At 35.6% G+C, this 72089-nt stretch overlaps 2 protein-coding genes and 1 long non-coding RNA gene across 3 annotated transcripts; 1 reads left to right on the forward strand and 2 right to left on the reverse strand.

Moving 5' to 3' along the window:
• Nucleotides 1-21615: 21615 nt before the first annotated feature.
• Nucleotides 21616-22501, reverse strand: LOC141633271 (uncharacterized). The gene is made up of 2 exons (XR_012538065.1): nucleotides 22116-22501; nucleotides 21616-21878 (listed from the first exon to the last, which is right to left on the reverse strand). It is a non-coding gene; the product is annotated as an uncharacterized LOC141633271 (long non-coding RNA).
• Nucleotides 22502-33886: 11385 nt separating this feature from the next.
• Nucleotides 33887-34357, reverse strand: LOC141630384 (uncharacterized). Its single transcript, XM_074443215.1, has one exon. It carries the CDS (start codon nucleotides 34355-34357, stop codon nucleotides 33887-33889), a length of 471 nt encoding a protein of 156 aa, XP_074299316.1.
• Nucleotides 34358-57342: 22985 nt separating this feature from the next.
• On the forward strand, nucleotides 57343-59877 carry LOC141630385 (uncharacterized). Its single transcript, XM_074443216.1, has one exon. The coding sequence runs from the start codon at nucleotides 57343-57345 to the stop codon at nucleotides 59875-59877; it is 2535 nt and encodes an 844-aa protein (XP_074299317.1).
• The last annotated feature ends 12212 nt before the right edge of the window (nucleotides 59878-72089 follow it).

The raw sequence follows: 72089 nt of genomic DNA on the forward strand, positions 1-72089 counted from the left end.
CTGACAGCATTTAGAAATGAATTTTTATAACCCTGTTGGTTTCGTTTTCTGAAGTCTATTATAAAATAAAAGTTGTAGCTAAGACTACTGAAAACCAAAAAAATTGGCCTTGCATCATTTCTATTTTTCTGTATTTAATTATGAATTTTATAGTACTGATGTCCTGTTTTTAAAATCTGATTTTAAGAGTTTGTCTCGTTAAGGCCCAATAATATATATCTTACTAAAGTACATTAAATCTTTGGCTTATTCTAAGCTTTAGTACAGTAACGTTAGTAATTCGTAACCTTGAATTTATTTTATACTTTTGAAAATAAAGTCTAAGCTTCTTGTTTTGAAGAAATAAAAGTGTAGTTCACTTACGAGCCTTTGAAATAATAACTTTGAATAGTATACTATTTTGGGAATAATTTTTAAGTTTGGAATAATTAATGTAAGGGCAAAGAATAATGAACTAAGGAATACAGGTTCTTATACAGTTATATGATTGGGTATCCTGCGGGCGATACAGATTGTCGTAGAGTCATGTACATGTACTTAGACTAAGACTTCGCACTGCTTGGTAAGACATGTCCTATTATAACTTGTTGTCTAGTGAGTGGACTTGGAGTTGGTCACCTTTGCGTGACACTGAGTTCCCGAAACTAGTGTAAGATGCTGCGGTATCAAGGAGTATAGCTAAAATGAAAATCTAGCCCGAACTGTATTATTTCCATTCTGTCATTTGAGGAATTTTGCTTTTAAGCATTCAGCACGTTTATTCTAAGCGTGATATTGGTAACTTATTTTTGTTACATATGTTTTGATATTTCAATCTATTTTTGATATATTATTGCTGTTGTAACATTAATATCATGTGATATGGCTGGGAGAACGTCGAGTTACTCCCCACTGATTGTGGCTGTTATGTTTATAACATGACAGGTGTTAACTTTGCTGGGGATTTCTATGTGAGCTAGCGAGTAGTTTGAAGATCCTACTCTGTTTTTCTACTTTCCTTTATGGTTTTAGTTTGAACACTTTTGAGGAATTTTTATTTTCGCCCTTTTTACAAAAGTGACAATTGTTTAGACTTGGCCATTTGAATTTTATCTCTGCGAATTTTACACATTCTCAATTTATAACAGTTAGAACTTTTATCTTTGTGTATTTTATCCCATTCGACAGTGTTTCCGCCACTGTTTTGCACTAGATTTTGTAGGGGATTACAAAGTAAACATGGCTAGAAAAAACATCATAAATAAATTAATTTGATATGAGAAAGTTCGGGAAATTAAATCATGAAATATCTCATATTTAGGTTATTGCTTTAAAAAAATAAGTTTATGCAAATTTGACCACAATTTCATTTATCTTAAATTTTCTTAAGTATTTGGTAGATAAATAATGTATCAATATAAGAGTAGCATGTGAGAATAAGCTACCTGTTTTTTTTTTTTTTATGATATTAAATATGGCGTACTTTTTAGGTCTTTTTATGTCATTTTCCCAAAAAAATAACTACCTTTCTGTTAGTTTGTCAAACAGTTTTTATTTAATCAATTAACTTATTAGCTCCTAATTATAAGCAGGCAGTACATGAAATATTTTAGTAGATGAAATTGTGAACGGATTTTTATTTATGTGAAGTTGTCGAATAGTCTAGGTTAAAATAGTATTCGGCCTATAATATAATAGAGTATTCAATAGTTTTATCACTTATTTGCTACATAATGAAGAGTCTCTCTCTCTCTCTCTCTCTCTCTCTCTCTCTCTATATATATATATATATATATATATATATATATATATATATAGGCAAGATCCGTTGAGTTTGTCACTTTTCGTGAGTTACCCCCGCATATATATACAATTGACCTAACAAAACCAATTGATAAAAAAAAATCAGCGATAAAAAAAACAACACATCTCTCTCTCTGTCTTTCTCCCCTCCTCTCTCTCTCTACTTTCTCATCAAATACCAGCTACTCTGTTACGATGAAAAATCGCACAAAAAATCGTCAAAGTTGATCAAAAATTTCATCGATTCTTCACATTTTTTTTTTGCAAATCCTCAAATTGACACAAAATTCATTCACTATTTCGATTAATTCAATTGAAAGTATCAATTTTTTCTTAAATTAATACTCAAATTTCCAAAAACCCTAACTGTTGAAATCACAATGAAGTTATGAATATTTCTTATTTAATACTCGAATTACTGGAGTATTTGAATCAAATAACGAATTCTAATATGATTTATGTGTGTTTTTTGTAATCAAAACGAAGGTATGAATATCATTTATGATTTCATAGCTAATAATCGTATAACTTAATTGATTTACGTAGCTATTGCAATAAAATAACTGTGTTCTGATTCTACTTCGTTAGTATGCTTGTTTATTATACCGTTGACATTTGATTGCTGATTTATTATCATAATCCTGAAAAATTGTTTGTAATCTAGATTAGCACACCAACTGTTTGTTCAAATGTCTAGATGAATTTCGAAACTCAGTTATTGTAATGAAGAAACGTGGTTATTTAATGGTTATTCAAATTCAGAAAGTCAGTTATTGTAATATAGAAACTCGGTTATTGTAATGTACAAACTCAATTATTGTAATGTAAAAACTCTGATATTTGTAATTATTGTAATTTAGAAACTAAGATATTATGTACTATAGAAATCTGGTATTTGTAGTTATTTTAATGTAGAAACTCGATTATTGTAATGAATAAATTGTGTTATTATAAAACTCAAAAATATTCAAATTTCTTGTTCACTCGCTAGTTGTTTAAAGTCATTTATAGTTATTTTATAATCCAGTAGTTGTAATATATTTACCGAGTTATTCTATATGATGTTCTTACAAAATGCAGTTGTTGTAACATTACATCTCGATTATTGTATTACTTTAATGCAATTATTGTATTATTAAAACACAGTTATTGTATCTTCGAGTTACTTCTTGGATGTATATAATATTCAATGAAATAATTCATTATTTTTGGTGATTTACAGGTTGAATCAAGGTGAACACGGACAGTTGACGTTCAGTGGAATAATTAATGTATATACTTGGTCATTTAATAGTTAACTCAATTGTTTATTGAGAACAATGTTCTCTGATATTCACAGTTATTCCAATGTAGAAACTCAGTTATTGTAATGTAGAAACTCAGTTATTGTAATGTAAAACACTGGTATTTTTAGTTATTGTAATGTAAAAACTCAGATATTGTAATGAGTAACTCATGTTATTGTATGGAGATGAAACTTAGATATAGTCAACTTTCTATCGATTGTTTATTTTCATCTTGTTTAATTGAATAAGTTGCCATTTCATTATAACAACGTTAAAAAAAACGACTTGCTTTCATTATATAACTATTTTGTCTCCATCACATTACACATAAGCATCTCGAACAAACTATGCATCTTCATCATCACATCTAAGCATCTCAAATAATACATCGTGTTATTGTATTGAGATTAAACTCAATTATATTGAAATTTCTATCTTGTGATATAAAACTCTGGTATTTGCAGCTATTGTATGTAGAAACTCAGTTATTATAATGAGTAAATCGTGTTATTATATAGAGATGAAGCTCACTAAAATAAATAAAAACAAAAAAGGGCGTAAGTTGAAAATAACTATGCAACTAAAATACAATAACTACCTATGAGTATCGAGATAACCATATAAACACTATAAAATAACTGGAAAGATTAGAGAAATAAAAGCATAGTTTGTATATTAGAATAACCTTACGCAAAATGAAATACAATAATCCAACTAATACATTGAAATAACTGAACTAACACAGTACAATAACTGGATATCTTAAAGAAAAGTAAAAAAAAAAAAGTGTCTCTGATCTTCTTCTAATTTTAAGGTGTCCTCTTCAGCAGCTACGCATACCGAATTAGATTCTAACTGTAATACTACGGATTTTCTTTGGTGACTACTCGACCGAGTAGAGCCTACTCGGCCGAGTAGTGCTGTTGTCGTGGGTTGTTTTGGTTCTGGCGAGGAATACTCAGCCGAGTATAGTGAATACTCGACCGAGTAGAGGATACTCGGCCGAGTATATCTTTACTCGACCGAGTATCCGGTCTGGAGAGTGTTATTTTGACGGTTTGATTAGGGAGTGTTTATGATTGTTTTTATATCCCGCGTCAGTTTCTAAACATCATTTCAAACTTCATCATTTCTACGTTAACCCTAATCTCTCCCTAATCACTTCCTAATCATTCCATTGCGTTGTTGTGTGTGTAATCTTCGGAGTTCTTGCGTATAATTCCTCATTCTACTGTTGGTAAGTTCTATTTCTATGTTATTCGTATTCGTTGGGGTTACTGTGTACATTTACGGAATTGGGAATATGGGGGTTGTGCAATGTGTAATTGTGTTATGTGATTATTTTATAGGAGAAGACTTCGTAGAGGAGCCTTTCTGATTGTTCGAGTTCATTCTACTGTTGATTGCTAAGGTAGGGTTTCCCTACTCAGTTTACTGTTCATTGTTAAGACATGTTTGTTGTGTGACTATTGTTATCTGTTGATCATCGGAGTATGGAGATTATTGTGACAATGTTGGTGTGAGGGTGTTGTGACGGCTGTGATGTCGTGTGATTGTGATTGTGGTGGAGTCACTTGCGGGAGTGGCTTCACACCCTAGTTCGCCCTCCGTGGAACCCGCCACGGGAGGGGATGTGCACATTAAGGGACAGGGATTGTTTGTCGCTCGTTGAGGAGCTGGACAAGGTGGGATCGGCTGCGGTCACCCACTAGCGGCAAGGATTACCTATTGCGATGGGTAATCTGGCAGGGCTACACACTTCGGTGTGTAGTCCGTTACAGTGTGAGAACGAAAGATTGGGATTGGGCGATGATCAGTTGATTACTTCGTTTGTTTGTCTGATATTGATTGAGTAATACTGACCCCGTTGTTGTTTGTGGAATCTGCGGTGATCCATTCGGGGATGGTGAGCAGGCTTGATGTATTGCTAGTGATGAGCTTGGGGACAGTCATGGGAGTATTGTCATCACTAGTTATAGTATCACCGTCTGAGTCTTAGTTGATTTCTTTTATTGTTAGACATTGAAGTTTTATTTAGTTGAATCAAGTTTTGGATTTGGTTGATGTAAACTTTATACTTTACAGTACTTTAATAAATGTGCTCAGTTCAGACGCTTTTGATATGTACTAACCTCGGGCAACCGAGATGGTAACACACTTTCATGGTAGGGTGGTCCTGGTAAGGCACCTTGGTATGAGGGGGTGTTACAAAGTGGTATCAGAGCCGAAGATTCCGGCACCTAAACAAATTAATTTAATGAACTTAGGGAGTCGAGGGGAGTTGTTTGGAGCTACCACAAAGACTCGGGAGACGTACCGGAGTCGCAAATTGGCCCTCATTAACTCGAGCCGGTAACATGGGGGAAGTGTGATGAGAGTTGGGTTTTGTATGTACATGTATGTGAAGATGCATGTTGGTAATAGTTGATAGTTGAAAGGGTGTGTGTTGAAATTTGTAAGTGCGGTGATTGGAGAAATGGTGTAGGTGACGGGTTTGTGAATGTTTGTTATGTTGGATTTAGAATATGCATGAATTGTATGTTGGTATGATTATAACGTGGCATTTAAGTTCTTGATGTTATGTGTTTGCTGCGGGAATAGTGAGCATGATAGAGAACTTTATACTGTATACCCGTCTATAGTGTTACTCGGCCGAGCGGGTAGTACTCTCCGAGTGGGGAGCACTCGGCCGAGTAACCAAGCACTCGACCGAGTGTTGTTTGGCAGTGAGTAGCAGTGGCTACTGTATATGATAACTCGACCGAGTAAGTACGTATACTCGACCGAGTAGTGACTACTCGGCCGAGTGTTGTTTTACTCGACCGAGTGTTGTTTCTGAGTTTTTGACGTTTGCTTCTGGAGTCGAATACTCGACCGAGTATCTAGGATACTCGACCGAGTAGTCTTTACTCGACCGAGTATGGTTGTATACTCGGCCGAGTGTTCCTTTGGCAAAAGATTGTTATGTTTTGAGCCGTAGGCTTTTGTGCTTACGTTTCCTTATTTCTTGTCAGCTCAAAATGCCGCCCAAAAGAACTCCCGCGCAGATCCAAGCTTCAGAGATGACTCTTGATGAGGTTGCTCGCATGATTGAGCAACAAGAGGCTCTCCTTGAAGCTCTAAAAAATGTGGTAAAGGGGAATGAGAAGTCGATGGATGCTACTCAGCTCAGCATCATCATTGCTCGCTTCAACCCTCCCACATATGACGGGGTAGGTGAACCAAAGCTACTCGAGAAGTGGCACCGTGAGATCGAAGCTCTCATGGAAATGGTTAAGTGCCCCGAAGACATGATCGTCGAGCAGGTAGTGTACTACCTAAGAGGTGAAGCTGCAGTTTGGTGGCAAAACGTCAAGGAAGATGCTAGAGCTTTTTACCAGGCTGAAGGAGCTATTCCTTGGTCTGGGTTGAAGAGTGCTATGAGGGAGCAGTTTATACCGGAGCATATCCGACACAAGATGAGATCCGACTTTGATTCCTTTACCATGACTGAGGAGATGACAGTCACGGACTACTATCATCGGTTCCTGGAGCTATCTCATTACGTTGAGGACATGCAGCTAGGACAGAGAGGTTTGGCTCTCCGTTTTGAGAAGGGTTTACCTGCTAAGATCGTGAGTCGTATGCCAGCCGGGGTTGCTACTGACCTCAAGGAAGGGTATCTGAGAGCGGGTCAAGCTGAGAGAATGGTAGATCTCTTAAGAGAGATCGATGAGAGGACTGCTGCGGAAAAGAGGAAGGCTGACAGTGGAAGCAACAGTCAGTCGGCCAACAAGAAAGGGAACTTCAACCATGCCAAGGCTTTTTCTGGTGGAGCTGGTTTCTCGGGAGGATCTCGTGGCTGGGGAAAGAATGGAGGTCAGAGTGTGAGTGACAACTCCAACCTTACATGCTTCAACTGTGGTGGGATAGGCCACAAAAGACGGGAATACACGAGCTACAAGCCCGGCACTTGTTCAGGAGCTCGGCCAGGGAACTTTTCTCAGGGGCCAACTCAGATTTTTGCTAGTAACCGACCGGGAGGTTCATGGGGCAACAGAGGTGGACAAGGCAACCGGGCGGTTACAACCGCGGTGGTAGTGGATCATATCAGCGCCAGAACAACAGCACCACCCAGGATTCGGCAGCCAAGCCAAGTACCTCTAATGCTTCAGTTCAGGGTGGAGGACAGAAAAACAGTGGGAAGTTTTTCATGATGGACAAGCAGGAAGCACAGGATGATGCTCATGTAGTAACCGGTACCTTTCTTGTTCATAACGTACCGTCCTTTGTTTTGTTTGATTCGGGGGCTACACACTCTTTTGTGTCTAAGAGTCATGTTGTGTCTATGGGTTTGGGAAAGTTTGAGGTTGTTAAAGATGACGTGTTCATACCTTCGGGAGAGTCTGTGTCATGTCTCAAGTTGTAAAAGGGAGTATCTATGGTAGTTGGAGGGGTAGATTTACCAGTAGACCTGTTAGAGTTTCCTATGGATGGGTTCGAGGTGATTGTCGGGATGGATTGGCTGGGTAAGTATGATGCCAGGATAGATTGTCGGCAAAAGAGAGTGTCCTTAAAGGGTCCCAAGGGTGTTAGGGTGTCCATAGAGGGTTTGTGGTAAAGCCTAAGTGTAGGTTCATAGCTGTGATGACTTTAAAATCATGTTTGAGGAAGAAGTGTCCCTTGATTCTCTGTCATGTGAGAGACCACCGAGTAGAGCCGCCGACAGCTTCTGAGATATATGTGGTGCGAGAGTTCGAAGACGTTTTTCCTGAGGAGATACCGAGTTTGCCTCCCAATAGGGATGTTGATTTCAGCGTGGAGATTAAACCAGGAACAGGTCCTATATCTAAAGCACCTTACCGTATGGCACCTAAAGAGTTGGCAGAGTTGAAAAAGCAGATACATGAGTTGCTAGGCAAGGGTTATATCAGGCCTAGTGTGTCACCGTGGGGAGCCCCAGTTCTTTTTGTAAAGAAGAAAGATGGGAGTATGAGACTGTGCATTGATTACAGAGAGCTCAATCGTGTCACAGTGAAGAACAAGTATCCGTTGCCTCTGATTGATGACCTGTTTGATCAGCTAAGTGGAGCAGGTGTGTTTTCCAAGATTTATTTGAGGTCAGGATATCACCAGTTGAGGATAGCAGATCAGGATATTCCTAAGACAGTGTTCCGATTTCGATATGGTCATTACGAGTACGTGGTGATGCCTTTTGGGTTGACCAATGCACCAGCAGCTTTTATGTATTTAATTAATCAGATCTTTACACCGTTCTTGGATAGGTTTGTGGTTGTTTTCATCGACGATATCTTAGTCTATTCTAAGACTAAGGAAGAGCATGAGGAGCACTTGAGGATAGTCTTGCAGACTTTGAGAGAGAATCAACTATATGCCAAGCTATCTAACTGCGAGTTCTGATTAGAGGAGGTGGCTTTTCTAGGCCATGTGATTGAGGCCGTAAACAAGTGGGAATCGCCGAAGAACATTGCTGAGATTCGGAGTTTCTTAGGCCTTGCTGGCTACTACAGGAGATTCGTGAAAGATTTCTCTACCATAGCGTGGCCTATGACATCTTTGATGAGGAAGGAAGTCAGATTTGATTGGGATGACATCTTTGATGAGTAATACTGACCCCGTTGTTGTTTGTGGAATCTGCGGTGATCCATTCGGGGATGGTGAGCAGGCTTGACAGGTATTGCTAGTGATGAGCTTGGGGACAGTCATGGGAGTATTGTCATCACCAGTCATAGTATCACCGTCTGAGTCTTAGTTGATTTCTTTTATTGTTAGACATTGGAGTTGTATTTAGTTGAATCAGTTTTTGGATTTGGTTGATGTAAACTTTATACTTTACAGTACTTTAATAAATGTGCTCAGTTCAGACGCTTTTGATATGTACTAACCTCGGGAAACCGAGATGGTAACACACTTTCATGGTAGGGTGGTCCTGGTAAGGCACCTTGGTATGAGGGGGTGTTACACTATCTTCCCTCAAGATCCCGATCATAATGCTCTTCGTCAAGAGCATCTTTTGCATAATGCTTGTTATATCAATCAAGGGTCATATCTCTTTGCACGGGCTAAAGTCAGGAATTCATCAGCGTCTTGTTACTATTCCATTACCTGTTCTTTATGGGCTTCAAATGAAGAAGAAGATCCTTATATTGGTCTTAATTTTGCTTTGTCTCATAACCACAAATCTCAGTTTTAAATGCTTAGAATGACGAAAATTGGCATTTGACGCTCTGAGAACAATGAAGTTCGTCATAATACCAACCATCTCAAGCCATATAGAGATCATGTCCAATTTTTTCTTTATCATCGACGGAAAGATCTTCCCCTCATATGTGAGCATGTGATACATGGTAAAAAAATCCCGATTCATTATCGTTCATCTGCTTTGTTTTTCATTCAAAATTAACATCAACAATTTTGAATGTAAAAACGACAATCCCTTCTATTGCTATTGTCCTTGTTTCCAAAAAGTCACATAAGCAATCAACCTACCACATGCACAAACAATAACTCGGTTAAATTAGCACTAAAGAGGACATAACAGATTATATCCCAAGATAACGACCACGAAGTGACTATAAAATACAATAACTGAGTTTCAATAATAGAATAATTCGGTTAAAGTAATACAATAACTGTTATTAAACAGATTATAAACTAACACAACAAAACAAGCAGTACAAGATAAAATAACTGAGTTTGAATAATACAATGACTCGATTAAAGTAATACAATAATCGAGATGTAATGCAACATTAAAAATCCCTATATTACAATAACATCATCAATATATTACAATAACGAATAATTTTAACAAACAGATTATCTTCATTGCAACAAAAGCACAATTAAATCACCAGAAACCAGAGAGAACAACATCAAAATTCAAAATCAGGTACAAAAACGCAAAATACAATTACGAAACCCTAGAATTATGCGAAAACAATAGAAAATGTAATTTAAAAACAAAAACACGTCAAATTGAACTACATAATGAAAACGATTGAATAATTTGAAGAATAGACGCACAAAAGACTAGAAATTCAAGCAAAGAAAAATAAAAATGAAGTTCAAAAATAAAAATAAAAAATAGTATAATAAGAGGAAACGATTACCTGATTGCAAAAACTGAAGATAAAGACGAAGTATATCTACTGAGCGCGAAGAACAAGCACGAAATCGCTCTGAAAACGGAGAGAAATTGAAGATGAAGAGCATGAAATAATTGAAATTGATTATCTGACGGAGGTTTTTTTGTTCTGGCTTTTTAGAGGGAGAAGCACGAGAGAGAGAGAGAGAGAGAGAGAGAGAGAGAGAGAGAGAGAGAGAGAGAGAGAGAGAGAGAGAGAGAGAGAGATTTTTCTAATAATGAGGGAGATTTAGAGAAAAGTGGGTTTTTATAGCTTGAGTAAGTTTTAATCTCAGCCATTCATCTTAGATTAGATAAATGGTCAAGATTTAAAGGGGTAACTCACCAAACATGACCGGACTCATAAGATTCCTCTAAATATGGACCATTGATCTAATATAAGATGAATGTCTGAGATTAAATCTTACTCAAGCTATAAAAACTCACTTTTCTCTCAATCTCCCTCATTATTAGAAAAATTACTCTCTCTCTCCTCCTTCTCCCTCTAAAAGCCCAGAACAAAAAAACCTGCGATAATGAATTTCAATTGTTTCGTAACCTTCATCTTCAATTTCTCTCCGTTTTCGGAGCAATTTCGTGCTTGTTCTTCGCGCTCAGTAGATCTACTTCGTCTTTATCTTCAGTTTTTGTAATCAGGTAATCATTTCCTCTTATTATACTAATTTTTGTTTATTTTTGAACTTCAATTTATTTTTCTTTGCTTGAATTTCTAGTCTTTTGTGTGTCTATTCTTCAATTTTTTCAGTCGTTTTCATTATGTAGTTCAATTTGCCGTGTTTTTGTTGTTAAATTACATTTTCTATTGTTTTCGCATAATTCTAGGGTTTCGTAACTGTGTTTTGCGTTTTTGTACCTGATTTTGAATTTTGATGTTTTTTTTATGGTTTTTGGTGATCTCCTTGTGCTTTTGTTCCAATGAAGATAATGAGTTGTTGTTGTTGTTGCATTACATCTCGATTATTGTATTACTTTAATCGAGTTATTGTATTATTCAAACTCAGTTATTTTATCTAGTACTTCTTGTGTTGTTGTGTTTGTGTATAATCTATTTAATAACAGTTATTGTATTACTTTAACCGAATTATTCTATTATTGAAACTCAGTTATTGTATTTTATAGTTACTTCTTGTTCGTTGTCTTGGGATATAATCTGTTATGTCCTCTTTCAGTGCTAATTTCTGTTGGGAAATGTGTCCTCAACAATAGTGCGATCACATGATTTAAATATCATTATTAAATCTCATATTGAAGAATACAATTGGGAGGTAATTTTGTTACTGTCAACTGGTCAACATATATCGGTAATGATTGGCTGACTAGAGTTTGACATTACTGTCGTGTGACGGTGGTGATCAGTTGACCCCCTAGGTCATACCTAAAGGGCAATACACTTAATTGATTATTTAATTAATCGTATAACGTTACGAGTTGATTAAATTACTTGAAAATTGACGGACGATTTTGGAAGTAAAATTTACGTATCATATTGAAATATGATTAAATGAGATACGGTCTGAGTAATCGAATTGTTTCATTACTCGGATGAAATTATTGTTTAAGGAAACAATCGGAATTGAATGAATTTTTGTAAATGCGATTTATAAATTGGTAAAAATATTTCGGCACAAGTAATTATGAAATTACTAAATCGATTTTTGTATGTGACGTATTTTTATTAATACGTTGATTTTTAATATGTTAAAAATACATTACAAATTATGTTACATGTTACATGTTACATATTGAGAAATTGACAAAAATAATATGGACACCATATTATGATATGTACCGAAATTATGGGGTATTAGATTAACATTGTGTTGATTAATTTATTAAGTAAACATAATGATTATCTACTAGTCTAGCCATGCAAGCCTATGAACATTGTTAAGAGCAACAACTTCATGCATTGGCTCACCCCAAAAGCCCCCCTACCACCCGGTTTTTGAGAAGAGGAAACCATGATGGTTTTCTCATATTTTTACCTAATAATATACAAAATGTTTTGTATAATATTCATTCACTTGTTCATCCAAAATTTAGAGTTTTAGAGAGACAAAAATCCTCTCTTCTTCTTCCTCCCATAAAACCGAAAATATTAAGAGTACATAATATTTTTGGGTCTATTTTCTACTAAGATTAATATTATACTAGTACTTATAATATTAATTAGATTAAGTGTTAAGCCTTGGGTATAAAGCTTGGGGAGAGATCTTATATTTAGATCTTGTTCATCCATAAGGGAAAGCTCAAGATCAAAAGAGAAAGGTGATCTCTTTTGTGCCCTTAAATCCGAAATCAACAATGTAAGGATATGATTTCTCTTCTTTTATATTATTGTTTGCATGCATAAAATCCGTTTTAATTTTATGACAAATTATTTTAGACATATAAGAGTATGTTAATATGTATATGAATCTACATTTCCTTCAATTGGTATCAGAGCCAGGTTGTTTGCATGCAAATTGGTTAAAAGTTTTTCCGAGTTATATGAATAACAAATAAAACTTGTAAAATTTGTGTTATTATGATATATCACGAAATTATTACATGCATGTTAATATTTCTGGTCCTAAAATGTTTTAGGATATTTTGGTTATTTTTTCGGATTTTTATTGTTCATATTTTACAATAATGGCATTTAAATGTGATTTTATGAGTAAAAATGTCATTTTTGGTCGAAAATTAGCTATACTTCGAATTTTAAGTTGATTTTTGGATATGTTGTCACATATATTATTTTGAGATATCCTGTAAATTTTCATAATTTTTGGACTTGTTATGCTCGAAAAATGAATTTCTCATTATTAAATTCGGATTTAAGTGAAAAATAGGTTAATATGAGTTAAATTTCGAATCTGGTCATAGAAAATTAATATGTTGTCACATGCAATTTTACAAGATGTGTGTAAAATAATTGGCTATAAAGAAGTCTTTTTGCATGATTTATGAATTTTTGAAGAAAAATGGCATAAATAGTGACATTATTAGTGAAAATTAATAAAAACATAATCTATGACTTAAGAAAAACGTCTAATGTTGCATTTTATTATATTTTTCAGATCTAAAATTGAAAAGTTAATGAAAATAATTTTTCCATGTTTTTATGATTATTTTATTAAAATCGATAAACCGCAACATTGTTTTTCCGGAAAATTTTCGAAATTTTTAACCTAAGATTTTGAACATTATGAGTGTCATGGAATTTTTTCCAGAATGTTCATGAATTTAAATTTTGAATTTTGAATTTATTTGAAATTTTTGGATTTATTTGAAGTCTAATAGCTTATTTTTGTAATTTTTGGTCCATTAATGAACAATTTTGTAAATAAAAGTTAATTATGGTCAAATTATTAGTGAAGACTATATTTTGAGTCCTAAGAGGTTAGGGTAATTAACTTATGCATAAATATGAGTTTATGTATTTTTGTGATTATAAAATGTTGAAATCACGCAAATCCGTAAAAACCGAGTAATATACGATATTGGCTAATTAAAGGCGATTTAGCATAAAATTGAGCATGTTCTTACATATTATAATGCTGCATTTTCTTTATGATTGTCATAATTTCAATTTATGTAATTTTGAATTATGTAATTTTACTTAGTATGGCCTTAGATTTTAATTGGTATTTCCGAAATGTATGGGAATATCGATTCGGTTGTAATTTTTATTGTGATCTCGTATCACCGTTTTGTAATTTAATAGATTTATTTTATTTTAGTTACAAATTTATAATAGGAAATTATGTAATTTATTATGTAATTTTATTCATTCCGGAGTTCCAAAAGACGGATTTCTTCAAGAATGGCGATACATAAAGACGGTGTTACCTCGAGATGCGTGCCACAACCGAAGTTCAAGGGACCAATGGAGTTGGTTTCCGAATATGTAATAGTTAAATAGTTTTCTATTTTAGGAAGGCCATACTAGGATTTATTTATCTTTATGCTTGCATTTTATTTTATGTCACATGCATCGCTAAATCGCCATAACTAAACATGCATCCTTTTTATCGAGTTTATCGACTGTGTCAAATATAATTATCGTAGTTCACCGCTTTAGTTCACTTAAAACGTGATAGATAATAATTTGACATGACCTCTCGCTAAAACAATCAATTGAGACATAGCCTTACCAAATAGTAGAAACCATGAAAACCTATTTCGCGAGGGAGTGCACTCGGCCACACCGGGTTACAAACCTTGTTACGTAGAGGAAGTGGGTGATAAATGTTTATCCACCGAATTCATGTTAATGAGGGGTATTTCGGCACACCGTGCCCTAAATTGATATGGGTTTGGATTATGGACACATTTATTCGAAATTTGGGTTGTACTCAACGAAAGTATTCACGACGATTTCCGGATGTGTTTCGGGCTAGAGATGAATATTAATGTAAACATCATCGACCAAGAATTCTAAAAGTAGAATCGATTAAAAAGTTAATCCACCGAGTTATGTTACTAAAGGGTAATTCGGCACACCGTGCCCTAAGTTAATATGAATTTAGGTCTTGGAATCATTTATTATAGTTGGGTAGAGGTCACTATATAAATGTTCATATCTTGTTTATTTGCAAGTATGATTTAAAAAGACAAATGTTAATATTTCCTTTCCTCCATATTTGTAGTTTTTACAATGAATCCAACAAATGCTACCGCACCAATAACTATTGAGTCATATCACCATGTTCTTGACGACGTATGCTCCAACAATAATTTCGATACAACTAGAGAACTTCATTTCGGGATAGGTTCGGATGGAAACCTTAATTTCATCACCACTTCTAAACCACTCACTACTACTAGACCTCGTGTGAGTCCGTCTCAGGAAGACTACCTCATACGATCTATAGGATCTTTGTCTCTGGAAGATAAAGATGCCAAAGCTAGTGGGAGCTCTAGCAATCAAGTTCTTGCATCAAAGGGTAAGAGGTTCAAGAAGAAAGGAAAGAAAGTCAAAAACTTCAAGCAAGTTAATGATGAGTGCCATTATTGCTATGGCATGGGACATTGACTTAGGAATTGCCCTATGTATTTGCGAAATATAAGGGAAGGACTCATTACTCCAAAAGGTACAATTCCTAAAGAAATTTATGTTATTGATATAAATTATACTTCCACTACGACATGGGTACTAGATACCGGTTGTGGTTCTCACCTTTGTAATCATTTACAGGGTTTAAGAGATGTGGAGAGGCTTAGCAAGGGAGATGTGGATCTACGCCTTGGAAATGGAGCTCGGGTAGCGGCCGAATCCAAGGGAACTTATGTTTTAGCTTTGCCGAACGGATTTGAGTTGTATTTGCATAATTGTTTTTATGTACCTACACTCTCTAAAAACATTATTTCAATCGCCATGCTAGACGTGGACGGTTTTTGTTTTGTCATTAAGAACAATCGTTGCTCTATTTCTAGGAATGATTTGGTTATTGGCCAAGCTACTTCCATCAATGGCATTTACATTTTAGAGATCTCAAATCCAATTAATGATATTTATAACATACAATCAAAGAAACTCAAAACAAGTGACCCAAGTGAAGCGTTCATTTGGCATTGTCGATTAGGTCACATAAACGAGAATCGCATCAAAAGATTAATTTCGACTAATGTGATTACACCATTTGATTATCAATCATATGGTACATGCGAATATTGCCTACTTGGCAAGATGACTCGTAATCCTTTTAGTGGTAAAGGGACACGAGCTAGTGAACTATTGGGACTCATACACACCGATGTATGTGGACCAATGAGTATCACCGCTCGTGGTAATTATGACTACTTTATAACCTTCACCGATGACTTAAGTAGATATGGGTATATCTATTTAATGAAACATAAGAGTGAAGCATTTGAGAAATTCAAGGAATTTCAAAACGAAGTAGAGAACCAATTGAACAAAAGGATTAAGGCACTACGATCCGATCGTGGTGGAGAATACCTTAGCCTTGAATTTGATTCACACTTGAAAGGTTGTGGGATTATATCACAACTTACTCCACCCGGAACACCGCAACTCAATGGTGTTGCCGAAAGGAGGAATCGAACCTTACTTGATATGGTTCGATCCATGATGAGTCAAACCGAGTTACCGAACTCGTTTTGGGGATTTGCAATTCAAACCGCAATAAAATCTTTGAACGTGAGTCCAACCAAAGCAACTGAAAAGACTCCATATGAGATATGGAAAGAAAAGGTTCCAAATCTATCCCACATGAAGATTTGGGGATGTGATGCTTACGTCAAAACTAAGAACGACAACAAGCTTGCCCCAAGATCCGAAAAATGCATTTTTGTAGGATATCCCATGGCCTCACGAGGCTATTACTTCTATAAGCCTCAAGAGAACAAAGTATTTGTGTCTCGCGATGTTGTCTTCCTAGAAAGTGATTTTATTTCTAGGAGACAGAGTGGGAGAAATTTTGAACTTGATGAAGTTCAAGAGCCACAAACCGAAATAGAGGCGCAAGAAGAAGTTCCTTCGTCATCTAACACGGTTGTTCCTACTCCTCTTAGAAGAACGGGCCGAGTTATTCGCCATCCTGATCGATATGTGGGACTTATCGAAGAAGATGGAACGCTCGATGTGTTGCTTATGGAAAGTGACGAGCCCGCCACCTACAAGGCCGCAATCTCTAGTCCTAATTCCACCTTATGGCTTGAAGCCATGAAGTCCGAAATGGATTCTATGCTTGAAAACCAAGTTTGGGACTTGGTAGATTTGCCTAAAGGGGCAAGACCCCTCCAATGCAAATGGATATTCAAGGTCAAAAATGGCATAGAAGGACATGACGATGTCTATAAAGCTAGGCTAGTGGCAAAAGGATTTACCCAAGTCCAAGGTCTCCATTATGATGAGACCTTCGCCCCCGTAGCCATGCTAAGATCCATACGGATTTTGTTAGCGATCGCCGCATTTCATGATTATGAAATTTGGCAAATGGATGTCAAAACCGCTTTTCTAAATGGGCATTTAGAAGAGGAGGTGTACATGATACAACCCGAAGGTTTTGTTGATTCTAAAAATCCTAACAAAGTGTGCAAACTTAAGATATCCATTTATGGTCTTAAGCAAGCATCAAGAAGTTGGAATCATCGATTCAATGATGTGATAAAGGAAAATGGTTTCACTCGAAATGTTGAGGAACCATGTTTATACATGAAATTTAGTGGGAGCAATGTTGTGTTCCTAATCTTGTATGTCGATGACATACTACTCATTGGAAATGATATTCCAGTGTTGTCTTCGGTTAAGAATTGGTTAGGTAACCACTTCCAAATGAAGGATTTAGGAGAGGCACAACGCATATTAGGTATCCGGATCTATAGAGATAGATCCAAGAGGATATTGGCACTAAGTCAAGAGTCTTATGTTGATAAGATTCTTGACGATTCAAAGCATGGACAAATCCAAAAGGGGTTTGGTACCTATGGTAACCGGAACGATATTGAGCAAGACTCAATGTCCCTCCGAACCCCATGATGTTGAACGCATGAAGTTGATCCCTTACGCTTCCGCTGTTGGATCAATCATGTATGCCATGATATGCACACGTCCTGATGTCTCGTATGCCTTGAGCATGACGAGTAGATATCAAGGAAATCCAGGTGAGAGTCACTGGATTGTCAAGAAGATCCTTAAGTACTTGAGAAGAACTAAGGACTCTATCCTTGTGTTTGGAGGAGACACTGAGTTGCGTGTTACAGGATACACGGACTCAAGTTTTCAAACAGATAGAGATGACATGAAATCACAAGCTGGTTTTGTTTTCATGCTCAATGGTGGTGCCGTAAGTTGGAGAAGCTTCAAGGAAGTCTGAATCGCGGATTCGACAACGGAGGTGAGTACATAGCAAAGCATCGAAGGCGCCAAGGAAGCTATGTGGATCAAGCAATTCACGGAAGGACTAAAAGTAGTACCTACCGCTAATGATCCCATCACTCTCTATTGTGAGAATAGTGGGACGATCTTCCAAGCTAAGGAGCCGAAGTCTAGTAATAGATCTAGACATGTACTTAGAAAATATCATGTAATAAGAGATTTCATTGAAAGAAAGGAAATTGCGATTTGTAAGGTTGGGACGGATGACAACATAGCCGATCCGCTCACCAAGCCTTTATCGCAGGCTAAGTATGATGGACATGTTACGTCCATGGGACTTAAACGTGTACCAAACTTTTGTTAAATTTTGAAATGAAATAAAAGTGTTGTTTTTGTTCATGTTCATAATCACATTTGTCTTTTATCTTTAATTTATACTTTGTTACATCCAAACGGGTTGTAGAGACAATTGAACCCCGTTAAAGTGAACTCGGATTAACATAGTATTTGCCCATAGTCACTTGTATGAGGTGACGTCTCGAAGTGACTAGAGTGTGAGGCGATTGATGGCAAGTTCAAGTGCCATAGAGTCATATGAGATGACTAGTCGATCACATAGGCAGACTGTTAGGAACATTTTGTCGGGCCTTATGACCGCTTATAGAGTTCTGGCAAATTTATATAGCCTGGTCGTGGCGAGAGCTACTATAGTATTCGAATGAGTCGATTCTTTTGACTAAAGACTATTCTCCTAAGATGGCACAGTTTCAGATTAACTTTGATTTGTGTTACTACGACCTTCGTAAATGGGGTCAAATGGGCATATTTTGGGTTATGATGGCTGTGGCTAGTCGAAGGGAATGAGTGCGATAGGAATTGTCCACCCCTAGTCAGGGTTATAACAATATCTCGGGGCCACTCGAGGAGTAATGAATTGGAAATGCGTGGCCACGCTCGGAAGGTATCCAGAGTGGATAAATCCGGTCAATCGTTATTCTCCGGATCGAGGAAACCACTCTCGATATGATCACTTGCAAGTACGACCTGAAAGACACCTTGCATTGAGTGGGAGATAGTAATAGGACAAGAGAATTGGTGACGCACACTTGTCGAGGACAAGTGGGAGATTGTTGGGAAATGTGTCCTCAACAATAGTGCAATCACATGATTTAAATATCATTATTAAATCTCATATTGAAGAATACAATTGGGAGGTAATTTTGTTACTGTCAACTGGTCAACATATATCGGTAATGATTGGCTGACTAGAGTTTGACATTACTGTCGTGTGACGGTGGTGATCAGTTGACCCCCTAGGTCATACCTAAAGGGCAATACACTTAATTGATTATTTAATTAATCGTATAACGTTACGAGTTGATTAAATTACTTGAAAATTGACGGACGATTTTGGAAGTAAAATTTACGTATCATATTGAAATATGATTAAATGAGATACGGTCTGAGTAATCGAATTGTTTCATTACTCGGATGAAATTATTGTTTAAGGAAACAATCGGAATTGAATGAATTTTTGTAAATGCGATTTATAAATTGGTAAAAATATTTTGGCACAAGTAATTATGAAATTACTAAATCGATTTTTGTATGTGACGTATTTTTATTAATACGTTGATTTTTAATATGTTAAAAATACATTACAAATTATGTTACATGTTACATGTTACATATTGAGAAATTGACAAAAATAATATGGACACCATATTATGATATGTACCGAAATTATGGGGTATTAGATTAACATTGTGTTGATTAATTTATTAAGTAAACATAATGATTATCTACTAGTCTAGCCATGCAGGCCTATGAACATTGTTAAGAGCAACAACTTCATGCATTGGCTCACCCAAAAGCCCCCTACCACCCGGTTTTTGAGAAGAGGAAACCATGATGGTTTTCTCATATTTTTACCTAATAATATACAAAATGTTTTGTATAATATTCATTCACTTGTTCATCCAAAATTTAGAGTTTTAGAGAGACAAAAATCCTCTCTTCTTCTTCCTCCCATAAAACCGAAAATATTAAGAGTACATAATATTTTTGGGTCTATTTTCTACTAAGATTAATATTATACTAGTACTTATAATATTAATTAGATTAAGTGTTAAGCCTTGGGTATAAAGCTTGGGGAGAGATCTTATATTTAGATCTTGTTCATCCATAAGGGAAAGCTCAAGATCAAAAGAGAAAGGTGATCTCTTTTGTGCCCTTAAATCCGAAATCAACAATGTAAGGATATGATTTCTCTTCTTTTATATTATTGTTTGCATGCATAAAATCCGTTTTAATTTTATGACAAATTATTTTAGACATATAAGAGTATGTTAATATGTATATGAATCTACATTTCCTTCAATTTCACCGAGTGATTGTTTGTGCATGTGGTAGGTTGATTTCTTATGTGAGTTTTTGGAAACAAGGAAAACAGCAAAAGAAGGAATTGTCGTTTCTACAATCAAAATTGTTGATGTTAATTTTGCATGAAAAACAAAGCAGCTGAACGATAATAAATCGGGATTTTTTTACCATGTATCACATGCTCACATATGAGGGGAAGATCTTTCCATTGATGATAAAGCGGAAATTGGACAGGATCTCTATATGGCTTGAGATGGTTGGTATTATGATGAACTTCATTGTTCTCAGAGCGTCAACTGTCAATTATCGCCATTATAAGCATATACAACTGAGATTTGTGGTTCTGAGATAAAGCAAAATTAAGACCAATATGAGGATCTTCTTCCTCATTTGAAGCCCGTAATGGAATAGCAGCAGGACGCTGATGACTTCCAGACTTCAACCCGTGCAAAGAGATATGTCCCTAATTGATTGACATAACAAGCAGTATGCAAAAGATGCTCCTGACGGAGAGCATTATGATCGGGATCTTGAGGGAAGTTAGAATATGATTCGGTATCCGTAGCTGATGAAGAGGACACCTTAAAATTAGAAGAAGATCAGAGACACTTTTTTTTTACTTCTCTTTGAGATAGCCAGTTATTGTAATGTGTTAGTTCAGTTATTTCAATGCATTAGTTGGATTATTGTATTTCATTTTGCGTAGTTACTCTATTCTACAAACTATGCTTTTATTTCTCTAAAATTTCCAGTTATTTTATAGCGTTTTTATGGTTATTTCAATACTTATAAGTGGTTATTGTATTTCAGTTGCATGGTTATTTTCAACTTACGCTCTTTTTTGTCTTTATTTATTTTAGTGAGCTTCATCTCAATATAATAACACGATTTACTCATTATAATAACTGAGTTTCTACATACAATAACTACAAATACAAGAGTTTTATATTACAAGATAGAATTTGAATATATTTGAGTTTCATCTCAATACAATAACACGATGTATTGTTTGAGATGCTTAGATGTACTGATGAAGATGCATAGTTTGTTTGAGATGCTTAAGTGTAATGTGACGGAGACAAAATAGTTATATAATGAAAGCAAGTCATTTTTTTAAAAGTTGTTATAATGAAATGACCACTTACTCAATTAAACAAGATGAAAACAAACAATCGATAGAAAGTTGACTATATTTGAGTTTCATCTCCATACAATAACATGAGTTACTCATTACAATATCTGAGTTTTTACATTACAATAACTACAAATACCAGTGTTTTACATTCCAAAAATTGAGTTTCTACATTACAATAACTGAGTTTCTACATTACAATAACTGTAAATATCAGAGAACATTGTTCTCAATAAACAATTGAGTTAACTATTAAATGACCAAGTATATACATCAATTATTCCACTGAACGTCTACTGTCCATGTTCATCGTGATTCAACCTGTAAATCACAAAAAATAATGAATTATTTCATTGAATATTATATACATCCATGAAGTAACTCGAAGATACAATAACTGTGTTTTAATAATACAATAATTGCATTAAAGTAATACAATAATCGAGATGTAATGTTACAACAACTGCATTTTGTAAGAACATCATATAGAATAACTCGGTAAATATATTACAACTACTGGATTATAAAATAACTATAAATCGTAAGTGATATTCATACCTTGGTTTTCTAGTTTTTTTTATTGATGATTATGATAATAAATCATCAATCAATTGATCGTTTCAATTAAATAATCGAAATTGTGAATGAATTTCCTGTAATCTATGGAGTTACAAAAAAACTGAGAAGAATTTGATGAATTTGACGATGAATTTGGAAGATTTCGGACGATTTGGACCTATTTTTTTGAAATTGTGAACGAGTTTGGTGTAATTGATTGGAATTACAAAAAAAATGGGGAAGAACTGATGAAATTTTTGATGAATTTGGACGATTTTGACTGATTTTTTAACGTTTTTTGTTTGTTATGAAAATAAAGCAATTGGTTTGTAAAGAGAGAGAAAGTAGGGATTGGTAGAGAAATAGTGTGCAGGGATTGTTTGTGTGATATATGATTGTGAGCAATTAATTTTGTTAGATCAATTGTTTATATACGCGGGGGTAACTCACGAAAAGTGGCAAACTCACCGGATCTTAACTATATATATATATATATATATATATATATATATATATATATATATATATATATAGAAATAGGATCATATGAGTTAGGTCATTCTTGGTGAGTTACCCCTCTAAATCTGGACCATTGATCTAAGCTAAGATAGATGGCTGAGATTTAATCTTATTTCCTACATATAACAAGCTGATTACGACACTCCCTTCCACTCTTTTATCATTTTTTCCTATTTTATTCTCTCTCTCCTCCCATTTTCCCTCTCTATCTTGCTCTCCCTCTTTTCCCAGTATACTACACATTTCTCATCTCGTTCTCTTTCCTTTTTCTCCATGGTTTTTCAATCCCTTCATTATTTCATCAATTTCTTCATTAATTTTTATATTTCAACTCAACCTTATCTCAGTAGATCAAACTCTTTATAAAATCGCAGAAACGGTATGATCTCTCTATAATTGTATTCCTTATATCTACCTTTAACATATTCGATATTGCAGTTACTTACATATGTTTTGATTCATTTAATTGTTACGAATCAATTTAGGTCAGTTTCGATTTTCACTTCAATGATTGATTGGGAGTAGTTCATAGATGAATAAATTAGGAGTTCATATGTAATATGATTGATTTGCAGTAGTTCATAGCCTTCTGATTGATTAGGAGTATTTCATACTTATTAATTTGCTTCCTTTTTATTGATTTTAGTGTACATACTAGTTCGTCGTTGTGAATTAATAGTATTTTTTTTCTTAGATGAATCTTTTTCATACACTATTAGAATGAAATGTCTTTGCCCATAGATGTAAAAAAACGCAACGCTAATATTATAGTAAAGACAAATAGGATTGTGCTACTTTGTCGTCTATTAGCTCAAAAGGTAGAGCATTGTGCTAATTGCATAAGGTGTGGGTTCGAATCCCACATAGACGAATTAACATAAGTTGTTAATGTGTTACCACCAGTTATTTTATAGAGCAATAGTAGTTATTTTATAGCGCAATCATAGTTATTGTATATTGTAGCGCTAGTGATTCTATATAGAACTAACATGACTGATTATTTAATGTTTTATCATTGGTAGTTATTTTATAGAGTAATCGAAGTTATTCTATAGAGTAATAGTAGTTATTGTATATTGTAGCACTAGTTATTCTAAGAAGAACTAACATGACCAATTAATTTTATAATGTGTTACCAACAGTTATTTTATAGAGCAATAGTAGTTATTTTATAGAGCAGTTATAGTTATTTTATATTGTAGCGCTAGTTATTCAGTATAGAACTAACATGACTGATTATTTAATGTTGTATAATTGGTGGTTATTTTATAGAGTAATCGAAATTATTCTATAGAGTAATAGTAGTTATTGTATATTGTAACACTAGTTATTCTAAGAAGAACCCTCATCAATAGGCAAAACATGGTTCTCGCCGGGAAGAAATATTGGTGGAAGAAGGGTGAAAACAACGACAAGACACAGTTCTCGATGGAAAATTACTTTTAGACGTAGTACAGGAGATAAATATATGTAATATTTGTGATGTTACTATTGTTAGATAAATTATTGGGTTATTTAATGAGAATACTCTGAACTATTACACCCCATCTCAAAATACTACGTGCTTTAAATTAACTACGGATACTATCAACTAATGCACCCCCTCCCATTTAGCAGAATTGCCCTCTTTTTTTACCTAGTGTAGTAGGTAATATGTTTAGCAGGGCCCACCGTTTTATTTTTAAGAACTTTATCTTCCTCATCTTACATTTCCATATGATACCTGCATTTTTTTTTTTTTTTACTTTTGGATTTATAAATTGTATATCTCCACTCTCTCCTTTTTTTTAATCTCTCCTTAAAATTTATTTGGTTATGTTTCTCAGAATTGCTTGGCCATATCATCAACTGACTTTTGTACTGAGTTGTTACTTGTTACTCATCATTGGACTTGATTTTTTTCATCAAATTAAATATCTCAATTATTTTGATATTCATTATGTTCATTCAACAGCAGCAGTTTGTATGTGGGTTAGACTTTGGGGTAGCCGGGTAGGTAAGCACCTTGTACAGACGCATAATCAGCAAATGGGTTAGAGTTAGATTTGTTAAAATACAATCTCTAAAATCACCGCCCAAATCTGAACTCTCTCAATAAATAACACATCAACGAAGCATATTTGAAGACGAGGATGTGGAAGAACACTGCAATTGAAAAACAATAACTTAGGAAAAATGCAATTTAAAAAATTAAATACAATAACAGTATTAATTAATTAAGGGCGAAACTGATTTACCCTTTTTATTGTGGAATTAATTGAGGGTGAAAATGATGAATGCTAATGAAGGGTCAACAATTGCGATGAAGATCAAGAGGTACAAGGAGGGAAGAAGAAAAGGTAGAAAAGGTAATAATTAAAGGTCAAAGACAAGTAAAGATAAAAAAAAAATGAAAAACCAAATTTTAAATAAGGGCAACCGGTGGTACAGGTAGCCTTTCCACCTGTTTCATTATGGGGGAATGGGTGCATTAGTTGATAGTATTCATAGTTAATTCAAAGTATGAAGTATTTTGAGAATATGTGCAATAGTTTAGAGTATTCACATTAAATAACCCTAAATTATTTGAAATTCTTAGATGTAATGATGATGCATGGATATAATTTGTTAGAGATGTTTAAGTGTAATGTGTTGGAAACAAAATAGTTATATAATGAAAGTAAATGATTTTTTTAATCTTGTTTAAATGATTATTTCATTTTTCAAATTTTGCTATTGCATTAACCAATCTCAATGATTAATTGAATGAAAATGACTAGTTATTCAATTAAACAAGATGAAATCAAACAAAAGATAGAACACTGAATATATTTGAGTTTCATCTCAATACAATAACACGTTTTATTCATTACAATAACTGATTTTCTACATTACAATAATTACAAATATCAGAGTTTTTACATTACAATAACTGAGTTTCTACATTACAATAACTACAAATATCCGAGTTTTTACATTACAATAACTGAGTTTTTACATTACAATAAGTAGAAATAGCATAGTTTATACATTACAATAAACCGAGTTTCTACATTACAATAACTGAAAATACCAGAGAACATTATTCTCAGTAAACAACTGAGTTAACTATAAAATAATTAAATTTCTTCATTAAAATTACCAAGTATATATTCCATTGAATGTCAATTATCCGCGTCTATCGTGATTCCACCTGCAAATCACCCAAAAGCATAATATAACTTACCAGAACACCCAAGAAGCAACTACAATATACAATAACCATGTTTTAATAATAATACAATAAACAGATTAAAGTAATACAATAATCGAGATGTAATGTTACGACAACTAACGAGTGAACAAGAAATTTGAATATATTTGAGTGTCATCTCAATACAATAACACAATTTATTCATTACAATAACTGACTTTCTACATTATAATAACTACAAATACCAGAGTTTCTACATTACAATAGCTACAAATAGCAGAGTTTATACATTACAATAACTCAGTTTCTACATTACAATAACTGTAAATATCAAAAAATATTATTCTTACTAAACAACCGAGTTAACTATGAAATAACTACATTTCTTCATTAAAATGACTAAGTATATACATCAATTTTTCCATTGAACGTCAGTTATCCGCGTCTATCGTGATTCGACCTACAAATCACCAAAAAGCAGAATATTACTTACGTAACACCCTTAAAGTAACTATGAGATACAATATCTGATCTTTAATAATAGAATAACTGGGTTTAAGTAATACAATAATCGAGATGTAATGTTACAACAACTAACGAGTGAACGGGAAATTTGAATATATTTGAGTTTCATCTCAATACAATAACACAATTTATTCATTACAATAACTGCGTTTCTACATTACAATAACTACAAATACCAGAGTTTCTACACTACAATAACTGAGTTTGTACATTACAATAACTGAGTTTGTACATTACAATAACTGCCTTTCTGCATTTAAATAACCACGTTTTTTACTACAACAATTGAGTTACTAAATTCAACTAGACATTTTAACAAACAGTTGGTGTGCTAATCTAGGTTACCAACAAATTTTCAAGATTATGATAATAAATCATCAATCAAATGTCAACGGTATGATAAACAAGCATACTAATGGAGTATAAATTGAAATAACTCGCAAAATAACATATATTGACTTATATAATCTACGCTTACCTTTGTTTTGTCGATTCGCGCTAAGGTTTCTGCAAATTTTGGGCAAAAATTGACGATTGATGCGTGTATAAATCAAATAGAACGAAAATAATGAATTAATTTGTGTTTTCGACTTGAATTACTCCAATTTTTGTGATGATTTGATTTAATAATGTTATTAAATTGAAGAAATTGGGAAAAGGAGAAAGAAAGAATGGAAAAAATAGGGTAGAAAAAAGAAGAAGATGAAGAATACTGGCAACGTCATATTTAGGTAGACTAGGATAATTTTTTTGGTCTAATCTCAGCCCTTGATCTTGTTAGATCCAATGGTATATAAATGCGGGGGTAACTCACGAAAAGTGGCAAACTCACCGGATCTTGCCTATATATATATATATATATATATATATATATATATATATATATATATATATATATATATATAGTAAAGTTCTTATAAGTCCCTCATATGTTTTGAGTCCCTAAGTCTTCACTATAGCCCTTGGATCATCCAATATGGATGGTGGAAATTAAAACCAAAAAGCACCATTAACACTAATTTTTCACTCTCTCTCCTACACATTTTAATTAATCACTAACAACATAATTAAACACTAATTCACTATATATATTTTCCACTCACTCACTTCTCTCTCATCTCACACATTTCACTACTCTTCTCTCTCAAAACCCCAAGAAATAAAAAACCCAAGAAAAAAAACCCAAAAACCCAAAAACCAAACAAATAAAAAAACCAAAATATCCAAGTAAATCATTTACTCATCTATTTCTCATTCACCACATACCACCACCCACCCGACACCACCACCGTCGCCATCCCCACCACCACCGCCGCTGCCGCCACCGCCGACGACTTTTTTTTTTACTTTTTTTTTTTTAAAAAAAATAATATTTAGATGATGTTTTTATTTTTTTTGTTGTTTTTTTTTCGCAAATATCGTTTTGCTATACAATCTTGTTTTAAATTTGTGAGTTTCTTTTATTTTGATCTTAGATCTACTACAATAGATCAAGTATTATTTTCATTGACCCGTTTTTTTTTTTCAATTTTGATGTTTTGGTCTTTTTTTTATATTTGTTTGATTTTAGTACTAAATCTATTAATTATGAAATCTCATTGTTTTTTTTTTCACTAGATCTTTGATTTGTTTTACCATTTTTCAGATTTGATTTTTTAAATCTCATTTTTTTACTTTTTTCTTGTTGATATCACTTTTTACCGTTAAAATTACACTTTTTTCGGTTAAAATCACAGATTTTTTAACGTTAAAATTACACTTTTTTCCTGTTAAAATTACACCTTTTAACGTTAAAATTACACTTTTTTCCGTTAAAATTACACTTTCTTCATTGACCCGTTTTTTTCATTGATCTACTAAAATAGATCTACTAAAATAGATCAAAAATTATTTTCATTGACCCGTTTTTTTTTTCATTTGCGTTTTTTTTTTATTATTTTTTTTTCAATTTTGATGTTTTGGTCTTTTTTTATATTTGTTATTTTTCAAATTTTCATATAAAAATGACTTAAAATGATCATAGTTACATCGTCATGGACTAAAATTACAACCACAATAAACTAAAGTTACACTTTTATGAACTGAAATTACACTTTTGTGGACTAAAATTACACTTTGTATACTAAAGTTACACATAAGAGGAATAAAGTTACGTATTTGTGGACTAACATTACACTTTTGTGGACTAAAGTTACACTTCCGTGGACTAAAGTTACACTTCCGTGGACTAAAATTACACTTTTATGGACAAAAATTACACGTTTGTGGACTAACATTACACTTTTATGGACTAAAATTACACTTTTGTGGACTACAATTACTCTTTTGTGAACTAAAATTACACTTTTATAGACTAAAATTACACCATCAATGAACTAAAGTTACACTTTTATGAACTAAAATTACACTTCCGGGACTAAAATTACTCTTTTGTGGACTAAAATTACACTTTTATGGACTAAAATTACACATTTGTAAACTAAATTACACTCATAAAATGATAAAAGATATACACTATCAATTTACTAAAGTTACATTTTAGTGGACAATGATTGAAATTGCACAATATTAATGACTCAAAATAAATAAATAGTGTAACTAGTGTATTACACCCAAATTCTATAAATAGTGTATTTTCAGACCAAAATTTTATTTTTAGTCCAAATTTAGTCGTAAATAATGTATGTTTAGTCCAAATTTAGTCGTAAATAGTGTATTTTTAGTCCAAATTTCATATTTTCAGTCCAAAATTGTTTAATTTTAGTCCAAATTGTATAACTTTAGTCCAAGTTTGTGTAACTTTAATCCAAATTGTGTAAATTATTAATAACTCTATTAGTCAGTCCAAATTGTCCAAATTGTGCAACTTTAGTCCAATGAAAATGTAACTTTAGTCCATTGAGAATGTAATTTTAGTCCGTTGAGCGTGAAACTTTAGTAATTGAGAGGGTAACCTTAGTAGAGAAAAGTGTAATTTTAGCTAACAAAAGTGTAATTGTAACAGACAAAAGTGTAATTTTAATAGACAAAAGTGTAATTTTAGCTAACAAAAGTGTAATTGTATTGTAACAGAAAAAAGTGTAATTTTAACAGACAAAAGTGTAATTTTAAGCGACAAAAGTGTCATTTTAGCTAACAAAAGTGTAATTGTAAATTTGTAACAGACAAAAGTGTAATTTTAGCTAAAAAAAGTGTAATTTTAACAAACAAAAGTATAATTTTAACAGAAAAAAAAAAGTAACTTTAATAATCTAGAGAAGTGTAATTTTAACAGGAAAAAGTGTAATTTAAAGAGAAAAAAGTGTAATTTTAACAGAAAAAAGTGTAATTTTAAGAAGAAAAAGTGTAACTTTAATAGATCCTGAAATCACACAATACCAAGACAAAATTTTAAATACGAAAATTGAAAAATACATATAACAAGACGGATATTAACAAAGCGATATTTGTAAAATATAAAACAAGACAATATAATAATAAGACGAGATTTAAAATACCAAATCTAAAAAAAACCGAAATAAGAAATACAAGAAAATATATGAAAAAACCAACTACCAAAATCTTAAATATAAAAAAATTTGAAAAAAAATAAACAAAAAAACCAAGAACCCTCATTCCCAAATCTGAAAAAAAAAAGAAACAAAAACAACCAACAACTAAAAAAAATACTCAAAATTTGTAAATAAAAAAAAAACCAAGAACCCCATCCCGAATCTGAAAAAAAAAGAAACAAAAAAACCAACAACTAAAAAAAATACGAAATTTGTGAATAAAAAAAACCAAGAACCACATCCCCAAATCTGAAAAAATAAATAAAAAAATACGAAATAAAAAAAACTGAAAAAAATATGAATTGAAAAAAAAAAAATCGAGTTCAAAAAAATAAACTGAAAAAAAAAATAACACCGCCGCACCCACCACCACGCACCATCATTTTTTCCGTTAAAACTGAAAAAAGTGTAATTTTAACAGAAAAAAGTGTAATTTTAACGGAAAAAAGTGTACTTTTAACAGGAAAAAAACTGTGATTTTAACCAAAAGAAGTGTAATATTAACGGGAAAAAGTGTAATTTTAACGGTAAAAAGTGTAATTTTAATCGAAAAAGTGTGATTTTAACCGATAAAGTAATTTTAATAGATCCTAAATCACACAATATATATAACAAGACGGATACTAACAAAGTGATATCAGCAAGAAAAAAAAGTAAAAAATGAGATTTCATAACTAATAGATTTAGTACTAAAATCAAACTATAATTTGTAAGAATGTCAATAACCGGGAAAAAAAAAAAAGACCAAAACATCAAAATTGTGAAAAAAAAAACGGATCAATGAAAATTGATCTATTTTAGTAGATCTAAGATTAAAATAAAAAAACACTCACAAATTTGAAACAATATTATATAGCAAGACGATATAAGGAGAAAAAAAACAATAAAAAGAACACCCAAACATCAAGTTTTTTTTTTAAAAAAAAAAATTACAAAAATGACGTCGGGGCGGCGGCGGCGGTTGGCGACTGTGGTGGTTTCCGGTGGGTGGTGGTAGGTGGATGGTGAATGAGGAAAAGAAGAGTAAATGATTTATTTGGATTTTTTGGGTTTTTTATTTGTTTGGTTTTTTTATCTTGGTTTTTTTGGAGAGAATATGGAGAAGTGAGATATAGAGAGAAAATAAGGAGATGTGATCATGAGTTGATGAATGAAAGATGAAGAGGATTAATGTAGTTAATGAGAAAATTAAAGGAAGATGGCAAAATTAGAGCATTAACCTTAATTTTTTTGTTCTCATCTTAGCCCTCCATTTCCCAGATCCAATGGCCCATAATGGGACTTATGGACTCACATGTAAGAGGAGGACTCATTTGATCTTATTACTATATATATATATATATATAGAAATGGGATCAAGTGAGTCCCTTAGTATAGGTGAGTCCCATGAGTCCTAATCTAAACCATTAGATTAGAACAAAATTAAGGGCTGAGATTGAATCTGAAAATAAAAGCCCTATATAAAACAACCAAACCCTAATTCACTTCATTTCCCTTCCTACTGCTTCTCTCTCTTCCTCCCTTTCCCTCTCTTCCTCCCTTTCTCTCTCCGTCCCGCCTCCCAAACCAACGCCGCCCTCTGCTCCTCCTGCCGCCGCCGCCCTCTGCTCCTCCTCGTCTCCTTCTGCCGCCCTCGCCCTCGCCCCAACCTCAACCACCACGCCATTCCTTTGCCGTCTCTCCCTTCTCCTCTCGGCCGCAGCCACCACGCCATCCCTTTTTTTTTTTTTTAAATCTGCTGGTTGTGGTTTAATGGTGTCGTACTGGGCGGTGGTTAATGGTGGTGGCCGTGGATGTGCTGTGCGCGGCCTCCTCGTCTCTCCTTTTTTTTTTTGCTTTTTAAATTCAGATTTGATGGGGTGGTGGACCATGGTGGTTGTCGTTTTTTTCTGATTTAGTGTTGCGGTGGCTGTGGTTGCGGTGGGTGTGATGACCGTGGTTTAGATCGATGGCGGCAGAGGTGGGTTCCTCGTTTTTTTTTTTTTTCAGATTTGGGGGGTGGTGGTCCGTGGTGGTGGTGACAGCCGTGGGTCCGTGGTGGTGGTGGTGGTGACAGCCGTGGGTTATGGTGGTGGTGGTGACAGCCGTGGGTTATGGACAAAAGTTACGCTTTAATATGAACTAATTATACTCGTTAAGGACCTAAATTACATAAATTTAAATTAGTATAATTTTACAATCCTAAAAAATAAAGTTTCAAAATTTATGGCTAAAGTTACAATCGTAAAACATTAAAGTTTCGTTCATAAAATGACAATATTACATGAAATTTATAAATCAAGAAATTAATTAAATTCAAATTTTTATATTAAAATTGTATAAAAAAATTAAAGTTCAAAATTTTACGATTAAAGTTTCACTTGCAAAACATTAAAGTTACATTTATAAAATAATAAAATTAAATAAATTCAAATTTTTATATTAGAAATTGGCGGAAAAAAATTAAAGTTTCAATTTTTGGCATTGAAGTTTTATTCGTAAAACATTAAAGTTATATTTAAAAATTAGTAAAATTAAATAAATTCAAATTTTTATATTAAAAATTGTTTAAAAAAATTAAAGTTTTAATTTTTAGCATTAAAGTTTCACTCGTAAAACATTAAAGTTATATTTGAAAATCAGTAAAATTAAATAAATTCAAATTTTTATATTAAAAATTGTTTAAAAAAATTAAAGTTTCAATTTTTAGGATTAAAGTTTCACTCGTAAAACATTAAAGTTATATTTAAAAATCAGTAAAATTAAATAAATTCAAATTTTTATATTAAAAATTGTTTAAAAAAATTAAAGTTTCAATTTTTAGCATTAAAGTTTCACTCGTAAATTAAAGTTTCATTTATAAAACATTAAAGTTTTCATCTTAAAATTTTAAAATCTCAACCAACCATCTTAGTTGATCAATGGCTAGGATTAGACTTAGTGACTCACCACCATTTTAGGTGATCATTCAACTCCTCTCTCTCTCTCTCTCTCTCTATATATATATATGGTCGAGATCCGGTGAGAATCACCCATATATTGAGAACCTTGAGAACCTATTAAGATCGCTGGATTATACACAATTCCAAAGATTTAGTTTGGTTGGGAACATATAAAACTTTAGACGCACATTTAAACCACACACTTCTCTCTCTTCTCCCTCTCTGATTCATCATTTGATCACCGTACATCACCAGCGTCTCCTTCGCCGACCACCGCGCATCACCAGTTTCTCGTTCGCCAACCACCGCACATCACCAGCTTCTCCTTCGCCGACCATTGTGTTTCTCCTTATTCACTGTCATCGACCACCGTCACACTCTTCTTCACCGCCATTGACAAAGGTAAGTTTCTTGATTAAATTCAATCAATTTTGTAATTATAAGATATGTTTCCGTGTTGTAACAATAACACGATGATTTTATGTAAAATTTCTAAGATTGATACGATTTTAATCTAAATTGCAGCAACGTTGAATTAGTTTGACCCTAATATCAGTAAATTAGGGTTCATAAACAGTTCAATCTGGAATTACTTTGACCGTAATATCAGTAAATTAGATCGACTGATTTAGCAGTATAGTAGGCTTTTATGTATCCTTTTTTGTCCTTTTTTTTCTTAATATAATTTTGGCCTAGATTTTTAGCAAGTTTATTAGTATGTATACATAAGCTAGTTTTTGAAATTAACCTGATTCTGGATGGTTCCTTTGCCCCATCGCGTCCTGAACCTTTGTTGTTATAGCAGCTTTAGCAATCTGGTAGAAATAGTATTTTGTCATTATCTGTAATGTATGAACTTAGAATTGTTCATTAGTATAAATGGGGATGCTAAGAAGAAAAGTCGTTTTCCAGTCGTTGGAAGCCATCAATTTTTGGTAGGATTATTGTAAGGTCGTAACATTTTACTTGGTGTTTCTGATATTACTCATTACATATATTCAATAGTAAAGTCGTTCTCACACGAATTCGTAATGAGACTTACTCAGTTACATATATTCAATAGTAAAGAACTGAGACTGACGTTTAACTCCGCAACAATTCAGGAATGTAGGAGAAAAAAGGCACATTCTTCTGTTGGATTTCACAACACTCCTCAGAACTAGCCTTATTAGGATCGAAAATCTCTCGGTCCGGGAAATCAAGGCCTTGTTTAATCCGACCAACTTTCCGAGCATGTTGAACCTGCTTTGAAACCATAGGCAATCGAATTGACTGGTATTCTGAAAGAGCAGACTGTAAATCACCTCGACCCCATTTCTTGAGACATTTTCCCAGAACCTGAGCATCAAGTAATGACATATTGGTGCTTCTCAAGCAGTGAGGAGTTGTAGGGTGAACTGTATCTCCAACTAGTACGACGTTGTCGAAAAAGATCTTCTCAATAGGATCAGAATCATAAATTACATTCAGGAAAGGTTCTTTTGTGGCTTTCATGAGCTTTACTAACTCAGGAACCCAGAATTGGTTTGCATCCTCTTGCATCTTGTTGATCATTTCTTTGCTCACTATACTATTGTACTACTTTTTAGCGTAAAGATGAGCAAAGTGCACGAAATATCAGGTTTAATTCTCTTAAAACTTGATATGCTACAACATAGACCTAGAAAGCGCATCATTTGGGTCCAACTACGAAAGCCAATTAGCTCAAATGGGAGAGCATGTGCAATGCACAAGATGTGGGTTCAACTCCCACATTGGCTAGGACATACCAATGTTTCTTTTACATTGAGATTGCGAAATACCAGAATGTATGGTCATAGTATATATTGCATAATCTAGTCTTTGAACTTCTGATTTATACAAAGCTATTACATTCCCTTCTTGGCGTTCTTGTTGCACGCACGAGTCTAATTCTGGCCTGCTCATCTTTGCCTAAGTATGAATGTATGATTATGGCATGTCTAATCTTAGCTAGACTTTACCGCTTGCATCTCGACAAGATGCAATCATGGAATTTATTTAAGGATGAATTGATGAAAACCCCCTTAAATGTTGCACTTTTTAAAACTTAACCCCTTATGAATTTTTTTTTAAAAATTAATACCTTAATGTGAACTCCGTTCATATTTTGGTACCTTAAGTAAAATCCGGTCAAAAAAAAGGTGAAATACCCATTTTACCCCTGACTTTATATACACTCTCACTCAGCCCAACTCACCTAGCACTCTTCTTTAACATATTTTCTATCTCCAACTTCCCTTTTTTCCTCTCTTCAAATTTTCAACTATTTCATCTTTGCCATTCTTTGCCAAACTCCAACTATTTTATCTTTGCCATTCTTCAAATTTTCTATCTCCAACTAAAAAAGTTACAACCACGAAAATTTGTTTCCGGGTTGTAAAATTTGCAAGCTTAAGGTTTTGAACATCCAATCACCCTTTACCTAGCCATGGGCAAATGTTTTTAAAATCGAAACGCCGGGAATTTCCGCAAGATATAGTTTATAATTCTTTGCACCAATTTGTGTTCTTGTATTAGTTTTTTATTTTTTTTTATGAAAGGTAAGATGTATATCAAAAATTAAGTCAACCATACATGAGTTAATTGGGGTATCATCTTAGACAGCCCAATGTTACCCAACGAACCAAATACACGAGGAACAAAAAACACGAGTAGGTGGGGGAGTATCCCTTAACACCCGAAAACAAATACAAACAACAAAACAAATTCCCCCAAATACACGAGGAACAAAGGGGATCAGCTTCATCTTCTTCTCTACCTCAAATGACCTCAGATCTCCATGATATCTTGCACGAAATTCCTATCTTTCTCTCGGATGGAGCTTGTAACCATGGTCGTATTAGTTTTTTAGTAATTAGATTCTTAATATAATCCGTTTTGTTTGGTTGTTGGCTAATTCTAGGACACGATCGCTTACCATAATCCGTCGACCCCATAATTTCTCTCGTTGTTTGTGAGGTTGCTACCCAAAAGAAGGCCGATTCTCGATTAAGAGAGCTCGTCGGTGAGACACGGCGTCTCAGGAACAAGGCACGCAAATCTGAAGGAGGTAAGATATAAAGGAATGGCTTGTAGTTGAAATGGTGAGTGAGATATTGGAAATAAAATGAGTAAGGGTTATAAATGAAGGAGGTAAGATGATGAAGTATAAGAAGGAAGGGAAGAAGCAGTAAAAGCCATGAATAAGGGTATAATGGGCATGTAATCTTGAATTTGGAGGGAAATTTAAAAAGTGGCCGGAATATTCCCTTTTTTTTGACCGGATTTCACTTAAGGTACCAAAATATGAACGGAGTTCACATTAAGGTATTAATTTTTAAAAAAAATTTCATAAGGGGTTAAGTTTTAAAAAGTGCAACATTTAAGGGGGTTTTCATCAATTCATCCTTTATTTAATAGGCTATATGGGACTCGAACCCATACCTTTGTGCAAAATTTGCACATTGCTCTACCATTGAGCTAATAGCCTTTAATATACACTAAACAAATACGAGTAAGAAATAACTAACATAAGTACCCTGAAATGTTTCTCACATATTAGTAAGATATGTAATAGATACACTAAAATGCCTTGTAGTTACATAAAAAGGCCGGTTAATACATTAAATCTCCTCCATAGTCATTTCCCTTATTTCATGCACATAGAGCCTTATTTCATGTACATATAATCTTATTTTATGCCCATATAAAATTAATGTCAACCAACAGTAATTAGTATCATAATATAACTAACTGATGCAACTGAAGAACTTTTTAATGCACATAGATCCTTATTTCATGCACATAGAACCTTAATTCATGCTCATTTAACACTTATTTCATGCACATAGAACCTTATTTCATGCACATAGAAACTTATTTCATGCATTTACGCCCTTTCTCTTATGATGGGAACGGGTTTAACTTAAAATGAATGTCCTTGACCAACTGTAATTAGATGAAATTGGAGAACTTTTTAATGCACATATAACCTTATTTCATGCACATATAACCTTATTTTATGCAAATATAATCGTATTTCATGCCCATATATAACACACTTATTTCATGCATGTACACGGTTGTTTGATGCACATATATTGTTTTTCATGCATCTACATGGCTACTTCATGCATTGATAAGTCTATTGCACCCCAAACCCTAACCATTATTATTGGGACAAACGATGGGGGAATAGTGAGATAACTACACTAAAATGTTTCTCATATATGAGTAATATATGTAGTAGATAGACTAAAATGGCTTGTAGTTCCATGAAAAAGGCCGGTAAATACATTAAATGTGCACGCTTGCAAGATCGCCTAGAGATAATGAATACTTGACTGCAAAAATCACGAACAAGGCAAAATGGTAACTACTGAACTAGCAAGCTAGCAGCTCGATCACCAGCAAAGATGAATACATAGGAAAGCAAAACACACAGGTTCTAAGAACAAAAAGCTTGAATATTGCAGCTAATATAGAAAGGGAAGACTAGAGCCATTCTTTTTGATGAATTTCTTTGAGTTCAAATTACACTACAGAATTGAATCCCACACAAAATCACATGCTTAACATGACTTAATTAGAGAAAAACAAAGGAACATCTTTCAAAGTTCACATAGCCCTAACCACTCACTCGAGTAAATACTCCTAAACCTACCTTTAAAATGCAGCGTACATATTCTTGAGAAGAGAAAAAGTCACCCCTTTTGCTGGAAACTCATAATTTCTCAGAGCAGAAGCACAAAGAGGAGATTCCCCTGAAGCAATGAGTGGAATGCAAGTATCTGTGACAGACTTACAACTACCATATGAGACTTGGGTTCTCTTCCCCATTATCAGTTCCACCTCCTGACTCCTGACTGGCAACTGCTTTGATGCCAATTGAAGGACGCATGGCGAAATCTTTTCAGGACCAAAGCTCATTCTGTCTCAGCAAGATCACTGTACTGACAAAGATCCAAAAGGCAAAAGCAGTGGCTAATCGTAATGCAATATTGTATGATTCACGACCAATGAAAAACTGAAATTCTACAAAGTAAAAGAAAAAAAAAGGAAAAACCAGATCCATACATTAAATCAAGACACCACTTATTAGCAGCAGATATACAAGTTAAGAGAATTTTCTTAACGCATTAGTGTTTATATAAATTAGGGTTTGATTGTTGTTTAATTAGGGAAACATCTAGAATTGCAGTCCCTAATTTAATGTTTTCAACAAATTTATGCAATTTCTCAGCTTCCCCAACCTTAATTTTTCAGTTTCCCCAATCTAATTCACGAAATCCCTAATTTCGAAAACATAATTCATCATTTAACACATTAATCAAGCCCTAAATTCGTCTAATTTAATGGACAAATAAAAATACTACAATGAGAAAAAAGCATAAACCCTAATTTCGTAGAAATTAATCATCAATATCGAAAGTTTACCTCGTCGAATTACCAGGATCCGATTAAGATCGTAGAAGAGTCTGATTGGAATGTTTGCGACTATCGGGTGTAGAGAAATAAGGAGAAAGAAAGAGCTAGAATGCGTCGAATAATGTAAGAGTCGAAAAGAGAAAGTCAATTTAGTAAAATGAATGATATTTGAGAGTTTGGGGGTGCGTCGTTAACAAAATTAGAAAAGTTTGTTTTACTGTTCATCTCATAAGTTTGATATAAGGGCTGTGAGTGGTTCTCATGGTTCTTATTATCTTATTGGTTCTCACTTGGATCCCAAATATATATATATATATATATATATATAAATATATATATATATATATATATATATATATATATATATATATATATATATATATAGAAATGGGATCAAGTGAGTCCCTTAGTATAGGTGAGTCCCATGAGTCCTAATCTAAACCATTAGATTAGAACAAAATTAAGGGCTGAGATTGAATCTGAAAATAAAAGCCCTATATAAAACAACCAAACCCTAATTCACTTCATTTCCCTTCCTACTGCTTCTCTCTCTTCCTCCCTTTCTCTCTCCGTCCCGCCTCCCAAACCAACGCCGCCCTCTGCTCCTCCTGCCGCCGCCGCCCTCTGCTCCTCCTCGTCTCCTTCTGCCGCCCTCGCCCCAACCTCAACCACCACGCCATTACTTTGCCGTCTCTCCCTTCTCCTCTCGGCCGCAGCCACCACGCCCTCCCTTTTTTTAAATCTTTGGTTGTGGTTTAATGGTGTCGATCTTGGCGGTGGTTAATGGTGGTGGCCGTGGATGTCTTGTCTTGGACCTCCTCGTCTCTCCTTTTTTTTTTTGCTTTTTAAATTCAGATTTGATGGGGTGGTGGACCATGGTGGTTGTCGTTTTTTTCTGATTTAGTGTTGCGGTGGCTGTGGTTGCGGTGGGTGTGATGACCGTGGTTTAGATCGATGGCGGCAGAGGTGGGTTCCTCGTTTTTTTTTTTTTTTTTTTCAGATTTGGGGGGTGGTGGTCCGTGGTGGTGGTGACAGCCGTGGGTCCGTGGTGGTGCTGGTGGTGGTGACAGCCGTGGGTTATGGTGGTGGTGGTGACAGCCGTGGGTTATGGACAAAAGTTACGCTTTAATATGGACTAATTATACTCGTTAAGGACCTAAATTACATAAATTTAAATTAGTATAATTTTACAATCCTAAAAAATAAAGTTTCAAAATTTATGGCTAAAGTTACAATCGTAAAACATTAAAGTTTCGTTCATAAAATGACAATATTACATGAAATTTATAAATCAGTAAAATTAATTAAATTCAAATTTTTATATTAAAATTGTATAAAAAAATTAAAGTTCAAAATTTTACGATTAAAGTTTCACTTGCAAAACATTAAAGTTACATTTATAAAATAATAAAATTAAATAAATTCAAATTTTTATATTAGAAATTGGAGGAAAAAAAATTAAAGTTTCAATTTTTGGCATTGAAGTTTTATTCGTAAAACATTAAATTTATATTTAAAAATTAGTAAAATTAAATAAATTCAAATTTTTATATTAAAAATTGTTTAAAAAAATTAAAGTTTTAATTTTTAGCATTAAAGTTTCACTCGTAAAACATTAAAGTTATATTTGAAAATCAGTAAAATTAAATAAATTCAAATTTTTATATTAAAAATTGTTTAAAAAAATTAAAGTTTCAATTTTTAGGATTAAAGTTTCACTCGTAAAACATTAAAGTTATATTTAAAAATCAGTAAAATTAAATAAATTCAAATTTTTATATTAAAAATTGTTTAAAAAAATTAAAGTTTCAATTTTTAGCATTAAAGTTTCACTCGTAAATTAAAGTTTCATTTATAAAACATTAAAGTTTTCATCTTAAAATTTTAAAATCTCAACCAACCATCTTAGTTGATCAATGGCTAGGATTAGGACTTAGTGGACTCACCATTTTAGGTGGACTCATTTGAACTCCTCTCTCTCTCTCTCTCTCTCTCTCTCTCTCTCTCTCTCTCTCTCTCTCTATATATATATATATATATATATATATATATATATATATATATATATATATATATATATATATATATATAGGAGTTCTAATGAGTCCAATATGTGTCATTGAGTCCATAAGTCCCTCTAAGGGCCATTGGATGGACTAAAATGATGGTTGTGATGAATTTGATTAAGAGCTATTAAAAGAAAAGGTAAAAAATGTGGATGATTGGATTGAGATGGGTGGCTGAGATTGAAAATTACCAAAACAAATTACCACTAATCAAATTTCTATACACTAATTAATTTTTCTTTCTCTCTCTAGCCCCTAATTAATCAGTTTTGAGTTTCAGATTTCAGAAGTGTAAATGTGATGTTTTACGAGTGTAAATGTAACATTTTAAGAGTGTAAATTTGATTTTTTGTGACGGAATTTTTGAATTTATATAATTTTAACATATTACAAGTGTAAATTTTTAAGAGTGTAAATTTGATTTTTTGTGACGGAAATTTTGAATTTATATAATTTTAACATTTTACAGTGTAAATGTGATGTTTTCCGAGTGTAAATGTAACATTTTAAGAGTGTAAATTTGATTTTTTGTGACGGAAATTTTGAATTTATATAATTTTAACATTTTACAAGTGTAAATGTGATGTTTTACAAGTGTAAATGTAACATTATAAGAGTATAAATTTGATTTTTTGTGACGAAAATTTTGAATTTATATAATTTAACATTTTACAAGTGTAAATGTGATGGTTTACGAGTGTAAATGTAACATTTTAAGATTGTAAATTTGATTTTTTGTGACGGAATTTTTGAATTTTTATAATTTTAACATATTACAAGTGTAAATTTGATGTTTTACGAGTGTAAATGTAACATTTTAAGAGTGTAAATTTAATTTTTTGTGACGGAAATTTTGAATTTATATAATTTTAACATTTTACAAGTGTAAATGTGATGTTTTCCGAGTGTAAATGTAACATTTTAAGAGTGTAAATTTGATTTTTTGTGACGGAAATTTTGAATTTATATAATTTTAACATTTTACAAGTGTAAATGTAGTATTTTAAGTGTAAATTTGAAGGTTTAAGAGTGTAAATTTGGTCCTTTGAGTGTGACTTTGGTCCTTTATAAGTGTAACTTTGGTCCTTTACGAGTAAAACTTTAGTCCGACTACCAACAAACACCACCACCGTCGTCCTCCACCACCAACTCATATCCACAAAAATATATTAGTGCAAATCTATATAAATTTAACAAGTGTAAATGTACAAATATATGAGTGTAAATGTAAAGAAATACGAGTGTAAATGTAAAAAATATGAGTATAATAAATATATTTATTAGATATAAGAATAAAAATTATTATAATATGATTTGTAAATGTGTAAATGTATAAAAACTAGTGTATAGATCTGAAAAAAATAAAAGCGTAAATGTGAGGAAGTAAAAGTGTAAATTTAGAGAAAAACGATTGTAACTGTAAGAAAATACAAGTGTAAAAAAACAAAAAGAAATATGAGTATAAATGTGAGAAAATACAAGTGTAAATTTAAAGAAACATTAGTGTAAATGTGAGAAAATACAAGTGTAAATTTAAAGAAATATGAGTGTAAATGTGAGAAAATACGAGAGTAAATGTAATGATTTACGAGTGTAAATGTAAAGAATTATGAGTGTAAATGTAAAGAAATATGAGTGTAAATCTGAAAAATGCGTGTAAATGTAAAGAAATATGAGTGTAAATGTGAAGAAGTACGATTTTAAATGTAAAAAAATCTGAGTATAATAAATATATTTATTAGATCTAAGAATAAAAATCATGATAATACAATTTTTTTTTCAAAAATCTACCATATATTTATTAGATCTACCCAACAAATCATGGAAAAATGATTAGAAAACGAAATTAGAAAGGGGTAACAATAACCCATTTCCCAATCAACAATAACACCACCACAACTTTCCAATTAAAAAAAATAGAACTGAAAATTTTAAAAAGTAAAAACAAATATCAAACATTGAAAAACAATAAAAAAAGAAACAAAACCATGTACAATACAAAGGAATTATGAAAAGTAAACGAGATTTGTGACAAATTAAAAACAACAAACTCCCATCTTGAAAAAAAAAAAAAAAACCAAACTCCTTCAAATCTGAATAACAACACCAACACCCGAAAACTTAAAAAAAAAAAAAAGAAAAAGAAAAATGAAGGTTGAGATAACAGCCCGTGGCCCATGATAGTGGATGCGGCGAGGGTGCGTCCGTTGTCGGCGCCGAGGGTGCGGCAAGGCTGGAGCGTGGTGTGTGGCGGCGTTGTAGGGGATGTCGACTTGCAGATCTGGTGTGGCGGTTAGTGGTGGTAGGTCAGGCGGTAGTGGTGCGTGAGGGTGGCGGTTGTTGGGGCGTGAGGGAGGGAGTTTTGGTGCGTGAGGGTGTTGGTGGGAGGGAGGCGGCACGATGTGGAAAGAGGTGTTGTGGAAGGGAGGCTAGGTGGTGCGGGTTGTGGTGGGTGGTTGGAGGGTTGAGGTCGAGTAGAAGGGGAGGGTGATGCGGGTTGTGGTGGTTTGATGGGTGGTGGTTGTTGCAGGGTGGGTTGTTGTTGCGGCTGGGCTGTGGTGGTTTGATGGGTGGTGGTTGTTGCGGCTGGGTTGTTGTTGTTGCGGCTGGGTTGTGGTGGTTGTTGCAGGGTGGGTGGTTGTTGCAGGTGGTCGTGGGGTCGGGTAGGTGAGGAAGAGGAAGAGGAAGAGGGGGAATTTTTTTTTGAATTATTTGGTTTTTGATTTTTGTTGGATTTTTGAGAGGAATTGAGTTTTTTTGGTTTTTAGAGAGATGAGGGGGAGGATAATTGTGAGATGAGAGAGAAGTGAGTGGAAAAAGAAGTGTTTTATAGTGAAATTAGGGATTGATTAATGATAGTAGTGAGGGAAAGTGATTAATTAGGATTGATCTCCTAATTTTAGCACTAATCTCTCCCTTTTCCCTTTCAATCTCAACCCTCCATCCTATCTTTTTAATGGTCCTAAAGAGGACTTATGGACTCAATGAAAAAGGGTGGACTCATTAGATCTCATTTATATATATATATATATATATATATATATATATATATATATATATATATATATATATATATATATATATATATATATATATATATATATATATATATATATATATCATCTTCTTGTAGATAGATCTGAATGAACTAAAAGAAAGAAAGAAAAATAATTAATCATTTGATTTAAATTAGTAAAATATATGCATACAATGAAAGGTCAATATACCTTATAAACCTTCGAAACCTGCATAATCTTTGATCATGTATCTCAAAATTTACTCCTAGATACTTAAAATCTATGTAAATATAAATTTAAAATATAGAAATATGAGTAAATAAAATTCTACTTAAGATGTAAAACTAACACTAAAACACAAAGATACGGTTGAGTAAATAGGAAAAAAAAATACTTCGTAGTGCACAAGCAAGATTCTGTTAAATTAAAACATAATGTACGTTATTTTGATTCAATTATTTAATGATCATAACATATGTAAACCCTTGAGGCCTTGAGTAATAGTTAGTCTAAATTATTAAGACTCTTTCAAAATTACTCTTATTCAAAATCTAGGCTAATACGTGAGTCTACAACTGATTACTAATTCATCATATGAATAATACATACCATGAGTTGCTCCATTGTTACACAAAAACTTTAAGTTGTCCAAACCGCAAAATTCTACTTTAGTTCTTTTCTGTTTAGTTCCTCCATTCAATGATCTTCACATTCTTACATAGAGTAAATTAATAAAACAAAGATAGTAACATATATAGATCGGTGAATAGTTTTATATGTATTGATCGCTTGAATGTATATGGAGGCATTCATGATTTATATACACACTACATTGATTAATTATTGATTATCTTTTGATGGAATCATAGTTTATATTTCGTGTAACAATGTAAGATTACATTACACCATCTTAACATAACATTTTATCAAATAAATTCATTATTTATCTGGCAGCTTCTTGAATTTTGATGCGAGAATACAAACTATAAATGTATGGAACTATAAGTGGGGCAAAAATAAAAACGATAACTTGAACTATTATAAATGTTTATTATCTATTTGATAATTTTAATTTACTTTTATTAGGATAATTTAATTAAAATATATTTGATTTACTTATATTAGGATACAACAACAACAACAACAACAACAACAACAACAACAACAACAACAACAACAACAACAACAACAACAACAACAACAACAACAACAACAACAACAACAACAACAACAACAACAACAACAACAATAACAACAACAACATCAGAGCCTTAATCCCAAAAAGATTTGGGGTCGGCTGACATGAATCATCCTTTAGAGCCGTGCATGGGGGAACGCACACCTCAAAATGTGAACAAAATAGAAAAGGAAAAATGAAAAACAAAAGGGAGAGTGAAACATAATACAAAAGTCAAGGTAAACTTATATAGGTTATAAAAATCGAAGTCTGGATTTCCTTTATAAGAAACTTAAAATTTAAATCGAGAATAAAGATTTGAAAATCAAAGTAAAATTTAACGGTCCGGAATACCTTAAAAGTGAACCAAGTAAAAATAAATAAGAAAGTTGTTGGTAAAAAAAAGGTGTAATAAAGGAAAGAAGAAAAAATAATACTTTTTTAAAAATTAAATAAAAATCCTAAATATGTCAAATAACAACAAATACTAAAAATCCACATGTATCCTTTCCCTCCATTGTGCCCAAGAAATCTCATATTGTGCTCTATCACTCTCAGCCATGTCTGTCTCGGTCTCCCTCTACCCCTAGGAACCTTTTTTGTTCTCCAAGTCTCCAGCCTCTTAACTGGTGCGTCCATAGGTCTCCTTCTCACATGCCGAACCATCTTAGTCGATTTCCCATCATCTTGTCCTCTATTGGTGCCACTTTTACCTTTTCCCTAATCACCTTATTCCTTAATCGATTTTTCCTTGTATGGCCGCATATCCACCTCAACATATGCATCTCGGCACACTGATCTTTTGAATGTGACAATGTTTCAAGGACCAACACTCGGAGTCGTAAAGTAAGGCAGGCCTAATTGCCATGCGATAAATTTTTCCCTTTAATCTTTGGGACATATCCCTATCGCATAAAAACCCTGAAGCACTCTTCTATTTCGACCATCTCGCATTAATTCTGTGAGCCACATCTCCGTCTAACTCCCCATCTTTTTCAATAATAGATCCTAGATATCTGAAGGAATCTGACCCCTCAACAACATTCCCATCGAAAATAATACTCCCCACCTCTGTCGAACTCGACCCTGCCACGTTAGTGAACTGACACCTCAAATGCTCGGTCTTACTCCTACTCAGCCTAAAACCACGAGTTTCCAAAGTATGCCTCCACAATTCCAAATTTCTTTCCACCCCCTCTTTCGTCTCTTTAATCAACACAATATCATCAACAAACATCATACACCAAGGGATGTCGTCCTGAATATCCCTTGTCAACTCATCCATAACTATAGAAAAGAGAAAAGGACTAAGTGCTGAACCTTGATGCACCCCGATGGTAATCCTTTTGAACTACATCGGAAATCACCTAAAAAAAATCAGAAGACAGAAAGGACTACCCCCATGACGAGTAGCCCATAAGGGAGAAAACATGTCAACCGGGGAGCTGAGTAACACAAAATACCTCAATATGAGCAGCATAGTTTTTGGTCATGGCGTGGAAACATAGACACGTAAAAAGATAAATAAACAAAGAGAATAATAAAAACACTCCCTCGATAACTAATAGAAACCTCAAACCAACTTCGTTCTATTCCTTTAATACAGTACTCATTTCTCGCCTCCATAATTAACCAAGTTTCAGCTCATTACTCCGTCACACTCATTACTCTGTCTCAAAATATAATACTCCAAAAGTAACCAAGTATCGCATTCTCATAATCTACGCTAAGACCAGGACAAGGGGTGAGTGAATTGGCGGATAAGACGGCAAAACAATACTTCCATCTCAATTTCGATTTCAAACTCAAATAACTCAATAACCATGGTCGCACTGGACCGTAAAAATAACTCGACTTAAAGGCCCCATAACTCATAACACAATACCAATAACAAATTTCCATCTCAATTTCAATATCGATATTGTCAAAGGTTCAAAGAACCGTGCTCAACACTTAGAGTAAATCTCTAAGCTACTCACCCACGAGTCAAGGTCAAAGGAAAAGACGATTAAAATACAATATACCAAACAAATGCCAACTTTTGATATAATCCAACCACCGCTCAATGATCCGGTCAAAAATTTCCAATATTATAATGTAGATCATGCATTGATCTATTACTGTAAAAATCAAAATCCATGTAACTAACTAATGACAATCTCACGAACAAGCTATAAAGCCATAATCAATCACCATAATATTTTCCAACTCACTATTATGTACCAAACAATCACTCCTATATCGCCTACTACACCCAATTTTATCTCAGATTCCGAAATCATCCTCAATAAGAACAAGTCAATAAGCAATTGAGCACATATAACGCAAATAAATAACACATAAACATATAACCACGAACAATAATAATAATTATAATAATATTAATGATAATAATAATAATAACAATAATAACAATAACAATAACAATAACAATAACAATAACAATAACAATAACAATAACAATGTAATACTCCGTATTTATGGTCTTGGGGGTACTCTATCGAGTAGCCCTTACTCTGTCGAGTAAGGGTATGTTGCAGAATAAAATAGTTTCTGACCTGTTGGGCACTCGATCGAGTAGCTGGGGCACTCGATCGAGTAGGGGGGTACTCGATCGAGTACCTTGGGTACTCGATCGAGTGTCCGGTTTTCGGGGAGTTTTCTCGGGTTTTGTTAATTACGCGATTAAGGTATTTAAACCAATTCGTCTTTGTTCTAAATCACTTTTTACAAAACCTAAAACCTGTTTAAGAGAGAAAGCAACTTGTCTTCTTCCTAATCGCGTTCTTGACAATTCCCGGATTTCAGACGGTCGGTTTGCATCGTAGTTTGTGTCGTTGGATTCCTTGCGTCGAGGGTAAGCTTTTAATGTAATTTATATAATGTTTTGTTAAGATTAGTGAAACCCTAATTTAGGAATTGGGGGTTTTTATGAATAGTAATTGAATAGTAGTATCTATGTGTTGTATGGTAGGAGGAGAGTTCATAGAAGAGGCGTTTTGAGACAGCTGTAGATACCGTCTGCGTGTTGTGCTTTCCAGGTAGGATTTCCTACTCAGTATTAGTCCCATAATGGGATATTGGTGATGTGCTGTAGTTAGTTGTTTGATATGATGATTGTGATTGTGATTGTGATTGTGATTGTGATTGTGGTTGTGTTTGTTGATGGTTCTCGAGATGCGTTCTCGGCTGAGTGGGGTCACTTGCGGGAGTGATCTCACGCCCTAGTTTCGCCCTTCGTGGAACCCGCCACGGAAGGGGATGTGCACATTAATGGACGGGGTTATCGCTCGTACGATGAGCGGGGCTTAGGTGGGGGCATTGCGGTCCCCCCGGCGCGGTGGTCCGGTGGGATCGGTATTGAGATGATGGGAGTTGGTGGTGTTTTGTGTGTGTGGTTTAATTGTCTGTTTGTCTTATTGTGGTTATCTATTTTGATTGTGTGATTAGTCATCGACCCGGTGTTGTTTTGTAAAACTGCGGTGATCCATTCGGGGATGGTGAGCAGATATTGAACAGGTATAGAGATGATCTTTTGGTATATTTGGGACGGCCACGACATGACGATAGAGTCTTGTAGTTTAGCATTTATTTACATTTGATTGAGAACAGATTAGTTTTGGAATAATGTATTGTACTTTCGGTTTGGTTTCGAGGATTGTACTCATTCATTAAACTACTTATAATAAATGTTGTTTCTGTTTTGTCTATTTGATTATCATACCTCGGGCAACCGAGATGGTGATGTCTTCATACCTGAGTGGTCCTGGTAAGGCACTCGGAGTATGGGGGTGTTACAAATGGTATCGAGCGACGATCCCGAAACACGTAACCAATGAACTTAATGAACATAGGGAGTCAATTAAAATGAACCCGGGGTAAAAGTTGTAGGAGCTAGTGCAAAGGCTTGGGAGACGTCCTAAAGTCGCGGGGATCGCCCTACAACTTTGAACCGGTCACATGGGGGAAATGTGTGTTGAGTCATGTGTGTGCTAAGTAACTTGCGTGACAATGTGATGGAATGTGTGATTTGATTGTTGGATGTTGAAGGAGAAGTTGAGAATGTGAAAGAAAGGTAATATATATATATATATGTAGACGTGATGATGGAATAACATGTTGGATGTTTACAATGTGGCTTTAATAGCATGATGAATTGATCTTGTTGATAGTATAATAGATGCGTAGCATATGTATTATGATACCATATGATTTTATAAATTTATCATGTTAGTATACGACGTAATATGCGGGTAGCTCTTACGTATTGGGGGTACTTGATCGAGTAAGGCTGACTCGATCGGGTAGGTTTTTAACGATTTTGAGTCCAGAATCGAGTTTTGGGGCACTCGATCGAGTAACAAGGGGTACTCGATCGAGTAGAAATCACTCGATCGAGTAGCCTAGATACTCGATCGAGTGGGTTAGAGACCAGGAAGGTCCTGTTTGGTTCTGGAGTTTGGGTGCTCGATCGAGTACATGGGGGCACTCGATCGAGTAGCCCGTTACTCGATCGAGTGGGTTTGGATACTCGATCGAGTAGGTCCTATGCAGCGCGTTTTCGTGTTTTGAGGTTTAGTACGCGTGTTTATGTTTATCCCTTTCTTATATAGCTTCAAGATGCCGCCCAAGAGAAATGCTTTGTACGCGAGAGCTGAGGTTATGACTACGGATGACATCGTTAAGATGTTGGAACACCAGGACGCTCTTACTGAGACCCTGAAGAGAGTGAATGAGGACAAGGATAAGAGTAAGGAGAAGGAGGTTGACCATGCTAAAGTCAGCCTCTATATCGCGAGGTTTAACCCGAAGGAGTACAAGGGAGTTGAGGAGCCTAACCACCTTGATAGTTGGTGAGAGAGATGGAGAACATCTTTGGATTTAGTTATTTGTCTGATGAGATGAGAGTGGATCAGCGCATTCTATCCGAGGGAGGCGGTGGCAAGTGGTGGGATTAAAAAGCGAGTGCCAAGGAGATATATACCAACCAAGGGTTACCTGCTATACCTTGGGAGGAGTTTCGTAAATTTGTGAGGAAGGAGTTCGTACGAGAACATGTGAGGAGTAAGTTGAGAGAGGAGTTCGACAAGTTTAAGATGACGGGTGAGATGTCGTGGTCGAGTACTACGGGCGGTTCAATGAGAAATCCAGATATCCGAGGACATGGGTTTGAGTGAGGAGAATCGGCTTTGAGGTTTGAGAGAGGGCTAACCACGAAGATTATGGATAAGTTACCCGTGGGAGTCCTTGCGATGTGAAGGAAGCATATGAGAGGGTGGGAGAGCCGAGAGACTAGTGGAGATGGCTCGGGAGAGGTCGGTGGAGAGAAGAGGAAGTCCGAGAGCGAGGGTGGTGGCCAATCTAATTTCAAGAAAGGCAACCACAATCAATCTAAGGGATTTTCTTCGGTTCCGGGTTTAGTCTTTGGAACTTCCTTTGGGCGAGGTCGTGGGAGTGTGAGCAACAGTGGGGAGTGACTTGCTTTGGTTGTGGTGGCGTAGGCTACAAGAGACATGAGTGCACGAGCGCACAGGGATCTTTCGAGACCGCACAGAGCTTTGCGAGCAACAGACCACTGGATCATGGCCAAACCGGGAGGTCGAGCTATCGAGTGGAGGCAACCGCAACGGCGGTAATTCTTATCGAAGACACCGATGAACAACAACAATAATCAAGGGTCGGGTCTAAGCGATGCGTCCTAGTAATCTTGTCCAGGAGGTGGGCGGAAGACCGATGGCAAGTTGTTCATGATGGACAAGAAGGGTGAGGAGGATGCGCACGTTATCACCGGTACATTTCTTGTTAATGGTATTCCTACATTTGTTTTGTTTGATTCGGGGGCTTCTCAATCGTTTGTGTCTTCGAGTCATGTAAAACAGTTGGGTTTGAGGGTATATGAGTCTGTTAGGGAGCAAGTTTTCATACCTTCAGGTGAGTCTGTATCGTGTGGGAGGTTGTTTAGAGATGTATCTTTGATAGTTGGGTAAGTCGATTTCCCTGTAGACTTGCTAGAGTTTCCTTTTAATGGTTTTGAGATGATAGTTGGGATGGATTGGTTAGGAAAGTATAAGGCTAAGATAGACTGTCATCAAAAGAAAGTGTCCCTAAGAGGTCCTAAGGGTGTAAGTGTGTCTTATCGTGGGTTTCTAGTCAAACCCAAAGTTAAGTTGATTGCAATTTGTCACTTTGAAGTCGTATCGAGGAAGGGATGTCCTCGATTTTGTGCCATGTGAGAGATGACCGGATAGAGAGCCCAGCGATTGACGAGATACCGGTGGTGGGAGAGTATGCGAGATGTTTTTCCAGAGGAGATTCGGGGTTGCCACCGAAGAGGGAGATAGATTTCACCGTTGAGTTGAAGCCAGGGACGGGGCCAATCTCTAAGGCACCGTACCGTATGGGTCCTAAGGAGATGGAGGAGCTTAGGAAGCAGTTGGATGATTTGATAGAGAAGGGATACATTAGACCAAGTGTATCGCCTTGGGGAGCACCAGTTCTTTTCGTGAAGAAGAAGGATGGAACTTTGAGGTTATGCATAGATTACCGGGAGCTGAACCGTGTGACGATAAAGAACAAGTATCCTTTGCCAAGGATAGATGACCTGTTTGATCAGTTGAGTGGTGCAACGGTCTTTTCTAAGATCGATTTGAGGTCGGGATACCATCAGGTGAAGATTAGAGATGTGGACATACCGAAGACAGCTTTCACGTCGAGGTATGGCCATTATGAGTATGTGGTGATGCCATTTGGGTTGTCCAATGCGCGCGGTGTTTATGGATTTGATGAATAGGATCTTCAGACAGTTCTTGGATCAGTTCGTAGTAGTGTTTATCGATGACATCCTAGTCTACTCTAAGACTAAGGAGGAGCATGAGGAGCATCTGAGGATCGTGTTGCAGACGTTGAGAGATCATGAGTTGTATGCTAAGCTGTCCAAGTGTGAGTTCTGGTTGGAGAAAGTTGCTTTTCTGGGGCATGTAATCTCTAAAGATGGGGTAGCTGTGGATCCGGCGAAGATTGAGGCAGTGACAAAGTGGGAAGCAGAAGAATGTTCTTTGAGGTAAGGAGTTTCTTGGGTTTAGCTGGATACTACAGGCGGTTTGTGAAGGATTTCTCCAAGATAGCTAGACCGATGACAGCGTTGATGAGGAAAGAGAACAGGTTTCGTTGGGATGAGAGTTGTGAGACGGCGTTCCAAACCTTAAAGGAGCGTTTGACCACAGCTCCTGTCTTGGCATTGCCTGAAGGGAGCGAGAATTTCGAGGTTTATACAGATGCCTCGAAGAATGGGTTGGGATGTGTGTTGATGCAGAATGGTAAAGTAATTGCCTATGCTTCTAGGCAGTTGAAGCCTTATGAGGAGAACTACCCTACTCATGACCTGGAGTTGGGTGCAGTGGTGTTTGCTCTCAAGATTTGGAGGCACTACCTTTACGGAGCAATCTTTAAGGTATTTTCTGATCACAAGAGTCTCAAGTACATCTTCACGCAGAAGGAGTTGAACATGAGACAGAGGAGGTGGATGGAGTGGATTGGCGATTACGACATGGAAATCATCTACCATGAAGGAAAGGCCAACGTTGTTCTTGATGCTTTGAGTAGAAAGAGTGTACATTCCTTTGTGTACAGCTCTATCTTTGATGAGGCCGAGGTTGAGGTAGCGAGCTTCGGGATTCATATGATGCAGAAAGGAGATGCTATGGGTGATATGACAGTACACATGGAGTTTTATGATGATATTCGAGGTAAACAGGCTTTGGATCCTAAGATAGTGGAGTGGAGAAAGGGACAGTGTCCCGGTTTTCCATTCATACAGATGGTAGTTTGAGGTTTGATGGTAGGTGGTGTGTTCCTAATGACGAGGAGTTGAAAAAGACAATCATGACAGAAGCGCATTGCACACCATATTCAGTTCATCCGGGTGGAGACAAGCTTTACAAGGATTTGAAGAAAACGTTTTGGTGGCCTGGGATGAAGAAAGAGACAGCTGAGTTTGTGTCCCGTTGTTTGACATGCCAGAGAGTTAAAGGGGAACAGAGAAGACCACAAGGTAAGATTCAGTCTTTGGAGGTGCCTGAGTGGAAGTGGGAATCCATTTCCATGGATTTCATTGTGGGTTTACCTAAGAGTCAACAAGGTAACAATATGATTTGGGTGATAGTGGATCGGTTGACCAAGTCAGCTCACTTTGTTCCAATGAAAGATACATGGACTAAGGCACAATTGGCTATGGCCTATCGAAAGAACGTGCTTAAGTTACATGGAGTCCCTAAGGACATAGTGTCTGACAGAGATGCGAGGTTTATATCGAGGTTTTGGAAAGAGTTGCAGGAATCGTTGGGAACGGCTTTGAAGATGAGTACTGACATTTCATCCTGCGACAGATGGGCAGACTGAGAGAACAATCAAGACTCTTGAGGATATGTTGCGAGCTTGTGTGATGGATTTTGGTGGTAGCTGGGAGCAGAGGTTGGACTTAATAGAGTTTTCTTACAACAACAGCTATCACACCAGTATTGGTATGGCACCGTTTGAGGCCTTGTATGGGAGGAGATGTAGGAGTCCGATCTGTTGGGACGATAGTGCTGAGGCAGTGGTTTTAGGACCAGAGATGGTACATGAGATGGTGGAACAGATTAAGATGATCTGGGAACGGATGAGAGCGACCCAGGATCGACAGAAGAGTTATGCGAGATCTACATCGTCGGGACATAGAGTTTCGGAGTTGGGGACAAGGTTCTTCGAAAGTGTCTCCTATGCGAGGAGTTATGAGGTTTGGGAAGAAAGGCAAGCTAAGTCAGAAGTTTATAGGGCCTTATGAGATCTTAGAGCGAGTTGGGGAAGTGGCTTATCGTTTGGCTTTACCAGCTGCATTAGAGAGAGTACATAATGTGTTTCATGTATCGCAGCTGCGGAAGTATGTGAGTGACCCGTCACATGTGTTGGAGGCAGAGAGCTTAGAGCTGGATGAGTCTTTATCATACCTTGAGATGCCTAAGCAGATCCTAGACCGAAAAGTTAGAAAGACCAGGAGTGGTGAGACAGTTTTGCTTAAGATCCTTTGGTCTAACCATGAGACTGAGGAAGCTACATGGGAGGCGGAGGATATCATGAAAGAGCGTTACCCTTTCCTTTTTGATCAGGTATGTATGGTTACGGGGACGTAACCTTGTTTCTTTTAGGGGGGTAGGAGATGATCGCGAGAGTTTTTAAGAGTTTTTACACCCCTTTTATATATGTTGTGTCGGTATGTTGTCGGGATAAGTTGGGTTAGTAGCACGTTTTATGTTGTGTTTATTTTTGACCTTCGAGTCGGGAAGCTTATGGGAGTACCTTTGTTTGGTAGTGGTTTGAACTTCGGGGACGAAGTTCCTTTTAAGGAGGGAAGACTGTAATACTCCGTATTTATGGTCTTGGGGGTACTCTATCGAGTAGCCCTTACTCTGTCGAGTAAGGGTATGTTGCAGAATAAAATAGTTTCGACTGTTGGGCACTCGATCGAGTAGTGGGGCACTCGATCGAGTAGGGGTACTCGATCAGTACCTTGGGTATTCGATCGAGTGTCCGGTTTACGGGGAGTTTTCTCGGGTTTTGTTAATTACGCGATTAAGGTATTTAAACCAATTCGTCTTTGTTCTAAATCACTTTTTACAAAACCTAAAACCTGTTTAAGAGAGAAAGCAACTTGTCTTCTTCCTAATCGCGTTCTTGACAATTCCCGGAGTTCAGACGGTCGGTTTGCATCGTAGTTTGTGTCGTTGGATTCCTTGCGTCGAGGGTAAGCTTTTAATGTAATTTATATAATGTTTTGTTAAGATTAGTGAAACCCTAATTTAGGAATTGGGGGTTTTTATGAATAGTAATTGAATAGTAGTATCTATGTGTTGTATGGTAGGAGGAGAGTTCATAGAAGAGGCGTTTTGAGACAGCTGTAGATACCGTCTGCGTGTTGTGCTTTCCAGGTAGGATTTCCTACTCAGTATTAGTCCCATAATGGGATATTGGTGATGTGCTGTAGTTAGTTGTTTGATATGATGATTGTGATTGTGATTGTGATTGTGATTGTGATTGTGATTGTGGTTGTGTTTGTTGATGGTTCTCGAGATGCGTTCTCGGCTGAGTGGGGTCACTTGCGGGAGTGATCTCACGCCCTAGTTTCGCCCTTCGTGGAACCCGCCACGGAAGGGGATGTGCACATTAATGGACAGGGTTATCGCTCGTACGATGAGCGGGGCTTAGGTGGGAACGGCTGCGGTCCCCCACTGGCAGGGCTGGTCCAGTGGACAGTCAGTATTGAGATGATGGGAGTTGGTGGTGTTTGTGTGTGTGTGACAGTTCAGCTGTCTGTTTGTCTTATTGTTGTTATCTATTTTGATTGTGTGATTAGTACTGACCCCGGTGTTGTTTTGTAAAACCTGCGGTGATCCATTCGGGGATGGTGAGCAGATATTGAACAGGTATAGAGATGATCTTTGGTATATTTGGGGACGGCCACGACATGACGATAGAGTCTTCCATTTCGTAGTTTAGCATTTATTTACATTTCGATTGAGAACAGATTAGTTTTGGAATAATGTATTGTACTTTCAGTTTGGTTTCGAGGATTGTACTCATTCATTAAACTACTTATAATAAATGTTGTTTCTGTTTTGTCTATTTGATTATCATACCTCGGGCAACCGAGATGGTGATGTCTTCATACCTGAGTGGTCCTGGTAAGGCACTCGGAGTATGGGGGTGTTACAAACAATAACAATAACAATAACAATAACAATAACAATAACAATAACAATAACAATAACAATAACAATAACAATAACAATAACAATAATAATAATAATAATAATAATAATAATAATAATAATAATAATAATAATAATAATAATAATAATAATAGGAGTGGGAGCCCAGATTGTCTCTCGGCTCCCCACCAATTTCATGTAAACTTTTATTTTTCTATTTATGGAAGCTGCGCGCATCCTTATAATAATAATAATAATAATAATAATAATAATAATAATAATAATAATAATAATAATAATAATAATAATAATAATAATAATAATAATAATAATAATAATAATAATAATAATAATAATAGGATCGGTAGAATCGTGTTATCTGCATAAAAACTACAGCGAAAGTCACCCGAAAATAAAATCAGAAGACAGAAAGGACTACCCCATGACGAGTAGCCCAGAAGGGAGAGAACGCGTGAACGGGGAAGCTGATTAAAACATAATACCTCAATATGAGCAGCATAGTTTTTGGTCATGGCGTGGAAACATAGACACGTAAAAAGAAAAATAAACAAAGAGAATTATAAAAACATGATAAGACTCATTTAGTAGGTGTTAATTTGGACGTATTTGTGCAAATTGGTGGTTTTGCGACGGTTTTTAATGTGCTTTGTGGAGTAATTTGTTAATTAGCTTTGTTCTTGGCAACATATGGGATTTATAGATGATTTTGGTACTTTGATTAATCATGGAGATTGTTAATGGAGTCGGGATTTGAAGTCATGTGTGACCTAAAGTAAAAGTGAAGAGTGATGGTTGAAGAGAAGAAGAAGGAAGAAGAAAGAAGCTACGCGCAACCTACATTCAACCAATGAGGTCGAATGTAGGTCGAACTAAAAGAAGAAAAACTTCCAGCAGTTATATTCGAGCAACATTCGACCAACATTCGAGCTACGCGCGAGCTGGAAATGAATCTACGTCATGTTGATTTGGCTACATTCGAGCTGCATTCGAGCTACGTTCAAGGTCAGCAGTTACATTCGACCTTGGTGTAGACTCGTCATATCATACCTTGTTATTTTATTTTAATCGGTTTGTTCCGACTTTATTATTATATATTTCCTAATCTAGCTTATTACTATATAAGCTTAGTCTTTAGTTTGAAGAAAACATTTTACTTTTACTTTTTACACTTTTGCAATTCCAGAAGAAAACCTAATTATTTTAGATCTAATATGAGGAACTAATTCCTCCCTTCTTGGTTCAACTTTTGAAGCTACCAATTAATCGATTGTGAGATTGTCTTTACCTTTTATCTTTCAAGTATTGTTCTAATCTCTTGTTCTTTATTCCTTTGATTTTTATTTACTTTCATTATCTGATCAATAGTGTTAGTAAGTATTAATCTTTTGCTAGTTTAGATTATCGACTCAGTTTGCTTGATATCTAAATTAAAGTAGCAACCTTTGTCCTTGTAATTGATTCAGTTTATCATTATTTGGATTTAGAAAGAGATTAAACATACAATTGAATTACGACTGCGTGGTTGTGGTTATTGTTTCTATTGGTTTCTTTATTCATTATTGCTGCTATTGGGTTGAATCTCGCACGCGTGTGTTGGATTATTTGATAGTTAGGGTCTTATAGTATCGCTGATCGAATTATTTGACTATTCTTAAGAAGGAACAGAAATTAATATTTCATATTTATTTCACGATAGATACTTGAAGGTAAATTGGTATTTGAGACTTTCGATGATCAATTGACTTAATTGGTAGCGGAGATAAGTTGACCCAAGACCTTTAATCATCTGAATTACTCTAATTTCATTACTTGCTTTAGTCTTAGTTGACCAAACAAACTAATCCCCCCAAATCGGGTACTTTACTCCGCATTAATACACACATTAGTTAACTTAGTCCTTCTCTGTGGGTTCGACCCTTACTTCCATTATATTGCTATTTTTAGTAGTGTAGTTGAGTAAGTGATATAAATTTACTTTGATAGGCATACGACTTTCAGCCTGTCAAATTTGGCGCCGTTGCCGGGGAAGGCAATCGTTTAATTTTTGTGTGTTAGTGTAGAGTCTTTATTTTTGTTTAGTTATTTTTTTATGCATAATACTCGTTTTTCTAACTTGAACCTCGAGCCTTTCGATCAAGGTATTGAACATACTCTTTTCAGGTTACGGAAGAACAAGAAAGGTGCAATAGTGGCTATTCCTGAAGGCGTCGATTTCGACGATCTACATTCATTATCTGACAATTCTGAATATTCTGAAGAATCCGAAAAGTCTTTAGACATGGCTGGTACTATTAAAGAACTTACTGCACCCGATCTCACCCAACAACTTCTTTGTATTACTTATCCTCCGTTGGGTGAGAATGGAACTTTTGAGTTGAAGTCAGGGTTAATTCATCAATTGCCCACTTTCAACGGTCTAAGTGGAGAGGATCCCAATAAGCATTTGTCGGATTTCCATATCGTTTGCTCTAGCATGAAGCCGGCTACAGTTACTGATGAACAACTTAAATTGAGGTCTTTTCCATTCTCTCTTAAGGATGCCGCACGAGACTGGTTATATTACTTGCCACCTGCAAGTATTGATATATGGGTAAAGATAAAGAAAACATTCCTTGAAAAGTATTTTCCTGCTTCCCGAGCTTCCCAATTGAAGAAAGAGATTAGCAATACGGAACAGAAGGATTGTGAGACTATGTACGAGTACTTGGAACGTTTCAAGAAATTATGTGCTACATGTCCTTATCATGGATATACCGTTCAAGACCTTGTCTTGTACTTTTGTGGAGGTCTTTGCATGGAAGATGCCCGTACTGTATCTGCCGCATGTGGTGGAAATATTGTGAACAAAAGACCGCCTGAGGCTTGGACGATCATTGGTGAGTTGGCTGAGAGCTCCCGGGATTTCGCTAGAAAATATGTAAAGCGCGGAGTAAATTCAGTGGGTTCTTCATCTTCTTCCCATCTTGAAGAAAAAGTTGACAACTTGACAACTCTTTTTAAGGAGATGATGACGGGACAGAAGATGGCGATGGTATGTGGAATTTGTTCCACCGGAGGACATCCTAGTGAGCATTGTCCACTTATGCAAGAAGGTTCTCAAGAAGAGGTGAATGGAGTATGGAAGAGTATACCTCAAAAGAAGTGGGATCCTTACTCTAACACTTACAATGAAGGTTGGAAGGCTCATCCAAATTTTAGGTGGGGAAATTCTCAAAACACTCAGCAATTTGGACAAAGTGGCCAATCAGGTCAATCTAAGGTCCAATTTATACCTCGACCACCGGTTCAACATGTGGCTCCTACACCAGGACCTCCTTCTAGCGGTCAAATGTCAATTGAGGATATGATTCGAGCCTTAGTTACTAGTCAAGCCACTCTTCAAGCGACTGTGGTTCAAAATCAACAAGAAACTAAGGCTAGCATTCAAAACTTGGAGAATCCGATGGGACAAATGGCTACTGCTATTAATGGATTAAAGGCAAGAGACTCGGTGCCACCAAGAGAGAATGTAAGTGCTGTCTCTTTGAGGAATGGAAGACAGTTGGAGGAGGTAGAGAAAAAGAAGAAGCGGATAAAAACTCCTACTATCCATGAAGAGGAAGAGAAAAAAGTTGAAGAGATCAATGAAAAGGTGTGTGAGCAACCATTTCCAATGTATGAACCGGAAGTTCCTTTTCCAGAAGCTCTCAAATCCACACGGAAGATTGAAAAAGATAGTGATATCTATGATACTTTCCGCCATTGCGAGGTAAATATTCCACTTTTAAATTTGCTTAAGTCTGTACCTCGTTATGCTAAGTTTTTGAAAGAACTGTGTGCCCATAAGAGAAAGCAAAATGAACCGAAGGGTAAGAGTCCTAAGGGGAAGGTTAGTGAGTATGTTTCTGCACTATTTCAAAAGAAGTTGCCCCCTAAATGTAGTGACCCTGGTATGTTTGCTATTCCTTGTACCATAGGAGACCTTAGGTTTAAAAAGGCCATGTTAGATTTAGGGGCATCTATTAATGTCATCCCTTATGCTATTTATGAAAAACTCAAACTTGGACCTTTAAAAGACACTAGTGTAGTAATTCAACTGGCTGATAGGTCTAGTGTCTATCCCAAAGGGGTTGTAGAGAATGTCACGGTTGGTGTTGGTAAGTTAGTCTTTCCGGCTGACTTTTATGTTCTTGACATGAAAAGTGAGGGTGATGCCATCCCCGTCTTATTAGGGAGACCATTCTTGAAGACTGCAGGGACTAAGATTGATGTCTCGAAAGGGTCTCTTACCATGGAATTTGATGGGACCGTTGTTAAATTTGAAATCAATAGACTCAATTCCCACTCTCCTGCGGTTAATTCTTTGTGTGTTATAGACACTTTTACTAACCATGATTTATCTAAGTGTCGGAAGTCTCCTATTCCGAGCAAGGTGACTACTGTTTTGCAGGAATCCCCTCCTAAAGGACAAAGGCGTGTCATCTTATGGGATCGTCGTGAGGATGCAAAGGCATCTAGAGGTAAGAAGAAGGCTTGGTTTGACAAATTAATTCGCCGGAAGGGCTCCGGGAAAGGTGTGCGAACTATCCATGAAAAATCTTGCTTTCGTTCTTCATCTTGTATTCATGTTGGTAAATCAAGGTAACTTTTCTCTCCAAGCTTAAGTCGGGTGATTTTACCACTCCGCGAGATGTCGAGCCAACGACGTTAAACAACAACGCTCCTGGGAGGCAACCCATAGATTTGTGTGTGCAATTTTTGCAAAGAAAAAAAAAAAAAGGAAATTCAAAAAAAAAAAACAAAAATCGGAACTGCCTTGACTTCTGGTGTTTGGCGACATAAGAAGGGAGACATAGAAGGTCGGATGGGTAGGATAGAGGCTATGGTGTGGTGTAATCGCGGTGCGTTGTTGTGGGCACCTTGCTTTTGCGATTGGATGGTTTGTTGATTTGGTGTAGAGGAGATTAGGATTGACCATGTAAGCTTGGAGTTGTAGAAATATTTTATTACTGTGCAATCTGTTGCTAGCACGTATGTTATTAGAGCTACTTGGTCATTTGTTAGGATGGAGCGATAAGGGGCGTTAGTGTGTTTTACTTGTTATCTTGTTGGTTTTCGACGTTTCTTTATTGCCATAGAATTTTTTCGGATGATGTCCTATGCCAAGTGTGGGGAGGAGGTGTGGTGTTGAGGATTTATATTTCTATTGAGTCGTCTGACTAAGGTTTATTCTTGTTTTTCCCTTTATTGTGTCCTTGCAACATTGAGGACAATGTTTCATTCAAGTGTGGGGAGAGAGAATTGTTCCGATTTGTATATATTTGTAGTTGTGTGGTGTGTTTATTTCAGTTATTTATTTCAGCAAAAAAAAAAAGAATAAGGAAAAAAGTAAAATAAAAAAGAAAAGATGAACCCCGGCTAGGTGAAAACCCGAAAGGGCGCCTAGGCAAGATTGGGATGTGGCCGAGGACGGAGTGAAAACCCGAAAGGGCGCTCCGTGTAAAATGAAGAATCGAGTTGCGTGCCACTGAGAGTAGTTGTGAGATGAAAAAATGATAAGCTAGAGTGAAAACCCGCAAGGGCGGGCGCTCTAGGCAGAATGAGAGATTTAGAAACAAAATTCTTCCGATGCTATTTCATCTCCTTGTGTTGTGTTAGAGATCTAGGTAAGTCTTGCTAACATCCTATGCTTCTGCGGATCAGTGTTGGTATGAGCTACTAATATATTCTTTGAGTTCACTCGAGGACGAGTAAAGATCTAAGTGTGGGGAAGTTGATAAGACGCATTTAGTAGGTGTTAATTTGGACGTATTTGTGCAAATTGGTGGTTTTGCGACGGTCTTTAATGTGCTTTGTGGAGTAATTTGTTAATTAGCTTTGTTCTTGGCAACATATGGGATTTATAGATGATTTTGGTACTTTGATTAATCATGGAGATTGTTAATGGAGTCGGGATTTGAAGTCATGTGTGACCTAAAGTAAAAGTGAAGAGTGATGGTTGAAGAGAAGAAGAAGGAGGAAGAAAGAAGCTACGCGCAACCTACATTCAACCAATAAGGTCGAATGTAGGTCGAGCTAAAAGAAGAAAAACTTCCAGCAGTTACATACGAGCAACATTCGACCAACATTCGAGCTACGCGCGAGCTGGAAATGAATCTACGTCATGTTGATTTGGCTACATTCAAGCTGCATTCGAGATACGTTCAAGGTCAGCAGTTACATTCGACCTTGGTGTAGACTCGTCATATCATACCTTGTTATTTTATTTTAATCGGTTTGTTCCGACTTTATTATTATATATTTCCTAATCCAGCTTATTACTATATAAGCTTAGTCTTTAGTTTGAAGAAAACATTTTACTTTTACTTTTTACACTTTTGCAATTCCAGAAGAAAACCTAGTTATTTTAGATCTAATATAAGGAACTAATTCCTCCCTTCTTGGTTCAACTTTTGAAGCTACCGATTAATCGATTGTGAGATTGTCTTTACCTTTTATCTTTCAAGTATTGTTCTAATCTCTTGTTCTTTATTCCTTTGATTTTTATCTACTTTCATTATCTGATCAATAGTGTTAGTAATTATTAATCTTTTGCTAGTTTAGATTATCGAATTAGTTTGCTTGATATCTAAATTAAAGTAGCAACCTTTGTCCTTGTAATTGATTCAGTTTATCATTATTTGGATTTAGAAAGAGATTAAACATACAATTGAATTACGACTGCGTGGTTGTGGTTATTGTTTCTATTGGTTTCTTTATTCATTATTGCTGCTATTGGGTTGAATCTCGCACGCGTGTGTTGGATTATTTGATAGTTAGGGTCTTATAGTATCGCTGATCGAATTATTTGACTATTCTTAAGAAGGAACAGAAATTAATATTTCATATTTATTTCACGATAGATACTTGAAGGTAAATTGGTATTTGAGACTTTCGATGATCAATTGACTTAATTGGTAGCGGAGATAAGTTGACCCAAGACCTTTAATCATCTGAATTACTCTAATTTCATTACTTGCTTTAGTCTTAGTTGACCAAACAAACTAATCCCCCCAAATCGGTTACTTTACTCCGCATTAATACACACATTAGTTAACTTAGTCCTTCTCTGTGGGTTCGACCCTTACTTCCATTATATTGCTATTTTTAGTAGTGTAGTTGAGTAAGTGATATAAATTTACTTTGATAGGCATACGAAAACACTCCCCCGATAACTAATAGAAACATCAAACCAACTCCGTTCTATTCCTTTAATAAAATACTCATTACTCGCCTCCATAATTAACCAAGTTTAAGGCGATTGGCTTCGCGACAGTGGCATCGGTTCTAGATAAGACCGATACCAGATGTAATTTAAATAGATATTGACATCGGTTGCACCCAAGGAACCGATGTCAATAGCATTTTTTGGATAATTGGCATCGGCTATAAGTATACAACCGATGCCAATTTAGCAATATTGCCATCGGTCATATAATCAGAACCAATGTCAATTACTTTTTAATAATTAAAAAAAAAACCGTCAGAGCATCCGCAACGATGGGGTTCCCCATATTTTACCTCTCTTTTTCTTATTCGTCCACCTCATTTTCCACTAATTTTCCCATCTACTCTCCCATATTTATAACTACATTTATGCAATAATGAGGTTCCCCAATTATACATAAATTTTTGGAAACCTCCCCAATGGAAAAACAATTTACCCTTACTTTTTGTTGAGAAGCTCCTCTAAAAATGGTGGAGCCTCAAATTATAGGAAGGTTAGTGCATTAGTAAGATTACCTATATGAGGAGAGAGGGTGCATATGGAGAGCTATTTTTCCACCTTTACGGATGCTCTAAGCACCCCACTATTTAGAATCTCCCTCACTTACCTAACATTTAACTTTACCAAAAACATTCGATTCTTCGTGTAACATCACCATTGTCTTTCTGATGCACGACATGACAACCACCACCGTTCTCCGCTACTCGCCTCGATAACTACCAGAGGACGAACACGACCACCACACGACCTTTTTTGTCCTCATTTTTCCTTATACTCTTCTTTCTTGTATCCTTGTTCCAATCGTTTTTTTTCTGCAGTAATTGCCGTCAGTCATCACCTATCGCCGTCGTCTCTCTCAACGTCGCCATCACTCACCACCCCTCGCCGTTAAGTCTCCTTCCATTCTCTTATTTCATTTATTTATTTGTTTATTAGGGTTTTATTTAACAATTACACAAAATCAGAAACCCTAAAAATCGAGATCTAACCCTCCCTTATTATATTCTACTTACACAATATCAGAAACGGAGAAATGAAACAAGAAGCCGGGAGAAACTTTGTTAAAAAGATCAGGAATTTAATTCTCCCTCGATTTTAGTCTCAGAATCATCAGTTTGGTTTCTCAACTTTTTTTTTTTTGATTGCTTCAAGGAAGGATCTGGGTAAGTATTTTTTTTACTCTTATTATGCATTGTTTGATGCATTCATGATCAAGCTGTTCATTCTTTGCTTGTTGCTCTTTTAGGGTCAGTTATTGGGTCTTTCTGATACTCATCTTTGGTTCTAGCTAAGGCTGTGCTAGGAGAACAGAAAAAATGTATCTTTTTTTCTCCTTAAAAAAAGCCCATGGCCCATCTCCTTCGTGGAGCCTTGTGTATTTGGCTTTGGAGTTACCCCTAGAAATCAATTGTATGTCCTATTACGCTTTTTAGATTGTCATGTGAGATTATGGGTTGTTCAATACAATTTATGATGCAATTTAATCATATATCATCTAGAAACCTCTCCTAGAAATCTGACCCTTCTTACCCTGTCACTGGATTTCAATGGGGTAGTGATGCATCTCTTAGTTAGGATAGTCTTTTAATTTGTTTATAACTAATGTTCTGTTAAATGCCACCGATTATGAACTCTATGTCTGCAAAAGTAGTCAAGTTTAGTGTCCAACAGATGGTCTTTGTGGGAACAATACTGAATTAAGAGTGTAAGATTATAACTGCCAAGGGAACATATACTTAACGATATACGATCTAGGGCAATCAGATCCTTGAATTCTAACTTGAAGTAGTTTTTTATGTGACTTAGTGTCCTTTTAGAGTACTATAAATGTTTAATTTAGTTGCACCTGTTCTGTGAGAGAGTTTTAAATAAAAAGCATATAAAAAAGATAGCTCATCTTCCTAGGCCGCTTGCCTTTCTCCTTGATATAGACTATGCCACCCTCGTTAATGTTGTCGCCTTTTCTATTTGACGCTCTGGCCATGGCTACCACTACTGCCAATTAGCTTCGTCTTCAGGTTTTGTGGGATTTTCATTGGTTGTGTGCTTATTAAACTAGACCGGTCATACATTTTGCTTCTTAAAATGCAATTTTTGTTTTGTTATCATTGATCTTTTGGTTGTTTGCGTTATCCTGCTCATTAAATTCAAAGTTCTCTAAGTAAAAAAAATTACATGAGAAGCAAGAAATATGTTATTTGTATTCTGGGCTGAGATATGGCATAAGGTAACAATTTGGGTTTTTAAAATTTGAGTATTTCGACTGAAATAAAGTTCTAAACGAGCATTTTTAGCCGTGCATTTAAAGCTTTTATCTTGCTTTGTTTGTTTCCGATGCAGTACATAAAGTAAACTAAAGATGGACTACCTTACGCTTGATTACCTTCTGCATTGCTGAATGCCAACAGCATTTTATGTGATTTTAAATCATATGCCTATCACTAATGCTTGAATTTTAATGACTAGTAGGCTAAAAGTTTTGTTGGAGAGGCTGACGGCTTGGTATATTTTAGCTAATTGTAATATATGTTATTTAGGTCATTAAGTCAGTTTGATTCTCCTTTCTTGAGGTCGGTCTATGCATATATCTTGAAGTAAAAGGTGTCTGAGAGTTTTTTCTATATGGTAGGTTCGTTTGAAGCTATGTGTGTTTTTTCTCGCAAAAGGTAGCTAAGAATGCATTGTTGCATTTTGCCTTGTGTGCAAGACACTAAATCATATGGTTCAGAGTTTTCTTTGGTTGTGCTTCTATTAAGTTTGTGGTCATGTTTAGATTAGCTAGCCTTCATAGTTTCATTATTTGATACTAGTAATTTGTTTCGTTATCTTTAGTGCCCTCAACAACCAAATAACGACGAGTGTGCTTACTATGTCTGAAATGGATGTACAACATTATTTTCTAAGGACAACTTAGAGAAGTTGTTTCATTTCACTCTAATTCTAAATTGTTTTAAGTAGTACTCCCTATGTCCCAATCATTTGTTTGCCTTGGATTAAAATACTCGTCACAAATAAAGGCAAACAAATGATGTCTGATTAGGACAGAGGGAGTAGTTTATTTTACCTGATGATATTGTTCTTGTTTATACAATGTGTCTCAGGTTCAGTAGTTGTTTGAAGAAATGAACAAGGTTGAGGAGCTTTGGGCTCTATATTGTGGCAAAAGATAACATGTAGTGAACGAACATGTAACACCCCCATACTCCAAAAGCCTTACCAGGACCACTTAAGGCATGGAAGTGCTACCATCTCGGTTACCCAAGGCAATGATAATCAAATGACAATGAAGAACATAATTTAAATAACAGAATAGCTTAAAGAGATTACATGATCAAAACCAAAACCAAAACTGTTAAACTGAAATACAAGATTCTCAGACGGTCTACTGCTAACACTAACAAAGCTATAAAACATCGTCTGACACAGCGGAAGACTTCTAACTACCACTTGATGACTCATCTCAGCTATCCCATACGCGTCATATCATACCTGCTCAATAACTGCTTACCACCCCCGAATGGATCACCACAGTTTTTAAAACATTAAACGGGGTCAGTACTAATCACACAATTTATATAATCCAACAACACAGTAAACAAGCAGCTCACACGGTCACACACACAATCACACCCACTCCAATCAATCTCCGTCACCGACCATCCACTGGACCAGCCCTGCCAGTGGGGGACCGCAGCCGTACCCACCAAATCCCCGCTCATCATACCGAGCGATAACCCTGTCCCATTAATGTGCACATCCCCTCCCGTGGCGGATTCCACGGAGGACGAAACTAGGGCGTGAAGCCACTCCCGCAAGTGACTCCACTCAGCCGAGAACGCATCTCGAGAACCAGAGACAAACAATCACAATCATTAGACAACAATCAAAACCAACAACCGTCACAATACGAATACGATAATATTCAACAATCACAACACACCAACAACACATTATGGGACTAATACTGAGTAAGGAAACCCTACCTGGAACAGCAGCACAATCAGACGGTCTTAACAGCTGTATCAAAATTCCTCTTCTACGAATCCTCCTCCTAACATATAATCACATAATTACTAACAATCACAAAACTAACACAAATCCCCAATTCCCAAAATTAGGGTTTAACAAGACTTAATTAAATATCACAAATTTGGTACGTAGATCTTACCCTCGACGCAAGGATCACAAAGATGTAAAGAACGACGGAATCCGACCTCTCAAGCTCCGGAATTTGTCAATAACACGGATGAATGCGAAGAACGTAACTTGAATCTCCCTTTTAATGTTATAAGGTTTGTAAAAGTGTATTATGAAAGTGACGAAAAGATTTATATAGTAATCCGGGTTATTAACAAAACCCGTCGAATTATCACCCGCTAACCGAGCTACTCGATCGAGTAACTGACGTACTCGATCGAGTAACTGACGTACTCGATCGAGTAACTGACGTACTCGATCGAGTGCCGCCTACTCGATCGAGTACCAAAGCTACTCGATCGAGTACCCTACAGGTCAGAAACTATTTTAAATTGCAAAACACCCTTACTCGACAGAGTAAGGCCCACTCGATAGAGTACCCAGAGACTTATAAAACCGTAGTATTACAGTCTTCCCTCCTTAAAAAGAACTTCGTCCCCGAAGTTCGACCGATACTAAAAAACAAGCATACTAACTCGGTCAAGACACAACAACATAGCTAAGAACTTAAAACAAAACCCCAACCTACAAAACATGAAACCATGAACTCTTAACACCAACTCCACCAACTATTCCAACCTCCACACATCGCTCACGATATCGTATCAACTACATCATATTCTCTCTCGACACCAACTCCCAACACCATCAACTATTATCCACAAACGCTGCTAGCTCCGTAACATATTATCCATTATAAAATCCAATATCAAGACATTCACAAACATCAAACGGAATGTTACATTCTACCACCCTTAAAAAGAACTTCGTCCTCGAAGTTTACTCACACTCACAACCTCATCCTCCAACTGTCAACACTATAGAACTCATATACATCATCATCTAACTGTCAGCACTATAGAAAATATTCTAACACTCTGAAGCATCACACTACTACAAGCACGACCATGACCTTTAACAAAATCAACCACAACACGAATCAATCTTTTATTATACCTCAAGACTCAAACTTCCAAATATATTACCATATGCACAATCATCAAAATCTCTTTTATCGCATCCTACTTCTCTTAAGATAGATGTTACGTCCTCGTAACTCTCTAATACTAAATCCTTTGCTATACTTTCCAAAATCCTCATCACCATCGCATGTGAAAGATAACCGCCTATAATCTAAACACTCTCCATTCCTATATCAAGGCTTTCTTACTTAACAGTTCTCATACCTCAATTCACTCTACACTCCATCTAACTAATACCACAAAACCCTTAGCATAACCAATACTCCAACTCTTCCACATTACCACAACACGACATACCTCTCTATATAAACTATATAAACTCCTATCGTCAAAAGCATAGCTCACGATTCACACTTGTGACGTACACTCATTCCAGATCCTCAAGTTCTTTTCTTTCATCACTGCAAAACTCATACATGACTTAACATGACACTAAATCCAAACACCCAACCCTCACTGTCCCAACGAAAGATTATGAACCACTGCAGCTTTCAGATCATTATCACACATGTTCTACGAATCACTTGCCATGACTATGTACACCGATGTCTCATCTACAACAAGATCAAATGTACTGTAACAACTTCTGACAACTGTGTCCCATCAACAGAATATCCCTATGCCATGACAACCACGGAAACAAAACACTCTCTTTCATATCATACTCTACCCTCATTCTCAAACCGAAATCGGTAAGAGACATCAAACAAACAAAACGACAGTCTACATGTTCAACCAAAACTCACAAGGAACATCAGCAAACAAAACAACAATCTATGTATAACTGGTATGTACTTTCGAAAACTCGTATCATAATCATCTCGCCTACTCCACCACAACCGGTGGCGGCATCACAACACTGCCACCAACAGCCACACCGCAGTGTGAAAATATCCGCATCACAACACTACGTACCGTGCCCGTATCATCACCCGAGGCACCACAACCACACCGATAAACATCACAACATACACAATCCCATAAACACTGACTCAATATAACATCTCAGACAAGAAAAACTTACTCAAGACTGCTTTACTAGATCACAACACCATATATCATACGGAGTAACAGACAAGAATCTCATTCATACCATCCATACCTTTTCACGGAATAAACATATATCATGAATGCACATACAAGTTCATGTCAGACCACCCAAACTATCACTTTTGATCATCATTCCATTAAGTTACCGTATTCAACATATATTACAGAACATTCAGATAACAACATTATAACTATCACACCATACCGCTTCTCGTGAGGTCACAACCTCACACAAACATTTTTATATATACATCTTAGACCCATAATCACATCCAACCAGCCAATCTTGATCACGTAAGTTACCACCTGATAAAAGTTACCTCTCACCCGGGTTTAACTCGTATGCCCCTCATAACACATTCTCCCATTCGTATAACCATCACCTCTTGTCAAGAATAACCATTCAACTAGTACTCAACTACTAGCAACCGCCTCCTAAGACCACACCTCATACTTCCTCACAACCGTACTCATCAGCCGGGTCTCTATAAAATCAACGCCTTTAGAATGGCCATTTTTTTTCTATTTATCATCACTCTTAACCATTAGTGATAACTCCTCAACCTTACCATCGTTCGGACATCAAGCCTCTTACACTCACCTCTAAACATCACAGTTTCTTTCCTATCTTTGGTTAACATCCCAAATAACGATCATCAAATCCATCAACAAAATTACCTCAACATTCTTCCCAATACTATCCTTAATTGTATCATCATCTAACTCTCCACCAAAATCTCATATCATGCAGATATTCTACCAACTTCTTACTTTCCTTAATTCCTCAAAACATAACTAATCATGTTGTCCCGGAACTCCTATATAACCATTAACTAACATCCTCATGATTGGTATCACACTTCTCGACGACTCCTTACCTTTATATCACATAACTCCGGTCAACATTTCCCTAGTTTTACTCCCCTCATTCATTTCTTTTTATACTCGACAAAATCAATTAACCATAAAACTCCTTATTACTTCTTCATAACATAACTCTTTAGTGCTCCGGTTACCTTCTCACTGCTCCAAAACTCAAATCCTATTATTTCTTATCGATATTATCTCACTCTTTCTTACCATGGATCTTCTCTTATTATGCTATCACTCACACTTGCCACTAATCTATCCATAAAATCAACGTTCACTGTTCAAACAATTGCATCTCCTTTGTACCTCTCTAGAAATCAGAATTCATTTCATACCGTTAATTGCCCAAGGAAATCACACAGTAGTTTCATCTCTTAATAATACAAATCTCCCAAACTCACTCACTGTGTACAAATCTACCTCGCGACATGTCTCCATAAAGTTCACTGTATACCACTCTTCTCAACCCCTTTAAAATGAACTTTCACTACATATATCCTTAACCCACACGACTCCCAACCATCTCCCTCCATAATTCTTTACACATCTCAAGCTGCCACTATCCACATCCTTACTTTCAATCTTTTTATTCTCACGTTCCTTAGACTCACATCATCCCTTGCCCATATTCACTTGCTTTTACGTTACTCAACACACAATCATATCACTCATCTCATCTCAGAAAACATGCTCTATGTCTCCATTAATCCATAACGATCTTCATTTTCTTTTTCCACTATCTATCACAACCACATATAACTCATGTCCTCCCCCCGAACTCATACTCACCACAGGTGCCACTCCTTAAATCATAAGATTGGGTAACTTACGCATCAGGATCAACATACATATAAAATAATGCACAAAGAAGCAAAATGACACCTTTGAATTAAACATAATATGCAACGAAGTCAAAAGATAAGCATATGGCCCAAAACAGGGGTCACTAGATCGAGTACAGGCCACTCGATCGAGTAAGTGACTTACTCGATCGAGTAGGTGAAAGTCAGAGACACGTATAAAAATTTTACCAGGGTTACTCGATCGAGTAAGGGGTACTCGATCGAGTACCAAGATGCACTCGATCGAGTAAGGGCCACTCGATCGAGTACCTACGCATTTCTCAAAGATCTATCCGGGCCAGTAAAATGGTCATAACTCACTCGTTTCTTGGTCGTTTTGGGCGTGTGACCTATCGTTAGAATTGTAAAAGAACAAGATACCACCTCCAATCGGAATCACATTAAAATCATTTATTCATCTCAAGTTATAACAGTTTAAAGATAACCTCTCTACAATCGAAAAACACAACTATTGATTTTTACTTCCGAAACGACTTAAACAACAACAAGGTAGACAAAAACAACTTAGTACTCATAAAACCAGTATTGCTAATCACATGTTACTATCCTCAAAAGTCAAGCAACAACATCCATCATGCACATATATTATTTAACTTATTAATCATGTACTAACCGCATGCTTTAATTTTATGACTTTTCGTAACACAAAACATTCTCATACATTACAAATCCTATTTCCATGTTACTAACGCAACACTATTACAAATCCACTTCGTCATCTAAACATATTCATATTCACAAAATTCATATTCTCATGCAATTGACACTCCATCTTTTCCAATCAGTTCATCTATTTCAACCACATTCTTCATCTACAAGTGCATATGATACCACAGTAGACAATTATATGAACTTATTATCTAACTTTACGCAAACAGAATTATGTAAAATCATATCAAATCCCCTAATCACAAGTTACTAGTATATACGCATTATAAATCATTCATCCTGCAACATCATTATTCATCACATATTATCACATATGAACTACTTCCTTTTTTCACCACATCATTCGTCATTCTCACATAATTTTCCAACTATTCCAACCAACATGGTAAACAAACTATCATCCAACATGCTTTCAACCAACAACATACAAAATCACACTGATCCATGCCACACATCACTATATTGGTACACAATTCACAAAATAAACACATAGCGATCCCGACTCATATCCCATGGTGACCGGTTCAAAATTATAGGGCGAGTTCGCGACTTTAGGACGTCTCCCAAGCCTTTGCATTAGCTCCTACAACTTTTACCCCGTGTTCATTTTAATTTGACTCCCTATATTCATTAGGTTCATTGGTTACAGGTTTCAGGATCGTCGCTCTGATACCATTTTGTAACACCCCTATACTCCAAGTGCCTTACCAGGACCACTTAAGGCATGGAAGTGCTACCATCTCGGTTACCCTAGGCAATGATAATCAAATGATAATGAAGAAACATAATTTAAATAACATAATAGCTTAAAGAGATTACATGATCAAAACCAAAACCAAAACTGTTAAACTGAAATACAAGATTCTCAGACGGTCTACTGCTAACACTAACAAAGCTATAAAACATCGTCTGACATAGCGGAAGACTTCTAACTGCCACGTGATGACTCATCCCAGCT

Source organism: Silene latifolia, chromosome Y (genome assembly GCF_048544455.1).
Source record: "Silene latifolia isolate original U9 population chromosome Y, ASM4854445v1, whole genome shotgun sequence".
NCBI classification, from domain to species: domain Eukaryota; kingdom Viridiplantae; phylum Streptophyta; class Magnoliopsida; order Caryophyllales; family Caryophyllaceae; genus Silene; species Silene latifolia.

Bases quoted from the DNA above. Each gene is read 5' to 3' on its own strand.
- LOC141630384 (XM_074443215.1), bottom strand. From the start codon at position 34,357: ATGATCAACAAGATGCAAGAGGATGCAAACCAATTCTGGGTTCCTGAG.
- LOC141630385 (XM_074443216.1), top strand. From the start codon at position 57,343: ATGCATAATACTCGTTTTTCTAACTTGAACCTCGAGCCTTTCGATCAA.